Raw genomic sequence first — 72089 nt, forward strand, 5'->3', positions numbered from 1 at the left:
TACATCAAGGTTTACAAACTGAAAAACTGAAAAACTTTCAATAGAAATTTAAATTATCATGTCAATTTGCAATTACAAGTGTGTGTGCTCATATTTAGAAAGACTTTAAGTGGAAATATAATACATCGTATTCTCACATATGAATGACTTTAGAATCAGTGATATTCATTTAATTTTCATGAACAGAATTCAGGAAGATTACATTCAAACTTTTAATTTCAATGCCAGATTTGAGTCCAATAATCATATTGCAGGGTGAAGAATTAATAAATTGTTAAATAAAATTTTTAACCATCTATTATTCGCTCTGCGAGTCTATCCTACTCTGTATGGGCTCCAAAACCAAGTTCCACTCCCTGAGTTCCTACTCATGCCCTTTACCCAAGAACTTTTCCTGGTACAATATATATATATAAGAAAATATAAAGATCCAATGATACTGCCTTGAGGAATTCCCCTCTTAATTATTACAGGGTCAGATAAAGCTTCGCCTACCCTAATTCTCTGAGATCTATTTCGAGAAATATAGCAACCCATTCAGTCACTCTTTTGTCTAGTCCAATTGCACTTATTTTTGCCAGTAGTCTCCCATGATCCTCCCTATAAAATGCTTTAGACAGGTCAATCGCGATACAGTCCATTTGACCTCCTGAATCCAAGATATCTGGTTTATCTTGCTGGAATCCTACAAGTTGAGCTTCAGTGGAATAACCTTTCCTAAAACCGAACTGCCTTCTATCGAACCAGTTATTAATTTCGCAATCATGTCTAATATAATCATAAAGAATGCCTTCCCAAAGCTTCCCGTAGGTGTTAATGCAAGGGAAGTTCTTCATAGAGGTAATCTTATTAAAGAAATTGTAAATGACGAATACAGATTTCTTCATTTGGTACTGATGGTAATCAGAGATTGTAGTAAGGTTGTTCCGGAAAGGGCGAATACGTCATTGGTAAGACCCCAATGAGAGAGTACCTTCAAGAGGAGTACCTATTTCAAAAACTGGAGAAGATCCGAAGGAATGCAGCATATTTTCTGGTAATTTCTGACAAAATAGTTGTGTTACGAAATTGTTGTGAATTTTGGGTGGGAAAACATGTGAGTAAGGAGGCTAGCAGCCCGACTAGGCGGTATGTTCCGAGCTGTCTGCGGTGGTATGGCGTGGAATAACATTAGTAGACGAAACAGCTTGAGTGGAGATTGTAAAAGTACGAAAGCTCATAGGTAATATGAAGATAAATTTTGAATTCAAGTGGACAAATTGGTGTAAATATTCGTTTATATGAAGAGGAATTGGGAAATCTAATAATACACCGAGGGATGTGTTCGAAAAATGTCCAACTCCTATGAAATCATTTAAGGAAAGTCCACCTGTTTGACAGCCCTAAATCCAGTGCAGTGGTGATTGATTGATTGATTGATTTATTTATTTATTTATTTATTTATTTATTTATTGATTGATTGATTGATTGATTGATTGATTGATTGATTGATTGATTGATTGATTGATTGATTGATTGATTGATTGATTGATTGATTGATTGATTGATTGATTGATTGATTGATTGATTGATTGATTGATTGATTGATTGATTGATTGATTGATTGATTGATTGATTGATTGATTGATTGATTGATTGATTGATTGATTGATTGATTGATTGATTGATTGATTGATTGAACTGACTGCATTAAATATACACACTACGTATTTTGAGAAATTAATATTACATTTTAAACCAACTCAGCGGCACACATAAAATAATAATAATAATAATAATAATAATAATAATAATAATAATAATAATAATAATAATAATAATAATAATAATGATAATAATAATATCCTCATGCATTCTCTCCTCTTTATTTTCACAGTGGCTGCTGCCGCAATCCCCGCCTCCCCCCTCCCCCCTCCCCCTACCATACTTACTAACATCCATGTGCTACAATCGAATTCTTTGTCCTTGTCTTGACCTACGCAACAATGCTGTCGGCAAGAAAGGCTATATTTTAAATTCATTTTCTTTTAATAATCATTTTTTGGATGTGACCGAATTTACTTATGTGCTGCATTTATGTTTTGGAAAGTATGTTTGATTTTTATAAATATATTCTTTAAAATTGTATACTATACGTAACAATGAATTATCACTTAGTTCATTTGTACTTCACTCTAATTCTTACTCTTTCTCATTCAAATGTGGAAACAAAGTGAATTTATTTTCTGTAGTGAGTTCCATAACTAAAAAGTCGATCAGATGGGACCAGAAATTCTTAATTTTTAGTTAATAATAATTTTCACCTGAAGGCACGTGACAAATACTAGAGAACGTGTGACAACATGGATCAGCACCTATCTCTCCTTAACCAAAATATGTATGACATCAGGAAGTCATAACCAAATTCATACGGTGAATTCAAATGTACTTAAATAATCAGACAGTAGTAAATAAAATACTTGTAGGAGAGTAAAAATTGTTTGTGTAGGAACTATAGGTAAAATGTAGGGATATGCTGATTTGTTTGTAGGTACACTACCTAATAAGTGTATTGTCGAAATTGGTTTGATTCGCTCTTCTGGGATACCGTCCGCAAAGTGTGCTCCATGTAAGACATCTACGAAGAGGTACGTTTGTGCCTTCCCAAATGCTCTCACTGATGTCATACGTGATATTATGGATGCACAGTAGATTTTGAATTATAAGTCAAAATATAGTTGTATATAAGAAATGTCTAAGCTGCCTAGCTCCTACAAGTATTTGTAATAGATTGCATGTCTAGGATCTAACGCACTACTTCTGACCTCACCTTGCCACTACCGCACATTTTCCAATTTTGATTATGTATTAATATGCTCGTTCAAGGAATAAACAAATATTAGAAAGGTGAAGGCAATAGCAATCAGGGAAAGTTGAAGATTGTGAAATAAATAATTGTGTTCATGTAAATAACGCCTCATCTTCTCCAATGCAAACCGTGTCCAACTTCATGTACTATGGAAGACCTCATGCCAGCAACACCTGTGACCCGGAAAGTGGCTAACTATTGGTCAGCAACCATATAGATTTGTTTTCCTCCCACATACTGTGGTCTTCTTTGACCCGTCCATTGTAGTTCGTGAATTCCAAAGACGGTCTTCACATTAAGGAACCAACGCAGCATCTACTTTTCCAAGCACCGTGTTCGACAGGAAGTCACCTATATAGTCCAGATCTATCACATTGGGACCTCTTGTTTCTTTTATATTATGGTTGTGTTATCTTATTAATAAAACTATATGAGCTCCATTGTCATTTATTTCGCCAAATTTGGATATACTTATCCGTTTCAGGTCAATTCAAGTTCGAATCAGTACGTTTTAACTTTCGTGTCTCTGTTTGTTTGTATGTTTGTTTAGTTCCACCATCACAGGCAAACGGCTGAATAGATCTCGACCAAACTTCATATTCAGAGCCTTCTCATGCAGGAGCAGGAATCGATATGCGTATCATTTAAAAATCATTGAATAAAGGACAGGGAGTATATAGGAAGGTCAGAAGAGATTTCTTTCAATGTTTGCTTACGGTACGTTATTGATTATATCTCGATCAAACTTCGTATTTAGAGTCTACTCACCATGGAACAAGTTTCGATATGCATATCATTTAAACTCACTTAATAGACTGGGGTTTACAGGAAGACCAAACGAGTTTTTTTTCTATTTTCTCTTACACTATTAATTATCTCCCATCCGAACTTCATATTTAGAGTCTACTCATTTAAGCGCAAGTTTCGATATGCATATAATTTAAAAATCACTGATTAAACTCTTACAGTATTTATTATATATGCACCAAACTTCATATTTAGAGTCTACTCATACAAGCGCAGGTTGCAATATGCATATCATTTCACAACCACTGAACAGACTTGGGGTTATACGAAGAGCTGTAGAGTAATAATTTTTTTTTCATTTTCTCTTACACTGTTGATTAAATCTCGGCCAAACTTCATAGTTGAAGGCTGCACATCCAGAAACAAGTTCCAATGTGCATATTATTTAAAAATCGCAAAATAGACTGGGGGTTTAAAGGAAGATTAGAAGAGGTTTTTCTGAAATTTTCTCTTACAATATACTGCACCCTTGCTTACCGATAGTCAACATCTGCTTCTGGCTCTTGCTAATGTAAACTCCTCTAATCTCAGGGGTTCCGGGCTATTCAGTCACTTGCTGACAGAAATCGGCGGGTAGCATAAAGAAATCTAATTACTACTTGAAATCAAATTTTAGATGTGGCTAGAATGGATTTATTATAAAAGAAAATATAAGAAAGTCTGTTAATTTAAAAAAACAGCTGACATAACTTTGACACAAATAACAAAGCATGCGAAGACCTCAGGAATTATTTTATTAATTCAATAAGAAAAGAATGAAAAGAGTAAAACTGAAAATTACAATAGGATTTCAAGTAACACCGTTAGTCGATTCACTTGATCTGTGAAGATTCAGGTCCGTAATGGGACTCCGATTTTCTTTACCTAAGGTTACCCACCGGTCACAAAATACCACGCAGGATATCATCAGCTACCGAATAGACCCTTAATCGAACCGTAAAAACCTAAGGTTATATTTGAACCGATTAATCAAATAAGAAAAAACGTTTAATTCACATGTTAACTTGCTCCTACGCAAGGCATGGTGCTCCAAAATTGTCTGTTATAAAATTCCTAATATCTCTATAAAAATACAGTACATGCTCGCACCATGTGTCACTACAAGACACCCAGAAATAAAGTTATTGTATTAATTAATTAATTGAAGTTATATAAAATATTATCCCACTGAACTGCAATATTTATAAAGTGTACTTAAACTCTTGAGTATACATTTAAGTTAACATACAAATAACTTTCAGGTTATGTTAGTCTATAATAAACCAATTTAAATTGAATAAACCAATAAGCACGGATTTTTGAAATTAATCTGATCGCTTCACTGAATAATAATTAAATTAATTTAATCCGGCCATCTATGAACGGTACCAATAAACTAAACTGAAAACAGTAACGTCAATGGATGGTGTTGTATTAATCATCACCATGCTATCAATAGCAACTAACGTGAAGTATTAAACAAATGGTCTTGTAGAAAACATACTCATTACAATAATCATGACCACTACTCTGGTAAGGAACACGGATGAACATCTCACTTACACATAAAGCGATTTGTTATTTATTTCAGTAATCACAACCGTCATCTTGCCATTAAATAAATGTGATACTAAAAATCCTGCCCGGTGCTATCATAAAATAAAAATAATTTTTTTTCATAAACACTTCAATTTAGTGGTCAACGCCAATAAAATTTAGCTGACGCACTATCGTCGCAGACTGAACTAACCCCCTAATTGAATGTCGGAAATAAACTGCACACTCGTTATTGCAGATTAAACTATCCAATTGAATTTATGAACGTTGGAAATTAACTGGACACTGATCATTGCAGACCGAACTACCTATCTAATGGATTTCATGATCGTTGAAAGTATACTGACACTGATCAATGAACTAACAAGCTAATTGAATTCATGAATGTTGAAAATAAACGGGACCCTAATCATTGCAGACTGAAATAACCATCTAAGTGATTTTATGAATGTTAAAAATAAACGGGACACTGATCATTGAAGACTGAACGACCTATCTAATTGAATTAATGAATGTTAGAAATAAACTGGACACTGATCATTGCAGACTGAACTGACTATCTAATTGATTTGATAAATGTTGGAAATACTATCATCAACATATGCTGACTTTATAACTAGTGATCTCGCTCTTATCGGATGTCATTATACGTTGTTACATCAAAACATTGAATATAATGGAATAACATAATCATCTTGAATTGTTACGTTCCTTTGACCCTAAAAGTATTTACATTACTCACAACTATCCTTGTGGTCCATTAACCAACTAATAAAATTACGTATGAGTCTAGCGGCAATCATTACGTCTTTATGAGATCACTGCTGTTAAGCCAACAACCTGATGGTCACACAGACAACCAGAACTGAGGCCATGAAAAAATTAAACCAAAATCCCAACTGTGGGTGCGTGACAGACGAGTACCTATTTCCGCGTACCATTCGATAAATTAGTCACAACACACTCCAACAATCTACCGCCACAACACCTGTGTCACGACTTTGCCGTTAACAACTATTCCACCTCTCAAAAGCCATTAATCCAATATACAAATTATCACCTTAATCAAATATTATTACTTGTATGACCCTCTCAAATCTCCCACAGTCGTCTGATAACGGCTCGCAACATTCTAAAAATATCTCACCATTCCGCCTAGCGGATTGTCAATCATACCGTACCACTTGTCGTTTTTACCTGCGGTGAATCTGCGTAGAAAGAGAATCACTTTTAAACAAGCTAGATTATAATATACTCTTTTCAAATGAATTTATCTCATAGCATCTAAATCCTGATATCAACAGTTCTCGAACATTCGACACTGCACATGCCTCCCAGGACATTCTAACACACATTATTTTCTCGGGGCATTTCAGTCCCGGAATTATAACACATTATTCCCTCGGGGCTTTACATCTTCCCGACATCAACACATCCAGAGTTCGATTCTCCCTAAGGGCATTTCGATCCCCGAATCCAAATAAACTCATTTACTTTGACATTGTCTCGGCTGGTTCCTCCTCTCTCATCACGGCTATTGGATGTCTACATGATCTCAGATTAGTTTTCTAATACAATATTGTACCCTACCGGACTTCGGATGGGAAACCCAAGCATAAAAATACATCAGTGTAACCTGATAAACAACGGCGGATGAGAATAAATCGCAGATCAGCCTGAACTGCTAACAAGGGCTTCGCCCTCCTCCTACTTTCTGTGCTACCGAGCTCGATAGCTGCAGTCGCTTAAGTGGTGCCAGTATCGAGTATTCTGGAGATAGTGGGTTCGAGCCCCATTGCCGGCAGCCCAGAAGATGGCTACGGCCGCATCCTTCCCACTTCTAGCCCTTTCCTGTCCCATCGTTGCTATAAGACCTACCTGTGTCGGTGCCACGTGAAGCAACTTGCAAAAAAGAAACTTTCTGTGTAGCCTGGCAACTCGAGCACTTGGGGGATGGGGGGTGGTTACGTTCGAAGGAAAAAAAGAAAAATACTTAAGATGGAGTCTTTAATGTGAAAATAGGATTTATGTGTTCAACTATGTACTAAATACTGCTTAGCACTGCTAGAAATGACAAGAATCATGTGATGGGGTCACGAATATAAATTTATTCTGAGTTGTAACATAAGAAGAAAAATAACGCTAATACAATAAATTCTCCGAGCACGGAGAAAAAGGGAAAAGAAATAAGCAAATTAAATTACCCGCCTGAAGGGCGTTCACTGACCTCACTCAGCACTAGCTTCATTAGCAGTGAGGTATAATCGAAGTCTGTCGATTAACATCATATATCTTTCCATACATAATTTACTGCTTCGGTCGATCACACCGTGTAATTTGAGAAGATGTCTCCGACATTATACATTCTATACTTAGCACGTAACTAACCAGTCCCTACGCCGCATAGTTGATACATGTGAAAAATAATTACATAAAAATACACAACACCGGAAAAAACTCTCCGGATTATCCGTGGCCTGACACCAAGACAGACAGCAATGAAGATCGGTTCTGTTTGAACTAAAAGAAATACACACTATATACTGAACACAATCATGTGTACACTTTATGTATAAATGGGACCATTCCTGTAAGAAGAACAAAGATATCACTTTCTTCTGCCCCCGGCGAAAGTTTAAGGCGAACTTGCACAGACCAGTTCATTCTGACATGGGTTAGAACTGGGCTCCTTCTAACTGAGAGATACATATCTGAAAATCTCTAGATATCCGTGGCCTCATACTACGAGATATTGGGGGATATATAATTATTATTTATTAACCACCATCTAACTTATCATGAGATTACCATTTAACACGAGTTTCCTTAAACCGAACCATTGAAAGAAAACGAACCAGAGTGAAATTCAACGGTCTATAACCTTTCACTTCAATACAAGCAGTCTCCCTGGAAGGGGGACCGGAACAAAAAACGTGTTCCTGTGTCACGCCAGGAGAATAGTCACCGGTCGCCTTTCATTCATGAGCTAAGACGGATCGTAAACTTCTAATTAGAGCCGTTATTTCACTTCCTAGGATACACTTATCATCAGCCAATTCATTTGACTTTTCCCTTTATTTCATATTACCGCAGACTTCCCAAGAAATATTATACATTTACTCTCTCATCCTTCACGTCGATTACCTTGGGGCAATATAACATTCGAATTCCTCATTTCCCTTTATTTTATTTTACTGCAGACTTCCCAAGAAATATTATTCATTTATTCTCTCATCTCTCACGTTTCAAGTCGATTATCTTTGCGCAATATAACATTCGAAGTCCTCATTTCACATTTGATCGTAGACTATTTTGGGCGTTCGGCTTTCTCATTACTTCTCATACCACGTATCCTAATTCTTTGGACATAGGTCTATCATTATTCCTTTCTCAATCCTTCATATTTCTCTTCCCTCATCTTAAAATTTCTGACCACTCCTTCCAGAATACGGGACCATCGCACTTCACACTCGTTACGGACAAAACAAATAATCAAAAATCAAGGGAAATTTGCATATTTTCCGTAATAAAGTTTAAACTAAATAACACAGCTTGCATCTCCCTCAGTCAGGACTCTTCTCTCTTGATGTTCATACCTTGATAGTACGTATCACCTAAGCATGCATTGTCTGAATGACCCGTGAGTTCCGTGGCTCCTACAACAACCATATTGAATATTAATAGCAACTTTTGGGCATCACTCACTGTTCTTTCCAACCCACATTAGCGGAACTTAAAATACTCTTCTATCCTTTTTTCTCATACTCGCTAGTATATTATTCATTATTGACAAACTACTCTTCACGAAAGACTGATCAAAAGGAAGAAATGGTTTGTCCGGTGAGTTAGCTCCCTTAAGTTTACGTTAACATGACATACTAGTACATGCATTATTTACAACACTTATATATCAACGAAGAAACTCCCTAATTATATTGCTCCGGTTATGCTGTATCGTGCTAAGAAATAATGTGACATCAACCCATCTGTATGGTAGTCGTCTTTCCTTACACGGGGAACCCATGGTAGAGTCCTGCTCGTCCATCTTCTTGGCGTTGTAGACAAGAGTATCAGCCTTCGAACCTGGTCTACGACAGTCCATCATCCTGGTAGCTACAAATCATGAATTAATTCAATTCGTATCAGCTCCAGAACTCGTCACACGTTCCCTTTGTCTACAGTGGGACACACACAGATATACACAAGATTTTCCCGTATGCAGGCAGGTCACTCTAATCACGGGAGGCACGCATTACAGAGTGAGTTGGGTGACTCATAAGGCTAACTTTGAGCGCATTCTTGGCTTGGGAGACGCTCTACATTGAGACGTGTTAGCAATACATTACAGCTGGACATCTGGTGATCACAATTCACCACATGAATAAAGTATTCCATATTTTCAGTCTGGGATATACAGAATATTCAGCTCTGTTCATTGGTGTGCCTCACACTTTTTTCCTGCGCCTGGACCAAAATATCACATAATTTTAAGCACCAAAATTCGACGTTGGCATCCGTGAAACGAGCTGAAAAACAGGAGGTTTTCTGTTAGTATGGAACCCTGTAAAATGAGGCCGCACCTCTGGGCATATTAGACTATCGTTGCGTCGCGTCGTATCTCCAACTCTCTCTCACACTTGAGAGGGCTTTTTCTCGCGGGCTTGGCTTCAACCACACCTTTTCATTCGTATGTCTGGTTTTGGCCACACGCCGCGCGAGTCCTGGGGATGGACCTTTGGCCCAACATGCTACAAATAACGTGATTTCTGAAGTGATTTTAATAGGATGGAAAGACGCAGATGCTGTCAATGCGCCGTACAGGACACTGTACAGTTTCAATAGTATGTGGTCTGTCTTAATCTTATTTTTATATTTCATTTTACTGAAAATGAAAATCTACAACCTTTTTTCCAGTCAATGACCGGGTTAGGGATGGAATGAACGAAGCCCCCATCTTGCGGCAAGGATAGGAATTGTGCTGGCTGCCGAAGCCTGTCGCACTCCTCAGGGGCAATGATTAATGAATGACGGAAGAAATGATAGTGCTGAGTGCTAGGGGCTGATGACCTAGATTTTAGGCCCCTTTAAACAACAAGCATAATCGTAGCAGAGTGTTGCTGGAATGAAAGATGACTGGGAAAATCGGAGTACCCGGAGAAAAAACTGTCCCACCTCCGCTTTGTCCATCACAAATCTCACATGGAGTGACCGGGATTAGAACCACGGAACCCAGTGGTGGGAGGCCGACGCGCTGCCGTCTGAGCTACGGAGGCTTTCATTTTAATATCGTATCTTATTTCATGGACTCTTCACACAGGGATTACGTAACTATTGAAAAATCTTTTAGCAAATATTACCTTTAAGTGATAGGAAAATAACGCCGACTGCCCAATTAAGACCTAACACACCATGTTCATATATACCACACGCACATACCTTCTCGGAAATTCTTAATTAAGAACATTATTTAATTTTCTTTTCTTACTTAAGAAATACGGTATATGTGAATCTTCAAGTTTATCACAAACCTTTCATCTTGAATACCCTTACCATTAAATAATATTTTCATGAAACACTGTACATTTACCACACATAGAAATGATTAACAATTTACTTCTTATTCATAATTTAATATTCAAACCATCTGACACGTTTACCAGACAATAGACTACATTAATAACACCGTGCTGAGATATGCCGTTAATTACGTTTCATCACCAAACGCGATGAAATTTAATATTCACATGAATATGGGTATTTATTTTATTTCAAACCTGTTCTTACAATAGGCTAGTATTTCACTCTTACCAATGACCAATCTTGAGTGTTCAATTTATCAACCACACAATACTAATTGGCCAAGAGTGACACAGACCTGTACTCGCGTACCATCGAAGAAGGAATGATTCTTGCCTTCCTCGTCACTCTTACCATACCCGGGCTTTTGGAGCGCGAAAAGTGGTAGGATGTTTTGCACCAGATTACACAATTTCATTATCCCACTTGTGTTGGTATCCATAATGTTCAGAGAAATTCGAGGAATATGAAACCTATGATTTTATAATTTGAATTTGCCTCTAAGTGGTCTAAAAAACTGAAGCGTGGATTGAACAAATACTTTTCCCCTTCCATGAAAACGTACACGTGTAGCTTCGAATCTTCCTACGGTATAGCACTATATTTCCATTTTTGGCAAGAAGCGATTTGATTACATGACAATTCCTTTCAATTAACTTGGGCCGGGCTGAATGGCTCAGACGGTTAAGGCGCTGGCCTTCTGACCCCCAATTTGGCAGGTTCGATCCTGGCTCAGTCCGGTGGTATTTGAAGGTGCTCAAATACTTCAGCCTCGTGTCGGTAGATTTACTGGCACGTAAAAAAGAACTCCTGCGGGAGTAAATTCCGGCACCTCGGCGTCTCCGAAAACCGTAAAAGAGTAGTTAGTGGGACGTAAAATAAATAACATTATTATTATTATTATTATTATTATTATTATTATTATTATTATTATTATTATTATTATTATTATTATTATTTACTTGGCGTTTCACTGTACCAGTCCAAGTTTTAATTGACCTCTGGATAATTATCTTTTTTTATAAATTAGCCACGAGTATGCTCGAATCTATCCGAAACTCTCCCTTAGGATCTTATAAACCCGGATTTCTTATCTACTCAAAGAGTTTGCAATTCACCTTCAGCGCTCTTGTCTCGTGGGTACGAAACATGAAGAAGACACAGGGTGCTCACCAAGTAGTGATGCAAAAATGGATGCTCGTTTCACAACAACGTATCTCGCGGCTAATTTGGCTACTAAAGTTAGACATCCCTTTTGATGACTGTGAATGATGGGTTCAGCACGTTATATCTCGGCCGAACTTCATATGTAGATTCTACTCATCCAGGACCAGCTTTCGATATGTCCGCCTCCGTAGCGTAACGGTTAGTGTTATTAGCTGCCGTCCTCGGGGGCCCGGGTTCGATTCCCGGTACTGCCAGAAATTTAAGAATGGCAGGAGGGCTGGTATGTGGTTGAAATGGTACATGCAGCTCACCTCCAATGGGGGTGTGCCTGAAAAGAGCTGCACCACCTCGGGATGAGGACACGAGTTTACTTTTAGCTTTCGATATGCATATCATTTAAAAATCACTGAACAGGCTGGGAGTTAGTAGGCAGACCTGAAGATTTTTCAATTTCCTCTTACAGTATTGATTATGTAAAATCTGTAGACTATCTGTGAAACGTCTCTTCATTATAAATCATTTTTGTTATGTACATAATTTCGTTTACTCATCAAATGACGGAGAAAATTACAATTATGACAGTCTTCATGCTCTGCTCTCAGACCTACAGTTACTTGAAGAATCCATAACAGGGGAAAATCAGGGGATGCATCTTATTTCTCTCGGCTTTAAAATTACCCCACATAATGTGTGACATGAGATGGAACTTTCCCCTTTGGTATCAGTGTGCCTGTCTGTCTGTATGTCTGTCTGTCTCTCTCTCTCTGTCTGTCTGTCTGTCTGTCTGTCTGTCTGTCTGTCTGTCTGTCTGTCTGTCTGTCTGTCTGTCTGTCTGTCTGTCTGTCTGTCTGTCTGCTTATCTATCTGTTGGTATATTCCTAAAAGTGGAAAACTGCTGGACTTATTTCAACCAAACTTCGCGTTTGAATTCTACTCACTCAGGATTGTGTTATCAGGTAATTACATGGAGTTTATATTCATAGGAATATTATTCTCAAATATTTTAGTTAACATTAGGTCTATCAAAAGACTGCATATAACAAACGTTTAAGAATATGTTATTTCCGTTCCTTTATACCATGTACGTATTTATCGTACGACGGATAATAACGCAGATGATTACAAGAAATTGGATTTTTATTCCAAGTCACTGGGACAATTCGTGCATGTCACTTCTAGGTGGGCAACGGGAAAAACTAAAGAGCCCATTTTACTCTTTTCGATAGGACAGATATTAAAGGAGGCATCATCAATGTCAGAGCGGCACGCCAGTGGTTAAAGATACAATATGCAACCTTAGAACGGCGGGGAATTTTGCACAACTTCGGACCAGGAATTGTACCGTACAATAAATTCGGAAATCGTCATCAATCTCCTTCGACTTTGTTCAGCTTCATCATTTTTCACGTTACTGCCACGCGCCTTCGTAGGAAAATAACAGTTCAACATGTCGCATTAAACACGTGAACACAATCCTGAGTTAGTAGACTCCAAATACTGTACGTAGTTTGGTTGAAATATTTCCAGTAGTATTCCGCTTATAGAAATATACAAATATGTAATTACATGGCATAAAGGAACGGAAATAGCATATCCTTAAGCGTTTGTTGTATTCAGTCATTTGATAGACCTAATGTTAACGAAAATATTTGATAATAATCTTCCTATAAATACCAACTCCATGTGATTACCTGATAACAAAATCCTGAGTGAGTAGAATCCAAATACTTAGTTCGGTTGAAATAAATCCGGCAGTTTTCCACTTTTAGAAATACACAACTATGTATATCAGGCCTAGTGTTTCTGATTCGGTAAGTATATAATGTAAATAAGTAGTCTGTTGAAGTTGAATGAATCATAATTACGTCTAGAAATCTTCTATTTTACATTTTCTGGTACTTAACTCCTTACTTTTATTATTTTACGATATTAGATGTAAACAAGAAATGTTGACATTTCATGTTTCCTGCGTGTGCTAATATTCTTTCCAGTTATTAAATTTCATTGCCTTGGTTTCACATTTTGACGCATTCAAGAACTGAGACTTTCCTAACTGTCTGACTAACTTTTGAAACATATTAATCTGAATTTATTTTGAAAAATCTGAATATCTGCATTTAAAATGGAAATTATGAAAATTAACATTCATTAAATAAAATATACACTCGTCGGACCTTGTACTCACACTTACTTGTTACCAGCTTACTTACACATACGTTATTTGAAGGGCGCCAGCTGCCACTCAGTGCAGCAATAATACAATGAGACTCTTGACTATCTCTAGGGTGTGGGGTAATAAGCTTACTTTTGACAACATACCATATAAGTTCTGGGAAAAGGAGACTGGCGTTCGGTTTCCCCATTAATTTTGAGGTTAAGATATTTTACTTTCATTGAAATAAAACTATGAATTCGTTTGATAGAACAATATATATTCTTTAAATAATATATCAAAAAATAGTGAGTCTTGTTGCGATAAAACAGATGAGAATATGAAATTATGACATTGCAACTGAAAGAAACTAGGCATGAATTTGAATTCTTCTTGACCGGACATTTAACAATTTATACGAAATATTTCCCTCACTGATTCACTTGACTGTACCTTCAACACTTTGAGTGTAATTACGACGTATTCCTTTGATCTGGTGTTTACTGTAGATGTGTCACGCCTAACTTGGTGATACATCCTTGTGACTGCTACTTCTCCATATCATCTGACTTCTTTGTAAGTCAATATGGTATTACCTCTTGGCAGGTGTGTCCCTCTGTGACTCCATGGTAAGCCTTTGCGTCCGTGTCTTCAACTAAGTGACAGACCAAGTTTGGCCTCACTCTCTCAATGACCAAAGAATAATGGCTCACTGAGTCTTCTCCATCTCTCGTTCACACTCGTTGACTGACCAACTGAGGCCTCTTCATCTAGCAGACTACTTCACTGTTCAGCTTCCGTTTAACTAATGACTGACGCTACAATATGCATCCACCTTTTATAGACGTTGGTTGACACAGCTACGTAATCTCCGGAAATAACAATGACATACTCCCACAACGCGGCAAATATTACATACAGTTGTGAAACCGCCGCCGGCTCGTTGGGTTTCTCAAAGAAAGTGAGCTCATCGCTAACTAAATACGATGACGTAGCCATGACGTAGCAATGACTTGGCAGAATCGCCACCAATCTTGCACAATGTAACAACGTCACATCCAATCTCTGATATATACAACAATTCTCACTGTACAGGTATTGAGTGTTATTCTACACATACGTATATATGCATACATCTAAGTACAATCTTGCAAGCAACAGGCATTGCAAAGTCGAATTGAATAAAACTGATAATTACAATAATAGTAACAATATCACAGATAACATAATAGGGGCCGATGACCTTCGATGTTTGGCCCCTTAGAACAACAAGCAAGCAAGCGATAACATAATAATAATACTAACATAATAATAATAATAATAATAATAATAATAATAAAATACAGATAAAATCATACAATAATAAAAATACAGATATCATCTTGTAACGGGATTTGAACCGTTACAATTCGCCTCCCTCATAAATAAATCAAAGAACAAAGAATCGATTGATTTATGAACAACATAATATAAATATAACACTGACACATATAAACACTTTAAATGAGTATACAACAATAATTTTCTTTTTCAACATCCATACATTTTATAAAATATCAAACGTATGAGAATTTTTCTCGCACATTGTCATCGCATTTAACTGTCCAGTGTCCCATTCTCATACAATACACAAGAGCATAGCCCTTAATTTAACACACACAAATAATTTTCAATCAATATACTACATTCTTCTCCTTTTTTTAACATATCAAAATATTTTGTGAAAATTCACTTATATGAGAACTTTTCTCGCATATTGTTATCGTAGTTAACTGTTCAATGTCTTGTTCTCCGCCTTTTGCCACACAACACATGACAATGTAGCACTTATTCTTCCAATACACCAATACGACACTTGGTTCACACGCAAATCGCAAATGTTAATTTTATTTTGCCAGTTTCTTACAAAAATTAATCATATTATTATCTCAACAAATCTCACATGAAGTACTTCTTTACATTCATTATACTATAAATACCGACAATATCCCCTTCCTGATCTTTATAAGAATATGCACACTCCCCGATACGGTTCACAATAGTGAAATACCCCTGATAAGAAAATATAACTTCAACATATTTCCCGCCTCTGCATATGATGAAATGGAACTCTGAGTAGCACTCTGTCACTCAAACTGAATCAATTTTGCCCTCATTGACTTACATATATCAATAAATCACATCCTTCTTGGCAACAATAATTAAAGGTTCAATACCATAGCTACAAGATTGTTCAATTATTCCGTAATCCAGCATAATGTTTATTTGTTCTTAGACGTCACTAGCATTTTTAAGTTGAATGGGGTACTTACCACCCACAATGATAAATGGTCAAGTACTATAAATTTACGTTCATATACGTGTTCTTCCTCACTTACCACTAAATACATCTCGATGCTTACCTAACATCGAACACAATTACTCCTCCTGTAATTCACTCAAATTACCTCACGTCACTGCCTCATACCGACGATCCCTCAGATCCTGGTCGTTATAGACACGTAACACACCCAACAAAACATTTCCTCTCACTAGGAACAACTTCACTTACCTCTCATATATTTCAAAGAACACACGTTACCGAACACTTACCTCAGACCATCATAATTAACACGTACTTCTTTGCTAGTTATACTCCCAGAACAAACACACACTACCTAAATTAAAGTCTACTCTACTTCCATAATTTGCAACCAAGTTAGCTCCTAAAACAACTGAATACACAAGCTTTGGTACAAGGCATAGATGAAACTTACAATTATCTTCAATTATGATTGGTACCGCTATCATCTTCTTTACTCATTATGACTTACCCAACGGCTGTTATAATATCCAATAGTACCTCCATTAACTTCACAATTTCCATCATCGGAGTTACTACCTCACTACTTACAGTATATTCGCAGTATTATAAGTACTTACATCACTTTAACAGATCACTTCTTACGTCTAATTTACTATTACCATTAATTATTTCATTATATATGACTACGTCATTACGTAAATATCTCACTTAACATTACTTAGGTCACAATCACACTATACTCTTAAATATATTTTCACTACATAACTACTTATACTAAATACCAGTTCATCTTCTACCTTCAACCTGTTCACTTAATTTACCCGATTCCCTGTGAATCTGAAATACTCTGGCTCGATGACTATTCCTGAATACCATTCGCATTTGGCCTAATACTCTCCCTCTGATGATTTAAATCCTCACGCCTTCCGTCACTTTGGCCTATAAAGTTTCCTCGCCTTCCTTCTCCGGATTGCCCCTGGTAACTTTGCTGAACCCTATCACTATTGAAATGTCTACTAGTCGTCTGCTGATCATAATTATTCCCTCTCCAGCTATTCTGTCTATAATTCCTCACATAATTCACATCTGCACGCCTCCCATCTTCCGATTCTGTCTGGTAATTCTGTTGACCTCTATCACTATTGAAATATCTATCATTCCTCGGCTGATCATAATTATTCCCTCTCCAGCTATTCTGTCTATAATTCCTCACATAATTCACATCTGCACGCCTCCCATCTTCCGATTCTCTCTGGTAATTCTGCTGACCTCTATCACTATTGACATTTTTATCATTCCTCTGCTGATCATAATTATTCCCTCTCCAGCTATTCTGTCTATAATTCCTCACATAATTCACATCTGCACGCCTCCCATCTTCCGATTCTCTCTGGTAATTATTCTGACCTCTATTACTATTTAAATTTCTATTAGCCCTCGGCAGATCATAATTTTTACCTCTCCTCTGATAATTATCTGACCTGTTTCCCGCTCCCTCTACAGTTCTACTTTGTGGTCGATTACCACCTATGCTACTATTCAGAGCCTCGAAACTATCTAACAATACCTCCATTTCTTTGATAGTACTGACTTTCTGCATACACGCAGCTTCCCTAATCCTATCAGAATAATGTTTTAACATAATCCTTACGATATCAACTTCTGAACCAATACTATTAAGATTTTTCCATATAAGCACGTGTGTCAGAAAGTATTCTGTCATAGACACTCCCTCCTGTTGTCTATATTTACCACGCATAATCCGTTCTCTCTCACGATCTTGTACATTCTAATCCCAAAACTTATTAATGAACTTCTCTTTAAATTCTTCCATATTCGACATATTATTACGGTACACTTGAAACCAGGTTTTACTTTCACCGATGAAAGAATTAGACAAAATTTCCAGGACGTATTCCCATTCAAAAATATTATTCCTCAACTTACTTGCAAATCTTTTCTCAACTAGTTTTACAAACTCCATAGGTTTAAACTGTTTTCCAGAAAACTTGGGCAAATCTTGGTCCCTATTGAATAAACCACTCGTTACCACTATTTCTCTTGTAATCTGACTTTCTCTCATTTCTTGCCGTAGTACCCTCTGGCAGTTCAAAACTTTTTCTTCCGCTACTCTCTCAGCATTCTCTTTCATTATTCTCAATTCTTCCTGTAATTTTTCCTCTTTCTCTGTCACCTGCTGTGACAAAGTTTCCTGTTTTTCTTTAGTTCATTGACCCGCCCAAGCACTTTGTCAAACGTTTCTACCTTATTGACACATTCTCTCGTATCTTGCACCACTGCATTATGGATCTTGTCTAGTCTTTTATCTACGATCACATGACTTTCTTCCCGGGTATTAGAAATCTTATTACTTAACTCTACGATATTCTCTGTACATGTTCCTTTGACATGCTCAATTAGAGTATGAAGATCGCTCCGATTCCACTCAATTTCTCCTCTAAGGTCAACACACTCTTTATTAAACTTATTTTCCAACTTACGTTTTTGACTAGTTATCTCTACTGTCTTAGTATCTATTTTAGAATTTAGTGATTCACTTAACCTATCTATTTTATCATTGATCACATTAAAATTTTCGTTACAACTACCAATCCTTTCTTCCATTTTACTATTTATTTAGTTAATTCGTTTCTTACAGTTTTCGTTAATAGTAGCAATCTTTTCATCCATCTTACTACAGATACCAATAACTTTATCCATCTGTTTCATATACTCTTCGTTATTCTTTTCAAGGAGCTCGGTATATCTGCCAATCAACAAATTTATACAATCTTGGTTCATTCCCCCCGCGATTTCCTTTAGAGTTTCAGTGTGCTTCTCAATTTCTGCACTTTCCTGAATTACCTCAGAAGCTTCCATCGTATTCACCTGCTCCCTACTTTGAATTTCACCTTGGATGTCCGCAGAAGCAATAACCTCGTCGTCACATGACTTGTCATTGTCTTCCTTGTCCATCTTTGGTTCACTAGTAATAGTACGCGCTCTCAAATTAATTTCCCTCTTCAAATCCCTTGACATATCCCCAAAATACAAATATATATCACAAAATTACACTCCTGACATTTACCGGTAATAATTCTGTTGGCTTAAATGTGCATACTCTTCCAAAAATGAACCTATGATATGCTGTCATTCAGACCAAGTTCTGAATTTCTTCGTTCACCACGTTGCGTCGACACTTTGAGACTTTCCTAACTGTCTGACTAACTTTTGAAACATATTAATCTGAATTTATTTTGAAAAATCCGAATATCTGCATTTAAAATGGAAATTATGAAAATTAACATTCATTAAATAAAATACACACTCGTCGGACCTTGTACTCACACTTACTTGTTACCTGCTTACTTACACATACGTTATTTGAAGGGCGCCAGCTGCCACTCAGTGCAGCAATAATACAATGAGACTCTTGACTATCTCTACGGTGTGGGGTAATAAGCTTACTTTTGACAACATACCATATAAGTTCTGGGAAAAGGAGACTGGCGTTCGGTTTCCCCATTAATTTTGAGGTTAAGATATTTTACTTTCATTGAAATAAAACTATGAATTCGTTTGATAGAACAATATATATTCTTTAAATAATATATCAAAAAATAGTGAGTCTTGTTGCGATAAAACAGATGAGAATATGAAATTATGACATTGCAACTGAAAGAAACTAGGCATGAATTTGAATTCTTCTTGACCGGACATTTAACAATTTATACGAAATATTTCCCTCACTGATTCACTTGACTGTACCTTCAACACTTTGAGTGTAATTACGACGTATTCCTTTGATCTGGTGTTTACTGTAGATGTGTCACGCCTAACTTGGTGATACATCCTTGAGACTGCTTCTTCTCCATATCATCTGACTTCATTGTAAGTCAATATGGTATTACCTCTTGGCAGGTGTGTCCCTCTGTGACTCCATGGTAAGCCTTTGCGTCCGTGTCTTCAACTAAGTGACAGACCAAGTTTGGCCTCACTCTCTCAATGACCAAAGCATAATGGCTCACTGAGTCTTCTCCATCTCTCGTTCACACTCGTTGACTGACCGACTGAGGCCTCTTCATCTAGTAGACTACTTCCCTGTTCAGCTTCCGTTTAACTAATGACTGACGCTACAATATGCATCCACCTTTTATAGACGTTGGTTGACACAGCTACGTAATCTCCGGAAATAACAATGACATACTCCCACAACGCGGCAAATATTACATACAGTTGTGAAACCGCCGCCGGCTCGTTGGGTTTCTCAAAGAAAGTGAGCTCAGTGCTAACTAAATACGATGACGTAGCCATGACGTAGCAATGACTTGGCAGAATCGCCACCAATCTTGCACAATGTACCAACGTCACATCCAATCTCTGATATATACAACAATTCTCACTGTACAGGTATTGAGTGTTATTCTACACATACGTATATATGCATACATCTAAGTACAATCTTGCAAGCAACAGGCATTGCAAAATCGAATTGAATAAAACTGATAATTACAATAATAGTAACAATATCACAGATAACATAATAATAATACTAACATAATAATAATAATAATAATAATAATAATAATAATAATAATAATAATAATAATAATAATAATAATAATAAAATACAGATAAAATCATACAAAAATAAAAATACGGATATCATCTTGTAACGGGATTTGAACCGTTACAGAACATACTCCCCAATCCTGTGAATATAATTTCACATATGTATTTCCGTCTGACCTACTCCGTCAGGTACAGAGTAGTCAAAATATTCCTCGGCTTCCATGAAAATTTGATGCTGTAGGGCCTCAGCCCTCGGCAATAAACTCGTGGACGAACAGAGACTAACTCTTCTCCATTCCCTTGAATTTAGCTGCTGCGCACTTGTTATAGGGTGAGTCATGAGATCTAGCAGTGGTCGAGAGGCTGTATGTCTCACTTCAACAAATGGCCGTACCGTGGGAGCTAACAAATTGGTAGGTTAGTTGTGGAGAAACCGCAATAAAGACAGACAAGCCAGAAGAGGAGATTCTCTTCTTTCAGTGCTTATGTATTTACTTAACTACCTACTTACCTACATACTCAACTATTTCTTTCTTTCTTTCTTTCTTTCTTTCTTTCTTTCTTTCTTTCATTATTTATTTATTTATTTATTTATTTATTTATTTATTTATTTATTTATTTATTTATTTATTTATTTATTTATTTACTTGATGGAGGCGCACAGATTGAGCAAGCCCAGGCGCCCCGGTGATATATTTCTTATAGCAATTCTCAATTTGCAATGTTCAAACGAAATCTGATAAAAGGAGGCAGTGTATAAGTACATTTGTAAAAATGAAATGCTCTTCAAAAAATAAAAATATTTATTCATATAGAGGCTGCTACGTCTACGCGGTACGACCGTAATCGGTTCAGTTAGCACGAGCCAATTAGGTAGAATTATCCATCAGGAATTCCAGTAAATTAGGAGCCATGTTTGCACTTTTGGAGAATCACGTGTGATTACTTCCGTAGATTTCTCATTCAGTACCATCACGACTTCCTGACTTTTTAGCTCCAATTTGGTTACGGTATTTCCTCCAGTGCATCTTTACATTTACTAAAAGTAGGAATACGTAATTGGGGATACCTTTGTCTTGCAGTAGTGAAGTGAGGGACTGACCAGCCCAGGTAGCGTAAATGCCTCTTACCTGGAGCCCTAGGTTTCAATTCCCGATCCGTCCAAGGATTTTAATTATAGAATGAGTGTTGCAACGGTGTACACCCACCATGGTGAGACCAACTGAGCAGCTGGCTGATATGACAGGCCCCGGACCAGGTCACAAAAGTCAAGCACTGGAGCTAAGGCTGTTGTGACTCTGACCACTGTGTACAGTAGTCGTTTGGCTGGCCAAGGGCCTTAATGTGCCAATCTCTGACGTGCTTGTTTATACATTCTCCCTAGTGTTAAGACAGAGTCAAAATGGGAAAAAAATCCCAAACTTTGAAACAACTATCAGTGTAGAAAATAAGAAAAACTGCGGACTGTTAATAAATAAATGCAGAATGTACATAGAAGCTTGGCAGAATAAAATTTTGTCGTCAAGAGTCGGTGTTTGAAGTTTAGAAGGTGTATGAAAACGTAACGAATAAAGCGTATAGAGATGTTTAAGTAGTCAGTGTTTATTCACATCAGTATGTAATTATTTAGCAATTTTTTTAAAAAAGTGTGTTTACCATAAATGCAAAGTGCAACAAGAAATAGAGAATGAAATTTGTCATTTAATAAATGAAGAAAGTATGTTCAGATATTGTCACTTTGAAAAGAGACTAGAGGTGTTTAATTTCACCCTGACCGATATCGATGGCTGCAGTCGCTTAAGTGCGGCCGGTATCCAGTATTCTGGAGATAGTGGGTTCGAACCCCACTGTCGGCAGCCCTGAATATGGGTTTCCGTGGTTTCCCATTTTCACACCAAGCAAATGCTGGGGCTGTACCTTAATTAAGGCCACGTCCGTTTCCTTTCCAGCCCTTCCTGTCCCATCGTCGCCGTAAGACCTATCTGTGTCGGTGCGACGTAAAAACCAATAGCAAAAAAATTTCACCCTGAAAAAGCATTCGCTGACGTACTATTAAATCTACCGCACGAATCCATCACTCTAACTTCCAACCGGCAACCACGCCAGGAGACTAATGGAGCTTGCTAATAAGCTTGTCGATAAATAGAAGCCCTGCCCGCTCGGTCGAATAATTCGGAACTTCAAGAAAGAGATATTCTGTTCTAAATAGTGAGTGCTTGACACGTAAGGAACCTTTTATTCCCCCTTCATCAGTAGCTACACCTCAGTGTACTCTTACAGTAATTGTGACCTACGAGACAAGAAATAGAGGCGTTCTTCACCACGATTTTATCACTAGAATCTACGGTATAACTTCAGCAGTAGGCAATGTGGAGCATCACAAATCTGACTGGTATTTCTAACACACTCAGTGGATGGATGGACGTGAAGTAACTTTAGTTACTTATTAGGGCCACAGACAAACGTTGACTCTTCATAATGCTACACAATAAAAAACTTATTATCTTGAAAATTGGAGATCATTTTCCCTCCTGATATAAAGCGCTGTATATAGCCATGCGTTCTCCGAAATAAGCATTCCTCATGAATCAGACCTTTAGTGGATTGCTATCTTTATTCCTGTATTATATCCTAGTGGTTCTTTTGACGTATACATATGTCCACGCATTGCAACAGACGTCACGTCAGCCTCGCTTTGGCTCGTGGGTCAGTCCGAAACGCATGGGACAACTTGTGGAAATCTTAGCGCTGGTTAAGCGATATAATGGCTGTTCTGACTTCGTTTGTGTAGACTGGGCTCAATGCACTGACTCAATGTCTATTTGAGTGACAGTACTACTTCTCTAAGTGCCTGCCGAATAATGCAGTACTAATTTACCTTTCATACAGATGTGATTGATTGCCCAGTATTCTGTCAGTGGTACATGCTTTCTTCAGTCTCGGTTCGCTCTTGATAAGTAGGTCCATTCATTATGGATGACCCATTCTGTATTTCAAGTCCTACCGTTTTAAGTGATACATTATGCATATACCAGTATACGGTAAACTACTGCTTATTATCATTACACTCTATTCTTCCAAGATATATTTTTGATATATCTAGCTTTGTATCCTTGCATCACAATTGTTCCGTTTCAGTTCATTCGTTTTCAATACCTCGACTTGTCAAACTCATACTAAATGCTCTATTGTCTGGAAATTTTCCGATCTTATCCACTTGTGAACCGACATTTATCACTTTTTCCTGCGTATCCTCTCGATCTTATTGAATTTTGAAGACTGGATATCCTCATTATTAATTGTTAAGAATGGATCATTACTGTGTCGTTTTGATTTAATAATCAAAATCACCAATGCTACATCGTTATTGACAGAAACAACATTTTCTCTTCGTTCATGGAAATAATAATTCAAAGAAATCATCAATTCTGATTTAACTATGATTTAGATAAAAGGAGTAATACAACTCTTCCTTCTAAGAGCAATTCATCCTAACGTTTGTTAACTCCATCTACCTAAAAGAAACTGAAATTTTATTCCTTGACCTTGAAAATTTCCTCAAGTACAAGTTCTAGTGGATATAATCTTCTAAACCTTCCAAGCTTAGGTTCGTTATTAATTACGCCATTTATTATTTCTAGAATAATTCAAGTGCATTTGTTAAGAGTAAGCACGCATTTATACTAAAGAAGGTATTTGTCGCAGTGATATAATTGGAAAAGTAATTTTATACTGAACTGTAAACAATTTGTATTATGGTTCTATTCTCAAGTCACAATAAAAATGTAAAGGGGAGAGTATGTTTAAATTATTGCGAAGTGAAATACGTATGTCGTTTACCCACGAGTACCTGCCATGCGTCTCTGTTCTGGATTCTATGCCATATATCTGTTTAAATTGTTAAAACAACCATACACGTTAAATATTGATCTTACCTATCGTCCGCAAGCAGAAGGGCCACCGCAGACACAAGGAATGGAGCATGTGGTAAACTTTATGGGTTTCGTGAACTTCACATTTCAAACCTGTACTGTATTTCTTATTAGGAAGGTAGTATACAGTAAATGAAAAGGAATGCCGCAGAAAGGATGTTATATACAATGGAGTAAAAGTCACAAACCTATTTCAGTCAAATATTCACACAAATATATTTTTATATTCCGGATTAGAGAAACAGAATTAGACGAGTAAAGTTAACTAATATTGTCACCCATCATTATTGCCAAAGTTAATTGGTGATGATTTTCAATTATTTCCGTTCCCTGTGATGGAATGGTATATTATAATACCACGTGAAAAACATCTTCACTGCCAGATACTCCAACAGTGTCTTCCTTATTTTCTTCCTTATTCTCTAAACCTGGAAGATACAGCATAATGTAAAAAATTCAGTCACTCAACTAATGTTGATCAAACGTCCCTTAATCTTGGATTATGTTTACAACTACTTGAATATTTCACATATTCTGTGACTATAAAACGAAAAAATTTGAAACACTCTTGCAAGGAATTTAAAGTTTAATAATAAACCTAAAACCTGTGTTGCCTGAAGTAAGTGCGTATATGGGGTATCGTTTTTCTTAGTGATAAAAAAAACTGATTGATTCGTATTTTTATGCGTGGGATTCAATCACCGTGGTTCAGTGGTTAGCGTTACCAACGATAGGCCCATTTGGCCGATGTGGACCTTGAATCGAGTTTACTTAGTCACATAGGAGAGACTGAGAACCTCATGGTACACAGTAAAATGTCGCAGCTGTGGAAAAAGTTGCGCTTTTATATCCATTAGTGATAATGAAGTGAAAGGGTGTATGGCTTTTAGTGCCGGGAGTGTCCGGGGACATGTTCGGCTTATCAGGTGGAAGTCTTCTTATTTGACGCCCATAGGTGACCTGAGCATCGTGATGAGGATGGAGTAATAATGAAGACGATACATACACCCAGCCCCCGTGCTAGCGAAATTAAGCAATAATGATTACAATTCCCGACCCTGTCAGGAATCGAATCCTGGACCCTGTGACCAATGACCAGCACTAACCATTTACCCATGAAGCCGGACATCTCCATCAGTAAAATTCCAGTAGAATTAAAACTAGCTGCAATAAATGAAAAATTAACAAAATTCAAATATTGTGTAGATCAGAGATCAGAGTGACATCCTGATTATTTTATTTGAATTCATTTCCCAAAATACCCATACACAATTTTAAAAATTCTTAAGAATAAGCAGGCAAGTAAACGAGGTTGTAATTTTGTTCGTAATTGTGGATTTCGTGGTTATAGCAACAGAATTTCCAGCTTTACATATAATTCAATTTACAGGGACATTTCTTTTCATTTTCAGAATACCGCATACATGGGATTGTAATTGAACTTGCGTCGCCTTGGTGAGAAACCATTGGCAATATCGATCAGCCATTACAGCTCCAATAACTCTTAGCTTAGTATGAATAGGAGATTCACCGGGCGAGTTGGCCGTGCGCGTAGAGGCGCGCGGCTGTGAGCTTGCATCCGGGAGATAGTAGGTTCGAATCCCACTAACGGCAGCCCTGAAAATGGTTTTCCGTGGTTTCCCATTTTCACACCAGGCTGTACCTTAATTAAGGCCACGGCCGCTTCCTTCCAACTCCTAGGCCTTCCCTATCCCATCGTCGCCATAAGACCTATCTGTGTCGGTGCGACGTAAAGCCCCTAGCAAAAAAAAAAATGGAGATTCTATTGGTAAGGAGCGGAGAACACCTTCTTTGGAAATTAACCATGAAATGCATGCTTTCATTTTTATTTTGGCATTTAAAATTATTTTTGAACACCGTGGAACGCTTGTAGCAAGCGAAATGTTATTTAAAAATGTCCATGACAGTAGCTTCAAAAAGAAAGATATTTTATTTGGCAGGTTGTATAAACTACAAGCTACGTCCTAAATAAGCCTCTAAAGATAATTAATCCTAACCTGAAGACCATTTCACGTTAATGAGAATTAAAATTCATCTCATCTGTTCCATTTTGTAATGGTTCATAACGACTTTCTATAAACATTTCATCCAAATAGGACATTTCAGAATAGAAAAAATGGCTACTCATAAAACGAAATTCTTTCAGAACACCTATTGTAGGAGCAAAAAGCAAAGTCATCTCCGTACGGGCTGGGTGGAAGGTAAGGGATTCTACAATCCGTAACCTCGGCACTTGGAGGGGTAAACTCGTTAACTATACGCCCGGCCATCTATGCCCTCAGGAGTTAACCTGGAACTCATTGCTGATGTAGGCTGAATGAACCTCAGGGCCATGTGCACCTCCGGAAGTGGAAAAGCCGTTTCTTGAATTTTTCGACTTCCTGGCGGGGAATCGAACCCATATACTTCCGGGGGAACCGACCACGCTTCTGACACCTAAAACAACACTCGTAAGGTTTATATTTTCTTGAAATTGCTTAGTAACCTCATATCAACTCATTCATTCATAATTTTATTTTATGACCCCATATCCATATATCAATAACATGTAGGCCTATCATATACATTATAACATCAAGCCTTGCATTAATTCACAGCAATCAAACATATAATTGATTTGTAAAGTTTGTACACCGTAAATTGTTAACAAATAAGATAGTTATGTTCAGTAGACTTTAATGGTATACAGCAAGTGTTAAATAACGGTAATCCCGTTGGTTAGAAACCTGCTATTGTTGAAAGTAACGGGTGCAAGGTAGCTGTAATGTGCAAATATTCTGTCTTCAGAAGAAAAGGACTCTATCGGGAAGCGAGTACCGTCGGGAATTCATGGAACTGTGAACATATGTCGTGTCCCCTCAAAATTGATGTTGTTTCGGTTGTCCGTTGAAGATGCAAGAGGGATGCTTTATAAAGTGTTGGCGTGAGTGCACTCGTTCCCAATCACACCCTCACAGTATTCTTGTTAAAGGCAGCCTGAAAATCTTCGTTATAGTTACATGGCTAGTGCTCGGTGATTTAAAATAATTGAAATCTACATCTTATAAAATCAAATCGGTAGGTCACTCAGAATTTTTATTATAAGAATGATCAGTTCTGTGCTTGTTTCAAGTACGTACAATTAAAGTTTTAATGTATTACAGCTTCTCCTACACTGTATTAAATGGCATAAATTCGCCCAACTTTAAGTTGTGAATTTCCAAGCAAAAATGTATGGCCCATTTAGGAATGGGGATTTAAGACTGGCAATAAAATGTCTAACAGCACCGTCTTCTCCAGTGCCAGACTCCTTTTCCCTCTTACATGTTTCCAGCTACATAACTGACAAGTTAATTACCTCTTCATGAAAGGTGAGTAGACGGTAACATTCAACTCTCCCTCTTATCATATTCCCTTGCACTGCCTAACTCCGTAGCTTCACGGTTAGCGCTATTAGCTACCGTCCTCGGAGTCCCGAGTTCGATTCCCGGTACTGTCACAGACTTAAGAATGGTAGCATGGCTGGTATTTGGTTAACATGGTACATGTTGCTCAGCGCCATTTGAGAGTGTGCCTACTAAGAGCTGCACCACCTTGGGACGAGGTCACGAGGATACTTCACGCTAGCCCATTCTCCATATTTAATCCAATCATAGCAAATTATGACCCACTCTACTTTGAATGCAATTTTATTATTATTGCTATTTGCTTTACGTCGCACCGACACAGATATGTCTTACGGCGACGATGGGATAGGAAAGGCCTAGGAATCGGAAGGAAGCGGCCGTGGCCTTAATTAAGGTAAGCCCCGGCATTTGCCTGGTGTGAAAATGGGAAACCACGGAAAACCATCTTCAGGGCTGCCGACAGTGGGGCTCGAACCCACTATCTTCCGATTACTGGATACTGGCCGCACTTAAACGACTGCAGCTATCGAGCTCGGTACTTTGAATGAAACATCGTTCACTGGTTCATATTTGTTTTGCCAGATTTATTTCAATCCATTCATAGAAAGAAGCAGTAACGGCTGGTTGAGTCAGGTGAATGTGGAAACCTTCGGAAAGAAACTCACTATTGTAATCTCTGTATACGGGCCAGATTCTCTGCACCCAAGTGTACGCGTTTCGTAGTTACGTGTGTCGCATGTGTCGTTCATCATTTTCAAGTGGAGGAACGACAACCAGCCCGTAAGTCAAGCTACTGTTCTGTTAGAACTCTTAATATTAGCTGACAAGATTTCAAAACGAGATGTATATTAGCCGGCTACTTCAAGATACAAGCCTACTCAATTCAATCACTCTCTAAAATTTGTAAATAACACTATCAAGCCACTAGTGGAACATTTTAGTTAAATTAAGGGCCGTGTAGCTATAAACTTGAGTTCGCGAGATGGTTGCTTCGAATCCTACAATCGCCAAACCTGAAAATGGCTTTGCATGGTTTCCCATCATCTTGACTACCATCGGAATTGCGACAGCACAAACACTTAGTCATCGAGGGAAAGGAAGTAATCGTTCTTGATTGAAACCCCTCGACATGCTGTTGCCCTTGGCTTTCCGAAACATCGGACACTATCTGAGATTTTTTACTTAAACTCTGACATATTGAATGTGATTTTTAATTTAGGTTGAACTAATAATAATTGCATACGGTTCTTCTATCCTTGTGTAGCCCTTGGAAGGTCACAGCCACATCCTTCACTGTTCTAGCCCTTTCCTGTGTAATTGCCGCCTTAAACCTATCTGAGTTTGTGCAAAGTTAAACAAATAACGAAAAGGGAGTTGATATCATTCCGTGAATAGTGATTTTAATATTTGTTATATTTATATACATAGTAGAGTAGAATTTTATTTGAGTTGACTCGCTCTGTAACCAGTTTATCTATCCTCAAGATAACGTTTTCAGGTGGGGATGAAGTGAGGCCTACCAACGGAACTGGATGTGTTAATGTGTTAATTTAAATTGTGACGTATTTGATTTGATTTTTAATGCATGTTGCTGTAGCCCTTGTGATGATTATGCGTGCGTCTGCCGTGTTTGCGAAACTGCATGTTTGTGTGATGGAGGGTAGTGTTGTGCGTGGTGCGTGAGTTGCAGGAGTGTTGAAGACAGCACAAACACCCAGTCCTTAAGGCAAGAGTATCAGCCGTTCTCGAATACAATCCCATGACCTGGCGCCGAATTGTGGCCAGGACCTCAATGCCAGATGGCCAGGCAATCACGGAATCGGACTATATCGAACTGGAAGTAAGTCTTCAGTCGGCCGAAATGTATTTTCTACTTGCTGTTGCGTGCCCGTTGTTGAGTGATTTGTTCTTGTAACTGCCACAGAAATGCTATCCAGCGGAGATGAGCAGCAGCAGAAGAGACAACATTCAGTCAGTCAGTCAGTCAGTCAGTCAGTCAGTCAGTCAGTCAATGTATAATTATTGCTGATACGTTTTAGGAGCTCCTTTGGCTCGGCGATATGAGAGCATTCGATACGGAGGCTTTCACTCCACTTTATGATTCTTTTTTCCCTTGCTCTTCGAGTGATCGTTCCTTCAGTTTTCTCTTCTAATTTCGAAGGTCATCGTCATTATCGTCCTGATGCGCATTTTCAGGTTATAGTAATAATCCCGGTAACCATACCTACTGAGCAATATTTCCACCTCAGCGATGCTCGTCCTTTACTACGAATGTGTAAATTCGATAATATCTCTGTTGTCATAGCCGGTACCGTAAAAATTTACAAGATATGGAAGATTGTGTATGTTTAGTCCTCAGCCCGAAGGCTGGTTAGATCCTCAACAGTTCCGCCATCAGCTGTCATAGATGGCCTAGGCATCACTGAAGAGGCGTACTAGGGAAATGAGGAGTGAGGTAGTTTCCCGTTGCTTTCCTCACCGAGCCACAAGTTGCTATTACACATCAGACTGCCAAGCCCACTGAAATGCATGCACCAACTGACCCTATGAGCAATATTTTCACACCATTCATAGCAGGGACTGGCTGCAGAAGGAATGGCATTACTAGCATTACTCATACCTCAGTCACTTTCATTTTGTCAAAGCTAAGGATAAAGCTGAGACAGGTCAATGAAAGTAACAAAATTGCTCTAGCCCATACCAGAAGACATAGTGCACTGTAAACACTAGGTCCTGCCAGCAAAGGCACGTGGAAGATTAAAAATGTAATCTTGTATAATTATTGTTTCATACTATTTAGATTTAACGAATATTTCCCATGATATTAGAAAAATTTTGAAAAATCACAAAAAGCTTGGTTGTTATTATTCGTAGAGTTAAACGCATGGCACATAATAGATTGGACGTTTTATACTTCATGGTTGTTATTATGTGCTTTTTTTCATACAGCTAATCATAATATCAATAATAATGGCGTATGGCCTCCGGAGAGGCTTGTTGCACGTCTTTGGAAGTGATGCTTATAGGCGAACTGCCTGTCTGTGAGGATGAGGCCCTACCTATGATGAATTCTAATTTTAAAGACAGCATACACATCCAGTCCCTTAGCCAGATGAATTAACCATTTAAGGTTAAAATCCCTGACCTTACCGGCAATAGAACCCGGGTCTTGTTAGACCAAAGGCAAACACGCAAACCATTTAGTCATGCAACCTCACGATACAGCTAATATTAACAGAGAAGTTTGACATTTCCTGTGTTGGCCTCCTTAATGATGCTACGCCACTGAATACTAATCAAATAGTTCACAACCCGGTTATTTCTGAACTTAAATATCACCAAGTCCGTCCCTGTGGTGTAGTGGTTAGCGTGATTAGCTGCCACCCCCGGAGGCCCGGGTTCGATTCCCAGCTCTGCCACGAAATTTGAAAAGTGGTATGAGGGCTGGAACGGGGTCCACTCAGCCTCTGGAGGTCAACTGAATAGAGGTGGGTTCGATTCCCACCTCAGTCATCGTGGAAGTGGTTTTCCGTGGTTTCCCACTACTCCTCCAGGCGAATGCCGGGATGGTACCTAACATACGGCCACGGCCGCTTCCTTCCCTCTTCCTTGCCTATCCCTTCCAACCTTCCCATCCTTCCACAAGGCCCCTGTTCAGCATAGCAGGTGAGGCCGCCTGGGCGAGGTACTGGTCATTCTCCCCAGTTGTATCCCCCGATCAAGAGTCTGAAGCTCCAGGACACTGCCCTTGAGGCGGTAGAGGTGGGATCCCTCGCTGTGTCCGAGGGAAAAGCCGACCCTGGAGGGTAAACAGATGACGATGATGATGATGATGATGATGATGAAATATCACCAAGCTGCTTTCCGTAAAATCGTGACAAACACACACACAATTCCAACTGAAACTACTTTCGCTTTCTTATACTTAATCCGATATAAGTACGAAGTGTGAGCCGACAATTTGAAAAGTACAGACAAAATTTCAATTCAGTTATATAGATTCCGAGAGTTGGAATTCGAGGTGAAATTATTGTATATATTATTTTGCCACTTGTTCCAACATCCGTTGCTTTTAACATAAATAAATTAAGTCAGCATCAGCAAATCGGTTAACTTGAGCATCCCATGCAACAAGATTAAAACGTATCCAGTATTTACAGTTTATTTTTTCATGAATGTCACATTCACTGTTATGTGAAAAATACGTAACTACTGATACGCATTCATTCTCTTTAATTCCTGTTTAAATGCACCTGAAAGCGGATGTATCTCATTTAATTTCCACGGAAAAGAAACGTGACAGCTATTCAGATGCGTGTCAACATTTTGTTTGTTTTTAGAAATGGAATTGTATAACGGTAACATTTTCATTACAATTTTAATGACTGACAGTTCTGTGGACAGATCGTTATATAGAAAGGAGCAAATTGAGCTATGTGCGTCCAGTGCTTTGGGTTTGGTGTCAGCAGCTACTGAAAGCACCATATTGCAGTAATGTGCCCATAGTGTGGTAAGTTAAGTATCTCACCGCTGTAAACATGATTCCTAAACATTAGGTAACCGGGCGAGTTGGCCTTGCGGTCAGGGGAACGTGGCTGTGAGCTTGCATCCGGGAGATAGTGGGTTCGAACCCCACTGTCGGCAGCCCTGAAGATAGTTTTCCGTGGCTTCCCGTTTTCACACCAGGCAAATGCTGCGACTGGACCTTAATTAAGGCCACGGCTGCTTCCTTCCAACTCCTAGGCGTTTCCTATCCCATCGTCACCATAAGACCTATCTGTGTCGGTGCGACGTAAAGCAATCAACAAAAACATTACATAAGGGAGTGGAGAAAGGAAGACGAACTAAAGCTTATAAGACGAAGACGACGTACAATATAATCAATTTTGTTAGAGCTAACTGGTAGATTCAAGTCTGAGAAGTGATGGAACAGTTAAGGATTACTATATACGAATATTTATCTCTTTTTTAAATTTATATGGGGATGATTTTGTGTGTATCGCATACAGAGGTACATCGAGGGTGGTGAGCTGGATAAGAAGAAACGGACATTTTCTTCCTTCATTGCATTTCCTTATCGGTAAAAACGTCTACACCGGGCGAGTTGGCCGTGCGGTTAGGAGAGCGCAGCTGAGAGCTCTCATCCGGGAGATAGGGGGTTCGAACCCCACTGTCGGCATCCCTGAAGATAGTTTTCCGTGGTTTCCCATTTTCACACCAGGCAAATTCTGGGGCTGTACCTTAATTAAGGCCACGGCCGCTTCCTTCCCATTCCTAGACCTTTCCTATCCCATCATCGCCATAAGACCTACAGTATCTGTGTCGGTGCGATGTAAAGCAAATAGCAAAGAAAACGTCTACATTAAATGATTCTTGATAACGGATGTTTATTGTCGTTTTGTGATGTTTATGAAGATGAAATGCGATATTCTACTCTACACATAGGAAACGTAAGGTGTAATTGGAAAGTGGAAGAAATAAAATTTTAGGGTGATAATAGAGCTGGATAATTCAGCGATTTTTATCAAAACTTCCTTAATGATCTTGCGCCACCTGCATCAAGTACTTAGCTTTGTAGATACTCGATGTTCTCAATGCACTACGTCGGATTGAAGTGTGTTTCGAGTTAAAATGCATTGTTGGAGGAGGTCAAGCCACTCGATTATGATGACGGAAAGGACACGACAGAAGATGTGGTGATGTCCAGCACTTTGAGGTATAGATGCGACTTAACACTGGACTTCTTAAATTCGACAAGAACACAGGAAAATTACAATTGCCTTTGCCTAACACGATGAGGATGGACATAATATAACAGAATAAAATATATTTTCAGAATCGTTAAGGACCTTTCATGCCAATAAATTATTTATAAACGAACAAAAATGAAATTGGACGATGATTACGGTAAGGAATTATTCCCCACATCTGGCTTATTCCTGTTCTAAAAGGTCAGTATTCTCTGTTTTTCTACATTCCTTTCTCCACGTCAACCAGAAAGGTTTGAAAATTGCCCACAGTTGGCCATTCCGAAAATGATCACCACTGCCTCGAGTTTCACTTTTGGCTTTAACTGTCTGAGAGTCGTTGTGATTAGGTTCGCTCTTAATGCCTATGAATTCGTTGCATACTGCAAACTGTAGCATTTATCGAGTGAATTGGCCTTACGGTTAGGGTAGCGTAGCTGTTAGCTTGCATTCGGGGAATGATGGGTTTGAATCCCACCGTCGGTATCCATGAAGATGGTCTTCTCAGTTTTCCATTTTCACACCTGGCGCCGTAATTAAGTCCACGGTCGCTAACATACCACTCCTAGCCCTTTCCCATCTATAAGATATATGACAATACTATTTCAGATATTGTTGGACATGTCGGGAAAGGATCTGAGTGAACGAGGCACCAGAGGTGTGAGCACGTGACGTCACGAACCGTCTACTTGCAGCAGGACTACAAACACGTGTGCCTTTGGCCTGGTTTCCTCTTCTGTCACTACAACGTCCTGCAAGTCTCCTGCCCAGACAGAAGGCGCTACCGAAATAACAAGCTGGAGTGGAGTTTTGTGTGACACACAGTATTAAGTCATAGATCACAGAACCTAGAGATATGCAAGAAATCCAGACTACTGAGACGTCATTTCTATTTCAGAAATATTACTCGCATTTACTATGATTCTACTCACGAAAAACAAGCGATGAAATCACTCAGATATCACTTATGTGAAAGAAGATTGGGTAAAAACAATACCTGTTATGTCTCAGGAGCAGGAAATTTATTTCACGAGCCAGTATCCGTGTGAGTCTATACGACGATATTTTCATGTTGAGAATGAAGCCATTCTTTTCTCAGTGTCAACTCCGTTAATATAACTTGACATTGATTTTAGTCTCTCAAATACGAAAATAGCACTTGGTACACTAAAGATTACATGTACGATCGTCCCTTTTTCCAATTGTTCACTTAACAGGTATTTTGTTGTGTTCTAAGTGTTATACGCGTGTTAGACGTACTGAAAAGCTTTTAAGCTATGTCTATACCACGAAACTATCAGAAATAAAGTCATATAGATACGAATCTTATCTTTGGGGAATGAGTTAATGAATATAAAGATATACTTTATGTCATCGGAACATTCATAATAATTGTAATTTCCATCAGAGGTTGCGAAATATAAGAGAGAGAGCTAGCTTTTTGACAAAAATAACTGTTGTGTCGAAGTTCCCAGAATCTGGACTTATTCCGAAGAGTTGAATACATTTTAGTCACCCTTGTGTTTGTGCGTAGGAGAGATTGGTCGCTTGTTTGCTATGCAAATTACAATATTGGAGCAGAGGTAGCAGCTGTGCTGGAGTCGTTGGACTTCGCATTGTACCAATTGCTTGTCCATATGTCAACGATAATGAATAGTGGTGAGAGGCATGCATGAGGTCGTACTGCTATCTCACATATTCTTTACTAGACGGTGACTTGCTCAAGATATCAGTGTATCCTTCCATAGCAGTTTCCTTTTCCTTGATATTGTGTCCTCTTTTCTCGGAAAGAATCATATTTCGCAATAAGCAACATAATTCATCATTAAATACGATCAAGTAAGTGCTGATCACCGTGTCCCGCAGACTGAAAACTAGAAAACTAGAGCTAATAGCATCGTATTTCTGCAAATTATGTTGAAAAATTACCTCATGCTTGGAATGAAATACTTTCCCTTTGATGGATAGCCCTGCTGTTGCTGAACTGTCAAGAATAATCTCAATCGAAGTAGTGATAGCTCGTTTACATCCACCCAGTAGATTTGTAGTACACGTATCATGATATATTCTGAGAGGTGGCTTAATGATAATGCAATAATATTCTTGGTGTTACTTCTCACTAACTATATTTATTACCGCTTTTGGTGACAGTGAGGTGCGGGGATTTGGCGCCGTTGTTTTTGCAGGTATCGCTAAGTCTTCCGGCACGAGGATGACCTACATGAGCAGGTTCAAATACCACCATACTGAGCCGGGATCGATCCCACAAACTTCTGCTCAGAGGATCAATGCTCTGCCATCAGAGACACTGAGATCGTCGACTGGTGGTTTATTCACAGTTCCACGTTAGCCTTGGCACGAGCAACGCGTATCTCGCTGGCTTGTTGATGATGCTTGTTGTTTTAAGAGGCCTAACATCGATGGTCATCGGCCCACACGTATCTCGAGCAAGTGTGTACAAGTGTGGAGCCGTACAGTGAAGTGGGGAAAGCCCGTGTTTTGCGTATCATACACTTAGGTAACTGAAGACATTACGGAACGATGATAGTTGAAAGAAAAAATACAATCGGCATCACATTCACAGAACGAGATATTCCAAGACCAGCCCCCTACGAAATCAACGAGTGGATTTTTGAAAATTTGAAACTTGATGAAGTCGACATCGAAACATTACAGCTCAAAGGAATTTCCCGACAAGTCTTCATTAAGTGCAGGAGGCAAGAGACAGTTGATCATCTTCTCAAGCACTGTGCAGGTGAGCAATATTTTGTTCATAGCAATGGCTATCGTAGTAAATTACTGTTGATTCGACCGGCCTAGAGATTAAACTTGTGAGCGATTTAAATCTCCCCACCGAAACATCTCATGGACACATTTCAGACGTTTTGCGTCAGTACGAGACTGTACTTTCAGTAAGTGATGAAACGTGAAGTTTCAATTTTCGATATTAGGTGCACAATGGTACGCATCATATCATGCTTAAAAAACATATCCCTTCCTACGGGGACATAGCAGGAAATAAGGCTTTAGTAAGTTATGATAACCAACCACCAACCTGTGCCAGCTTCAGTAAGATAGGCCATTACCGTAGTGAGTGCCCAACGCGATGTTTACCAGTACAAACACCTGCTACACCCGACAAGCCAACTTGGGCGACCTTGACTTCATCCTTGGGGAAGTTACGCACGCAACGTATACCTCTCACAACAACACACCTCACCCCAGATTTTCCAGAGGTGGACACACGATCAGCTGATACAGACTCACATGTAAACACACCGTCCACACAACAGGCAGAAATTACCACAGAAGAGGAAGAGACACAAGTAGCCAAGCCAGCACACGACCACCTTGAAGAGACAAAATAACCTGTTTGCGATAGAAATTCCGCAGTGGAACAGTCGCTCAGCTCCTCAACCTACCTGAATAATACCCAGTTAAATGATGTACTGGTACTATCAGGGCCACCCTCACAGCAACAGATACAACTTCGTGAACCTGTTAGCGAACAGTTCCCGACACCTACCAGTGACATGATTGGCTTAAAAAAATGACACCACCACACAGTCTGTGCAGACGCATTCCGCACAGTACACAAAGAAAGCAGTCGGTGACGAAGATAGTTTAATGGAAATAGAAACCACTAATTCAAAATCCCACCAAGCAGTTACTCACAGGGATCCAAGATTAAAAAGACCGGTTGAGTGGAATGATAGGAAGAAAGTAATACAATTAAGTAAATGTCTTCCGCAAACCTAATCTGAAGAATAATTACGTGCTGTTGGATAACGCCAAACGAGTATGGAAGCTGCTAATGTATTTTTCTTGGTAACCTTATCTGTGACATCTGTTGTTAGCTGCTACTCTGAATGGGAACTGCCTCCGAAGTGAGAGCAAGCAGGTCTTGCTCAAAGAATTTATTAAAGATTATGATTTAGACGTAGTTTTCTTGCAAGAGGTTAACGTCACGAACTTAGCTTTCCTCGGATCTCAATACAGTAATATAATCAATGCCGGAGAAATTTTAAGAGGAGCTGCCATAGTCTATAGAGCAGAGATAACTATCAAACTCAGTGAATGTCACCCGAGTGGAAGAATTTCATCCATACTTACCGAAGATAATACGCTGATGATTAATATATATCTACACTCAGGAACACACAGACGCCAAGAACGGGAAGATTTCATTCAGAAGGAACTGCCTTATTTTCTGCGTCACAATTATTATAACATTATTCTTGGAGGTGATTTCAAGTGTGTATTAAATGCAAAAGATCAGACAGGTGAATTCCATCCCTCCCTGGAATTAGGGGGAGTATATCGCGAACTTAGGCTTTGTGATGTGTGGGAAGTTATTCATGGTAACAGAGTCGAATATACCTTCTTCCGAGGTACGGCTGCTTCACGTATCGACCGATTTTATGTAAATAAAGAATCAGAGAATAATATCCGAGCATTAACTGTTAATGTTGCACCATTCATCGATCATCATGCAGTAGTGATGAAGACTGCGGGGCATAGACCGGCGGCACAGATGGGAAGGGGTTACTGGAAAATAAACAGCTCCTTACTGTCTGACGACGATATACAAAATGAATTTTCACTCCTGTGGAATGATCTGGAAACTAGAGTGCGAAAAGTTGGACAACTTTCGATCAAATCTTGGCTATACAAGTTTAAGCCAGCTATTCAGAGTAGAAAAGGCCATCAGCAGACGCCGTACGTTGCATTCTTATTGCGTGATTCTTCACGATCTTGTCTCCCGTTAGCAAGCCGGAAATGACGCATCCAATCATTTGACCGTAAAAACGCCGAATCAACTCAATTCAGGAAACTATTCTACGAGGAGCAATCATTCGCTCCCGGGCAACATCAGTCATACACGAAGAGAAAAAACAGTTGTACCACCTTGCCTCCGAAAAGAATAACGCGAAAAAGAAATACATTCACTCGTTAATTACAGACAACAATATGATTCTTACCACTGGAAGAGACTGCATTACTGAAGTCGGAAAATTCTTCCAGAGAACATGTAGTGAATGTGAGATACCTATACCCGACCAAAGCAAAATACTATCCTACTTAGATCAACGTTTGCCTGAGGAAGGAAAACAGCAGCTGACCCGTGCGATCACCGAGGAGGAAGTTCTAAAGGCCCTGCGCACTGCAAGTGACAGATCAGCTCCTGGCCCAGACGGTCTCAGCTACACCTTCTACGAAAAGTACTGGCCTGTCATTAAAGATACTCTCATAGGATTAATGAACATTATATTAAACAACTCCGAAGAATCAACTGGATTCAGCGAAGGCATAATCATTCTTATTCCAAAAGTGTCAATGTCCCGAACTTTATCAGACTATCAACGTATAACCTTACTAAATGCAGACTACAAATTATTTATGAAATTTCTCGTCAACAGATTACGGCCGTTTCTGGAAACCATCATTCAGCTAGGGCAGACGTTTGGCATTCCGAACAAGAAAATCACTTTTAATCTCCAAGCAATTAGAGATGCTATATTATTGTGTGAACACTGCCCCCACAATGACGCAGCAATACTTAATCTTGACTTAGAAAGGCCTTTTGATCGAGTTCACCATGGTAATTTGTTTACGATTCTCGATAAGTTTGGTATTCCACAATCAAAATGTAGTATCATTAGAACTCTATACACTCATGCTCATTCCCGAATACTCCTCAATGGTCATTTCTCCAAACCTATTCCAAACAAAATTCAGTGCGACAAGGATGTCCTCTATCTATGATCCTCTTCACCTTAAGTGTAGAACCCTTCATTCGAGCTGTCAATCACCTCCTAAAGGATGTACCAAATCCGCACAAGATGTTTACCGTCCGAGCGTATGCTGACGACGTAACACTTTTGTTACGGAACCGAGCCTAAGCGGATCAGCTGATTGGAATAATATCTGTGTACGAAAGAGCCGCCAACGCGAAAGTGAATTATCAGAAATCTGTCTTGTTACCTCTCGGTACCTGGCCAAACCACATCACAATTGCTGGAATCCCTGTCAAAGAAGAAATAACAATTCTATGCATTACAGGTTTGTCGAAAACAACCTGAACCGGCTATATGAAGATTGGTTATACTGATAAATACATTGAAAAATCGATACCTCGCGCCGTTGTCACTTTATCAGCTGCTGAATTTAACCAAACCTATCGCTTCGCGCCAATGACCGTAGCCGTGTTGAGACACCGGATCCCGTGAGATCTCCGAAGATAAGCAACATTGGGCGTGGTCAATATTTGGATGGGTTGCCACGCGCTGTTGGTGGGGGTAAGGGACTGGAGGAGTAGAAAGGAGCTAGCCACCCTACCGTACGTAAACTCCGGCTCAAGCACACCTCTGCGGAGGTTCGGACCTGCCTTCGGGCAGAATACGCCCTTACCTTTATCGCTTCGTGGGCGAATTCAAATGGGCTTTGCGAGCCGGTGTTGCTAAATCTGCACGTGACTTACGACCATCTTAAGAGCACCAGTGGAAGAACAAAACTTTCACAAGGGATCAGATTTGAGAACGAGCCTCCAAGCTGACAGCATCGCACCATAGCAAGTACGTTATGGTGACACCGGCTGAAACCCACCGTGTGTTTGTGTTTGACGCCGATTTCTCGGCGTGGCTCTGAAGCCAGTATTAAGCAACGTGCAGATTTAGCAACACCGCCTCGCAAGGATCATTTTAATTTGCCCACGAAGCGATCTGATTGGCTAACTTCAGCAGCAGATAAAATGACATCGGTGCGCGAAATCGAATTATTTCTTTCGAATTATTTATTATTATGACCAACCCTCTAACGCTCAAATATCCAGTTCACGTTGTTCCCGACCACCCTATACATCTCACCAGGGGTCGATCAGAGCTTGCACTCATCCTAGTTTCAAGTGATATCTTTCTCTTTTTTGCTAGTGGCTTTACGTCGCACCGATACAGATAGGTCTTATGGCGACGATAGAATAGGAAAGGCCTAGGAGTTGGAAGGAAGCAGCCGTGGCCTTAATTAACCAGCATTTGCCTGGTGTGAAAATGGGAAACCACGAAAAACCATCTTCAGGGCTGCCGACAGTAGGATTCGAACGCACTATCTACCGGATGCAAGCTCACAGCCGCGCGCCTCTAACCACACGGCCAACTCGCCCGGTGAAGTGATTTCTAGGATGTAGTGTGACGTAGGCCTACTTGTTAATATTGCTGACCCTACTGAATACATTTTCCATTTTGTCACAGATAACGAACTGGAACCATTCACTCATTACTGCAGTGTGTATGCTGCATGTTATCAACAAATTCATTGGTAGATACCCCTACTCCATCCCTCTCTCTGAGTGATTGACTGATTTACGGACCTGGGTAGTCTATAATATCATGGCGTGCGTCAATAGTACAAGTAGGGGCTGAATCAGACAGTATTGAAGAGAAGTATCACTCTCTACAAAGGTGAGCTGTAGAGCTAACACTGAATTTCACTTCGTTTTAAAGAAACATTGTTTAAAATTGTTATGAAATGTGAACATATCAAAGAAATCTTACAAATATATCGATCAACACAGTATCACTTGGGGGACTTCACTCAAGTCTGTATTATGAAGGAGCCAAAAGTTGCAGGTAGCATGAACATTTTTTACAACAAAAGATAAGCGTTAGTTGTAGCAAATAAAACGAACTTCAAAGTTCGAAGAATTCCTTTATCCACATGTTCCTAACGTTTGTACCCTCGTGATTTCATGCATTGTAATCCTTTCATTCGTACGTTTCACTCCCGAGTAATTACAAATACCTACACAGTAGTGCAGACATCACAAAGCCAGGTAAGACTTCGCACCCGTGAAATTTATGAAAATGTTGTCAACGAAAATCCAAGCTCTTACGTTAATCAACATAAACAGCAACAACAACAACAACGGATAAGACTACTACTACTTCTACTACTAAAACGACATTTTTCCTTTCCTTTCGATTTTGAAGACTGTTTACAAGGCGACAGACCGGGCGAGTTGGCCGTGTTGTTAGGAGCGCGCAGCTGTGAGCTCACATACGGGAGATAGTGGGTTCGAACCCCACTGTTGGCAACCCTGAAGATGGTTTTCCATGGTTTCCCATTTTCACACCAGGCAAATGCTGGGGCAGTACCTTAATTAAGGCCACGGCCGCTTCTTTCCCATTCCTAGGCCTTTCCTGTCCCATGGTCGCCATAAGACCTGTCTGTGTCGGTGCGACGTAAAGAAGTAGCAAAAAAAAAAAAGTCGTCAGGAAGCTTTGTGTGCCGTTTCAAACTTATTTCTAAATATCATGTCACGGTTTCCCTATCAGCTCCACGTGTGTTTAATTTGCATTGTTTCTCTCCTTTACAGTAGCTGTATTCTTCAAACAAGACGAACGCACAGATATTACACTGATTTCATCGAAACGTCTAATAATATGTAAGTTGTAAAACTTCACATTCTCTGTCTATCCTCACAAACGTTTGTAGACGTGTGGAATACCTAGACAATTATCGGGCTGCAGCCAGTTGGAGAGAACTACAGTAGGTCTACTCCCTTGCCGTCTCCTCTGTGTTAATGGCAATATATTGCAAATTCCATTTTACATTTCGGAAAATTCCTACAGATGCTAAGGATTGCCCGACCGCAACTAAATATTGTTGCAATGGGTCGGATGAGACAACAGTTAAAAACGTGACTGCACAGAAATACATTTTTCGTCCTAAAGCGATATTTTGGCGTTGCTTTCATCTTTATTTCAGAGGATTATTTTTACATTGGTATGTTCCCTGCAGCGAAAGGGGTATGAACAGTTCAGGCAGTATAACACTCCATCCATACCTGCTATCCATCCACTTTGTTCGCGCCACACATATTAGTAGCTTCATGCAGTACATAGCGAAGTTTGTTGAAGTCCTGCAAAATTCACTGGAATGTGTTACTGACAGCATTGGTAGAGCAATATTTATAAACACCAATTCATTTTCAATTCTATAACGACTTACCTACGAATATACATACCAGAACAAACTCGGCAATAAAACAGGTTTGATTGAGCGAGTTGGTCCGCTACCTTCCCACTCTTAGCCCTTTCCTATCTCATCGTCTCCATCATACATACCTGTGTCGGTGCGACGTAAAGCAAAATAGTAAAAGAAAAAACACAAACATATGCCAAATGTAATGGATATTTAAGTAACTGCTGTTTATACAGAACTGACATTTTTTTCTTACAATTTGTTTTACGCAGCACCAACACAGGAAGGTCTTATGGCGACGATGGAATAGGAAAGGGCTACGAGTGGAAAGGATGCGGCCATGGCCCTAATTAATGTACAGCCCCAGATTTTGCCTGGTGATAACATGGGAAACCGCGGAAAACCATCTTCAAGGCTGCCGATAATGGGGTTCGAACCCACTATCTCCCGGATGCAAGCTCAGAGCTGCGCGCGGCCAACTCGCTCGGTGCTCTGACTTTTGAACATTGTTGAGTAGTTGATCTCATAACAAACATCCTGCATAGTTATCCAATAAACTAACAGAATATTACAGAGAAGAACAAAACTAATACAGATATTCATTCATATATCTGTGAATTAACTAAATGCGTCCGCAATCCTATATTTGTAACTTGCTCTGTGGTCTCATTTAGTTTCATACTCTTACCTTTAAATCGTTAAAAATGCGTATAACCAACATTACCTTTGTCTCCCACTACCCCTCTTAAACTTACGACCGAGTCCATTACTCTCTTAGGAGACCTACCCTCCACCATTCCCATCAAATTGCCCCACCATCAAAGCTGGTTTATGCGTACACTTCACACCATTGATTTATTTCCTTATTTAGACTTTATCTCCTCATTCCGAGTACCTTCCTGTCATTGTTCCCACCTGTTTGTACCTCCACTCGTTCTCGCCATATTCACGTTTGTTATTTCTAACTTCTAACTTACAAATAGGATATCCTGAGTCCATCAAGCTTTCACTACCGTACGTCAAATCGGTCTGAAATCAGCTCGATGTAAAGATAATTTCGTCCAAGATCTATATTATTTCTTGCAGAATACCGCTGATCGCTACTACCAGCTCATTACATTAGCTTTGTTGCACCTCGATTCAATTGCATTTACTAGAATACCATCCTGGAAGACATCCTAAATGCTTGATATTATCTACCTGCTCCAGTTTCCTATTTCCGATGTAGCATTCAACCCTCTTAGGTTTCTTCCCTCCTGACATCACTTTAGTTGTGGAAATGCTCATTTTTTATGTATGAAAAATGGTCTCAACTAATTGATGCATACCTTACTTATACATAGGTCCAGTAATAGCTGTCGCCCAGTCAGAAAATATTAATGTTCCTTGTAAATCCTATTATTCTATGAAAGAACTTCTTCCATTCTTACCACCTATGTATCACATTTTAGGTTTAATTACATCTGTCCCTGCTCATTTATGACAATGTAGTTTATTTACTACCAACTTCACTTCCTCAAGAGTAATTTAACTGCACCTTTTCGAGTTCCATGATATTAAATTGCAAGCTTTCAGCACAGTCCGCCATTACTATCAAGCCGTAGGCATAGGCTACAGTGTTCCCCACATTTCCACGAAAATGACCAACTCCCTGGCATTTCTTACTTTTCAGTAAATTATCCATGCATACTATGAACAATAAATGTTAAATATTACAACCTTATCTAACCCCTTTATGTACTTTGAACCATGATCTCATTTCTCCATCAATTCTTCCTGCAGTCCAATCTTCAACATAAATGCCTTTCATTGCTATGATTGCTTTGATTACCTCTAATCCTGTATAACATATATTCCCTAGGTACTCTGCCGTTTGTCTTCTTTATATCTAAAAAACAAACTTAACTCTATTCTTCTCATCAGATTTTTCAAATTGGTGCAAACTGAAAAACTGGTCCTGACAGGGATTTTATCCATCCTACTCTCAAAAACTGACCTCGCCTTCCTTCCCAAAACGCCGATGAACACCTTGCCTGGTGTACTGATCAACAAAATACCTCAAATACCTCGATAGTTGTTGCAATCTCTCCTGTTCTGTAACATTCAGTGGGATCTACTATGAGTTCACCTGATTTACCCAAAACATTATCCATTTCATCTCTCCCTCCTTTACTGAGATTCTTTGTTAGTGTCCAGAAAGTTTTCTCTCCCGATTAACCAAGCTTTTCCGGCTTATTATCGAAATCTTCTTGGAATCTACAACGATTTGTTTCGCTCTCTTTCCTTCATCTACGTGCAACTCCTAAATCTATTAGTCCTTGTTTGGAGCCAGTTTTATATGCCTTTTTTATGTTTACAGGCAGCGCTGACTTCATCATAACCCCCAAGATGATCAGTTTCCCCCTTATGCACACAGTTTTATTAGGCATGCATTTCCTGTTTCTACCACCGCACACCTGCATGTCACACACTCTCTTTCTGCGTCTGTCTATTGTTTGGACCTTCCTCTAATCATGTCCATGAACCTCTATCAAATTTCCTCGTCGAGAAGATTCCCTACCCTTACTCGACTGCAGATATTTCATTTTCTCTATACTAAGCCTAGTTAAACTAGTTCACTACAGATCATATAGTGGTCAGCATCACAAAACAATCTCCTGAATACTCGCAGATTCCTAACGGATTTCCTGTACCCAAAGTCAGTTATGATATAGTCTATTATGGATATAGTGTCTCCACTATTCTATATGTTGTGGGGAGTAACTTTATTCTTGAAGAATGAATTCGTAACTGCTAATCCCATACTAGCACACAAGTACAGTAAATGGTTCCTATTCTCATTGGCTTCAATCTCTCTCCTAAATTTACCCATCACCTTGTCATGTCATTCAGTTCTATTTCCGTTTCTCGCTTTCAAATCGCCCATTAGACCTACCCTATCCTTGCTGTTGACCCTGACTACGGGGTCACTCAGTGCCTCGTAAAATATGTCTACTGCATCCACATCTGTGCCCTGACATGGTGAGTAGACTGAGACAATTCTCGTTCAAATTCCTTCAGAAGCCAAATCTATCCACGTAATCCACATGTTTACCTTCTTTACTTGTTGTGTGTTGTGGAGTTCCTAATGAAAAGTCCTACCCCTACCTCTGCTCCTCCCTTTCTCTCATCTGTAAGGAACACAAATCTCTTCCTGCATTTCTCCCCGTAATCAAATATAATTTGCTCTTAACAAATACGTACTCATCCTCTGTGCTGGCTCAGCTAGTTCTACCATCATTCTTCCTAAGCACCATTACTACTGATAGCGCTTCATTGAATTCCATTTCTTTCACCAAGTTGTCGAGTGGAAGTTTTATTCTGTCACTCCTATAGATCTGAGACTTGCTTAGAAAATTCTGAGCGTTCTAATTATAAATTCTCTGAAGCAGGATACATTACAGTGCTTGCACATAGTCCCAGAGGGAATCTCCCCTGTAACGAGTTGGGGATCACCGGTGTATTGTATTGACCCATATCATAATATGCTCAATTTATTTATTAGTACACTGTGTCATAATTTTATTTAACGCGCCATAGAGTTGCGGGGAATGAAGGCAGGAACTCTGGATGGCCATGCTATAGGCCATGAGAACCCCGTATTGATCTGGAAGGAACGGTTTCCTCGAATTTGAATTGAGCCGCAAGCCATTATTTTATGCATGGTGACACCTACTCTAGCATCAAGCCCAACCGCTGTACCTGTAGGGGAGGAAATTTAAACAAGGGGAACCACAGAACAGTAATTGTCTCCGGTTGACAAACATCGCATTCCCAGGGCTGAAATCATCTGAATTTAAGTCAATATATCCGCCACTAAGCTAAATTCCACAGATCTGACTCGACACATAATTAAGAACAGAATTATCATATGCCAGGAGACGATAATAGTATTTACTTGTGTTCAAGTGAGAGGAGTGCGCATTTACAGGCGAGGCCGTTGACATTTGCCTGGGCCGTTACAAAGGAGGAGTCTCTGTTAGTCGGGACTTCACTTCAAGAGCGGCATTTTTCAAGGCTATATAAGCTTGCTGGGAGAGAGAAGCGTCCTCATTCTCATTCACTTAGTCGTACTCATCCTCATTCGCAGTGGGAGTTGTCAATTTCTCTGTCGAATTCAGTTTCTCGTTGTGCACGTATGTACGCTTTGTGTGTTACAGAAACTTATAAACTCTCAGCGCTTTGTGAACCTCAGAAACGACTGATAGTTCTTACTTGAATTTGTATTCACTATTATGAAATGCCAAGTGCTGAATGGCAACTCACAAACTTACTAGACGCCTTTTTTGTGAGCTTTGTAAGACTATTATTCGATCGCTGTGAGTTACCTCACAAAAGCTAATAACGCTACCCAGTAGCACAAACATTGAAAACGCGTTCGTGAATCGCGATGGTAACGTGTGCTTACCGTGCAGATATTACGCTGAGAAAGACTGATTTCATCCGGGCAAGTTCCCATAAACTGGTGACGTACTAATCAGGACAAATATTTGTGCGTAGGCTATAGTCAATGGTAGTTTGTCACTAAGGTAGAAATCTTGTGTACGTTCACGCCAACCGGTGAAGCAGGTGTTCTGAAGTATATCACTATTCCAGACGATTCCAGGATTAAACAGACGACAGCCATGGCATTACCAGGACTCGAGGCGAGGACCTTCAAGCCCGTGATGACTGGTGTTACTATGGGCTAAACATCCATGGCATAGCAGTCATGTGTTTCGTCGCTGATGGAGAGATGTCTGCTAAGTCCTTAAGTCTATATGCATGCAAGAGTTATATTTCGAGCACTAGTAAAAGGTTTCTCAATTCAATTAATTATGGATTAAATGTAAGCCAGTGCGGCACTTGTTTTTCTCAGTTTTAGTAAGATTAAATACGTTCTTGGTTGCAATGCATGTTCGAGCCCCGAGCTAGGTGTTTATATTTTAATTAGATGGGAACAAGGAGTAAAATGGGTTAGTTGTAGCTGTGAGTTTCTCTTGTTTTATACAGTGTTGTATTCAAGTATTGATTTTGATGGAGATGTTGGACAGAATCTTCACAGTATTTTAAATGGGCTGCACGCCATCTGCGTCGTGAGAATTTACAGAATAGATTCAAAACAGTATTAGATGAGGATGTTTTTCTACGCATGAAGAGTGAATTTTTAAGCTGCGAGGAGTGTACGGTAGAGTTACATTCACCGTTGAATACAGAGCAGGGTCTTCAACTTATGGGGCAGGCAAGTTCAGGAATGTAAAGGGGACTCGAACCAAGGATATTTTATGTGAGACGCTAGAGCATCGGTGAGATGATGAGGGGATTGAAAATATGAATGAAAGGCGATGGAGCCAGAGTGTTTACTGGGAGTACGGATTTATATGTGATGATAAGCCAGCCTGTGATTATGCACGAGAATATATAGGCTGTGCGTTAAATTTTGTCAGAGAGAATTTTCTGCCAGTGTGCAGATAAGGAGTCGGCCTGGTCCCGAATATTAGTGAAGCTGCCAGGTAGATTCCTCCAAGTTAGCTGTGCCTGTGAGCCCTCTACGAGTGTCAGTATTTGTACGAGAGATTCCGCTAGTTCCACGAATTATTTTCAACCTGCCCCAGTTATTTAAATGTTTGTTGCTCTACAGATGATCGCCCAGGCCGTGTGGAGAAAGATGGTAATTCTGTGCTGTTTAGACATAATATTTGGAGCCTGTATATGTCGGAATCGAATCCTGACGCAGCTATCAACTTCAGTGCATATTTGAGTGTTTTATTTTTCACGTTTGATTTTGTATGTGTATATTGTGTTGTTCATTATTGTACTACGTATTTATTGTTTTTATTCTGATGATGTCCTTTGTTGTGTAAGGGGATACATTAGCCCGATGGCTAATTTGAGGGAAGCCAGGTTTTGCCCTGATTCTTTGCTCATGGGTACGGACCCATATGATTAGAGTCGGTGTTATTTTCTATGGGTAAATTAAGCGCAGTCCTGAACAAGTGTTTTATATGTTTGTGTACGAGTATTCGGAATGTATATATGTCGGTTAGATCAATTACTAGTGTATCGAGTATCATTTTCGTATCTAATAGACGGTTCTTGATTGAGCCTACGGGCAAAAACTTAGAGATTTAAAGAAGCAGTCAAAAAATTAGAAATAGAATTTGCACGGGCTCAGATCTGGACGAGGTAGTGCAGAAGAATCGAAAGATGCCTCATTTTCCTAGTTAATTTTACTAATGCCTTTTTCTTTTCTTTTTTCTGTCATTTTAATAGGTAGTAAACAAGTAATTAAAGGGATTCAAGCATTTATAAAATACAGATAAAGTTAAAAAAAATCTTTAGATGTTCCAGGAGAACCAGCCTCAAAGAAATTACAACTGGGAAATAAGCCAACTCTAATGCTCACATATTCTTGAAACAAAGGGGAATACACGTAATGAGTGCATTCAAGTTCCATTTTACTCAGTCAGATAACTAATTTGCTTCATTCACGTCTCAGAAAGGAAATTCAAGTGTTGAACACTAAGTTATCTTAAGTAGGAAGCAACATATTGCTAAAAATAAACCCTGATTGGGTATATCAACCCAAATATACAAATTCTAGTCCCATACTGTGTATATGGCGAAGACAATGTCCTGAAAAATGACAAATAATTAATTTAGAACGAGCCGCAAATAACAAAATACAACGGATGCAAAATCACGAATAAAGGTCCCTAAAACGACTGGTAATAAACAACACATTACTGGATCATGATTGCCCAATCTAAACAAGGTTAAACCCGAATTACACTGCGACCAGGAGAAAAGAAAATATTAAAATCCGAAATAATCAACAAAGATTAAACTTTGAAAAGACCTAGTAGTCGTGAATGAAAAGTGAGGAGGATAACCCACTCCTTATCACGTTTCGAGAAATACAATTAACATCTGAAACTTACCAGCATGGTGATTTTATACAATGCCAGCTAACTCTTGCTGTGTTCGTCGCTTATCAACTCAGCTCTTCTCTAAATAATTTAATGAACTTAGGAGCTATATTATCTCTAAATAGAAATTTAAAAATGTAAATATCTCCCACACCTAGGGAGCCTAAGCCTTTTACATTTCAAGAAGTAATATTTTTAACCCACCAACCATGGTGTAGTCCACTAGTCACACGTCAAGTTCTCTAGTCCATTCACACACGCAAGAGACACTGTCAGAGGGAGTGTACGGTGCTTGTATAGCTAGCTGGCGGGCATGTGACGACATACAGTAAACTACTACTTAGATGTTTGGTAGGGGTACCAACCCTGAAAAAGAAATGCTTCCTCTGTAATTTATAGTTCCCATCGATAGGGCTTGATGGTGCTCAGGATAGGTACTAGTGGCATTGTCTGAGCACGAGTGATGGCCATAGGCCATGACACACGTATTGTTATTATTATTATTACTATTATTATTATTATTATTATTATTATTATTATTATTCGTATTATTAGTATTATTTAACTGTGTTCTGTGGGAGAAAAAGTGGCAAATTTTGTTGGAATTGGTGTTCCTGCACATCTGGTTTGGCTGATAAAGAAGTTGTATGAAGCCAACTCAGCTGCAGTTAAAATAAATGGAAAACTGTGTGGGAATTTCAAGATCCAGAAAGGGGTCCGGCAGGGCTGTATGCTATCAACCGTGCTCCTCAATATCTATGGCGAGTACATAAACAGTGCTGCATTTGAGGAATGGGATGGCAGATTTATTTTTGGTGATAGGGAAATATCCAACCACCGTTATGCGGACGATACCGCATTCATTCCTAGTGATGAGAAGGAAATAGCAGAGCCCATTTCTCATGTCAAAAATCTCAGAGCTCAAATGGGACTACAGATTAACATGATCAAAATAATGATTGTTGACAGAGACGATAAAATAGCCAGCACAGACTATTTAAAGGAATTGGAGAACGTCTCAGAAACTCTATTCTTTGCTTCAGTCATTTCCAGTTCAGGTAGCTATGCTTCTGAGATTCAGAGAGGAACAGTCATGATCAAAAATGTAATGACGAATTTGTGCCGTTTATGGAAGGATTGCTCTATCCCGTTACCACTGAAAATGAGAGTAGTATCCAGTCTGGCATGTTCAGTTTTCCTCTATGGAGCCGAGACGTGGGCTCTTCATGCTACAGACCTGAAGAAAGTTGTTTCTTTCTAAATGTGGTGCTAGCGAATAATGTTACGCATATCATAGACAGCATTTCGCACCCATGAATTCATTCTCTAATTCATTTTCTAGCTATTGGCTGTAGGAAAGTCCTAGGAATGGGAAGAAAGCGGCCGTGTCCTTAATTAAGGTACAGCCCCAGCATTTGCCTGGTGTAAAAATGGGAAACCACGGAAAAGCATCTTCAGGGCTGCCTACAGTTGGGTTCGAACCCACTATCTACCGATTACTGGATACTGGGCGCACTTAACCGACTGCAGCTGTCGAGCTCGGTATGAATTCATTAAAAGGCAGCTGAACTTCAGAATCAAATTACCATGAATATGAAAGCAAAGAGTTTTACAATTCTTTGGACACACTATGCGGCGTGGGAAAGATAGCATACAAACCCTGGCCATTCTTGGAAATTTCCGGCAAGAGATAATAATAATAATAATAATAATAATAATAATAATAATAATAATAGTAATAATAATGATGTTTTTACGTCCCACAAACTGCTTTTGAAGGTTTTCCGAGACGCCGAGGAGTCAGATTTTGTCCCGCAGGAGTTGTTTTCCATGTCAGTAAATCTAGCGACACGAAGCTGACGTATTGAGCACCTTCAAATACTACCGGCCTGAGCCAGGATCGAACCTTCAGTGTTGGGGTCAGATGGCCTGGGCCTCAACCGTCTGAGCCACTCAGCCCTGCTCGAGCAAGAGAGATCGTGGACGAGTTCCCACTTGACGGTGGAACATTACCAAGTGTGTAACTGTGTTGAACATCTTTGTGCAGCACGTCCGGCCGAGGATCGCAAGAGATGGAGACAACTGAAAAATAGCCTCCTCGGAGATGAAGATCCTCAGGATTGAGTGAACGCTAAGAGGCAGAAATGATTATGGTGATTATTATTATTATTATTATTATTGTTATTATTATTATTATTATTATTATTATTATTATTATTATTATTATTATTATTATTATTATTATTATTATTATTATTATTATTATTATTATTATTCAAGGTGGTGAGCAGTTAATGTTGTAAACTCTCTTGGTTTGCGGTGCACATTTCGTGGTTGGAATTTTGATTTAGAACACTCGTCTGAAAATCTAGCGATCATTACTTAACACATATATCAGAAATTCTTCCTCTGTCCCATCGCGCAGCTTACTATAAATGCTAGCTTTGGACTGGCTAACTTCTCTCCTACAAATGGCAATCATAGTTGATACAAAGTTCTTTGATCCTGAAGAAACAGCAATTGAAATGTTTTCATCTACTACGATACTTTTCTCAATAACACGAAAACGAAACGTTTCTGGAGATATGTAATCCTGTAAAATATCTTTAGATACATTACTGCACAAGTTCTATGTATCAAGGTAAGCACCAACATTTGTAATATTTTCCATCTGTAGTGGATATGAACGTTCCTTCTGAACATGAAGGTAACGTAACGTGGGTTCCATTACTCCAACAAGTGGAAGTACTATATTACAGTGGAATTCTACTACGCTTACAATTCTGCATACTCAAGCTAAAATGTATACAAACACCATGACACCAAGCAAACTGATTTTTAAAGTTCACCCCTGTTGTGGGTAGTCTCTGAACTAGTATTAAGTGATATGTTACATTGAACGAGTTAACTAACAATAGTAACTCTTGACTGGAGCTAGAATTACAAGCATCGGTCAAATGAACGACCAACAGTTCCCCTTTAAAGAACAAATAGCTCGTATCTGTCCTTCCTCGCACGGTTCATTTATTGCAGGGGACAGAGACGGGCTATTACCGAGCCGGTTGAACAACCCTAGAAACAGAGAGACAGGCTTAGAACAAACATGAACATGCTCCACCAAGAGAAAGGCAACATGGTACAATTTTCGACATTATATTTACACTTATGTCAGCTAAATAATTTTGTAACATAGGAAGGTATTAATATGATCCGCTGGATTATTAGCAAACTAAATCTACGCAATCGTTCCCTTAAATTGTAACGGACCTTGTGAAAATAGCTAATTAGGACAATCTTCTTTACTGTTCATATTTCTTTCCGTTTAAAAATATGTCTGAAGTTAGTAGAGTTCCATAATGACGTAAGGTACTTGTATTCATTATCGCTTATGTTTTTGTACGTAATGTTGCATATTTGAGACAGAATTTATTACCGAAAACTTCGCAGCATATTTACCATTTAATGTCGTAATTAAAAAAACTGTCGAATGAACATGTTAATAGTGCGTACGTTTTAAGAGTTCCATAGAACACCGCACACAAATGATAAATTATAATTACTTTCTAAATTATGACAAGTAAAATATTACACACATTTATGTTTTACCTTGAGAAATATTGTCGTCATAGTTGTCGTCAATCTGACAGCCAAAGACACTAGCGATTTTTCTCTTTCTGTAGAAAGGGCAGGAACATATCCAACAACTGTATAAAAGGGAAGAAGTAAATGAAATGCCGTCCGAAGTTGAATAAATTGAAGAAAAGAAGGAATGCAAGAAGAGATATAGATCAGTTTGAATCATTTTGGTAGGTTAGAGTATCTGAAAATGGAAATAGACTTATATTAGTTGTAGTTGGTATTAGTGAAATATGTTGAAAGGAAGACCAGAATCAGAAAACACCGCAAAATGCCACCCAAGAGCTAGTTTTCTTAGGCTCTACATAATGCAAGTCTCTGCTGTTCATTGTACGGCGTCAAAGGTACAGACGGCATGGGAAGTCGTGACCTCAGCCCACGTTCAAGCAACCAGTTTCCGATATTTCGCAGCGATACTCTGCCTATAACTGCTGCTTGGAATTCAACTGTTGTTATTCACCTATTCCACAGACCCATTCGCATAATCCGACGATTTTACCTTGCTGTGGTTTGTCTGGAAGGACCTGTGACTGGTCTCCTTGCGACAATATTAATCTGAAACCACCTCCTCACCAGTCGTTCTGCCGTCATTGCACTACAGCAAACTATCTGGACTATCAGTCTATGATGCTCACATGTCCCTCATGAGAATTATACGATCATTCTTAAAATCTGAAAGGTGGCTGTAATTTGGTTATACATGTCATCTCGTCGTGCTGCAGTCTTCAGTCTGCATGATGCATCGCCGTGATCTCAATGCAATCATCATCAGCAACATCAGTTATTGATAAATTTTCAGCATACGTGAAAGGTTTAAGTGTCACTGCAGATATAGTTAGATAACGGTTATATTCTAATCTGATCACCACCTTTGTAAACTAATTATTATACAAGAAAAATTAACTGGAATAAATTAATAAAATAATTGATATAAAATTAACCAATAAAAATAATTAATCGAAATTTCATTTGCATGGGGGCCAGAGGTAACAAAAATGGATCTCTCGCATTTTGATACAGCATTATTATTCTCTCTCCCAGGGCGCATACATAAAGCTGCGCACTGGTATATCTGATTCAGGCCATACCTAACCTTCTGGAAACGACTAAAAAGGTAGAAACTGCACCTAGGTTCGTCAATAACTCCACTGATTATAAAATAACTAACAACATTCTGAATAATATCCGTGCATGAGCACCTCATCAACACAACAAAATATGCATAAAATACACTCACAAAATACTGGTAGAAGCCACCATATTAACACAATTATCCACCAGCAGCACTACCAACAACAACAACAACAACAACAACAAGAACAAAAACGGCGGGAAACCAAAAGCGAGGACCAAGCTACCATTTGTAGTCAGCCTGGTGAACATTAATTACAAAGCATATATATGTAGATAAATACCCATCAGTGTCCCTGGGTATCAACACAACTTGCATATTCTCATTACTGCCACTTCTTATATCACATTGATACTGTACCTTTATAACTCTGTGATCACTGTTTCTAACACTTGGTTTAAAGATACTTTAACTTGATCAACACACGCTCGTTGTTCCAGAACATAAATTATGGAAAGTCTGAGTTACAGTACACCATAGTTTTCACCAACATATAAGACACCAAGCCGCCCCAAGTGATATATTCCAAGGTGCCTACGCACTCCACAGTTCGTTGGTCCACCACGTTCCACAACAGTTTTAAGGCAAGTTCATTCCGTCGTTTTCTCACATGACTAAATAGACCTCAACTTCCTCCTACTCTCACATGGTACGTCTTGACTGATTCTGGAAGATCCTCTTTCCATACCAAGACCACGCCCCGAACCTCTTAAGTGTCCCAAGACAATAACAACCAGATCGCGTCATCGGAATCTGGGCTTTTCCACACGACTCACGCAAACTTTCAGCATGAACCAAAAATTACTCATCTCAGATATGGAGAACATCCAGCTAAAAATATTACGAATAAGTATGTATGTTGTATGTTGGGTATTCAGCCCGAAGGCTGGTTTGATCCTCTGCAGCTCAGCCAACAGCTGTCATAAATAGCCTAGGCGTCACTGAAGAGGCGTACTAGGGAAATGAGGAGGGAGGTAGTTTCGCGTTGCTTTCCTCACCGAGCCAGCCGCTGCTATTACATATCAGTCTGCCAAGCCCACTGAAATGCATACACCAACTGACCTTATGAGCGATATTTTCACACCATTCATAACAGTGACTGGCTGCATAAGCAATGGTATTACTAGCATCACTCATACCTCAGTCACTTTCATATTGTCAAAGCCAAGGATGAGACTGAGACAGGTCAATGAAAGTAACACATTTGATATAGCCCATACCAGAAGGCACAGTGCACTGTAAACACTACATCTCGCCAGCAAAGACATACGAATAAGTATACAAATCAAATAATAATAATAATAATAATAATAATAATAATAATAATAATAATAATAATAATAATAATAATAATAATAATAATACGGATAATGACAATAACATCTCGTATTTCTGAATATAGTGCGAGGGTGTGATATATGCACTATCACATAACGCTCCCTTGGTGAATAGATGATATTACATATTATGATTCATCACAAAACAGACGTTAAAAAAATAATTCTAGAATGACATAACTGAACACTTAAATGAGTGTGATAAACATATATCAGGTGGCTCACAGACGCCGTACTTTCTACTTATAAATGTCCCGCATGCATAAGTGATGTGTGGGGTGTCTAACAACTGATTTTAACAGGGGAACTACTGCCAGCGGCCGGTTACGTCAGAATATGAAGAGATAAGAAACAGAGTCACACTCGCAGCATGTTACTCAGCGTTCCGGTCGAATGCACCCCTTGCATTAGCAAACATCGTTTTCGACCGCATTCCTCTAGGCTGGTGTATGCTACAGCTGCACTGTATTTGCTGTCTCATATCGGCAGTAGCTAGTGTGATCAGCAGCGGTGAATACACAGACATTATTTTAATCTGGACTATCTGGTCGGAATGCAACAGAAGCTCCAAACAGACGTATGCCTTCTAGATACGTACTTCACCGAACAGTATTAGTTTTTATTTCATACATGCAACTCTTCCATCGAGTGGAGTGTCTACACGTGTATAAATAAATTATTAGATTTCCTTTTTTACACCTTTGGCGTGTCTACAAGTAGTAGCGGCGATTGGGGTGTGCGGCGAGGAGGGACAGTCGTCCCCCCCCCCTCCACTTTGTGGAGTACTCATTACATTTTCATTCCACTTTAGCCAGCTGGAACTAGGAATTATTTTAAAAAGCTGTTTGTACAAACCTTGTTATCTTATCTGCTAATTACTTCGTTTATTTTCTTTAATTATTAACATAATTATTGACGGAAATACGCACAAAATACTGTTCGTCGCCGCCTAACCAATTTGTATAGCATTACGGCAAGTAATGGAGACTTTGCCTGTGCTGTGAGGAAGGGTGGTAGGGGTATATATTGTTTGCCGAGGTCGTGGCCACTGAGTTATAATTCACCCACTTGTCGCGCGCATTCATCAGTCTGGCAGTCTCTTTAATGTCTGTTGGTTTCTTAGTGAGTATTCAAATACTAAATTATTTTAATTGCATAATCATGCCGTACTTCTATGTAATTATACCGGGCGAGGTGGCGGTGGGGTTACGGGCGTGCAGCTCAGAGTTTGCACTCGGGAGATAGTAGTTTCGAATCCCACTGTCAGCAGCCCTGAAGATGGTTGTCCGTGGTTCCCCATTTTCACACCAAGCAAGTGCTGTGGCTGTACCTTATTTAAGGCCATGGTCGCTTCCTTTCCACGCGTAGCCCTTTTCTGTCTCATCGTCGCCATAAATCCTATCTATGTCAGTGCGACGTAAAGCCAATTGTAAAAAAAAAATATTCAGTTGTAATCGTATTTCAACAGGAGCTAATACCAACGTTCCTAAGTTATTTCTTTGTGTTATGTTATTTAATAAGTAAATGTCCCGTAGTATGTTTGTGAGACCTGGTGAAAATTTTATTATACAACATTGAATCAAAATCTCAAAAACTATTATTACGAATAGGCCTAATCCAAGGGGCTGATTAATTACATTTACTTATAAAAAGCATAATACAAACGAATTAATTTAGTCCGGTGAATGTAAAGTTGGTATTCTCTCGCGTTGAAATTACAATTACAATTAAATATATCTGATTTTACAATTGACTTTGTGTCGCACCGACACAGATGGAACTTATGGGAAGGAAGCAACCGTGGCCTTAATTAAGGTACTGCCTCAGCGTTTGCCTGGTGTGAAAATGGGATACCACGGAAAACCATCTTCAGTGGTGTCGACAATGGGATTCGAAACTACTATCTCCCAAGTGCAAGCTCACAACTGCGCGCCCGTAACCCCACGGCCAGATCGCCCTGTACAATTACATAGATGTACGGCATGATTATGCAATTAATAATCATTTAGTATTTGAATACACACTAAGAAACTAACAGACAATAAAGAGACTGCCAGACTGACGAATGCGCGCGGCAAGCGGGTGAATTATAACTCCGTGGCCACGACATCGGCAAAAATTTGTACCCCTACTAACATTCCTCACAGCACATTCAACGTCTCCACTACTTGCCGTAGCGCTGTACAATAAAGGAAAGATTTAGCATATAACAAGGCTTGTACAAATAGATTTTTTGAAATAATTCCTAGTTCCAGCTGGCTAAAATGGAATAAATATCATATTTACTCCCCAAAGTGCGGGTGGGAGCGACTGTCCCTCCTCACCCCACCCCCTCATCGCCGCTACTGTTTGTAGACGCGCCAAAGATGCAGTAAATTAAATATAATAACTTATTAATTTAGACACGTGTAGACATTCAACTCGATAAAAGAGATGATTGCATGGAACAAAAATGAATACTGTTCGGCGAAATATGTGTGTAGAAGGCGTACGTCTGTTTGGAGCTTCTGTTGCATTCCGACCAGGTTGTCCAGCTTAAAATAATGTCTATGTATTCACCGCTGCTGATCACACTAGCCATTGCCGATATGCAGACAGCAAATATAGTGCGGCTGTACCATACACCAGCCTAGAACTATGCGGTCGAAAACGATGTTTACGAATGCAAGGGATGCATTCGACCGGCAGCGCTGAGTAACATGCTGCGAGTGTGACTCTGTTTCTTATCTCTTCATATTCTGACGTAACCTGCCCGCTGGCAGTAGTTCCCCCGTTAAAACCAGTTGCTAGACACCCCCACACACCACTTATGCATGCGGGACATTTATAAGTAGAAAGTACGGCGTCCGTGAGCCACCTGGTATATACTGCGTCTACTTCATTGTATTCGCACACGAGAAATACAATTTGTTCAAACAATGATAATAACAATAATAATAATAACAATAATAATAATAACATCGTTATGTACAAACAACTCTGATTATTTCATTCATCGTTGAACACAATCCCTTCCTACTACTGAACACTAGCTCAAAATTGATAATATTTACATCCAAGGTGCAGATCCTATTTCATGTACCTGCGAAGACTAGGATATTATACGTCCCAAGGACCTTACCGCCAGAGGTTAGAAGCTGATAAGCACACTTGCCTATTTTTTGTCTACGGTATACGGACCCTGATATAAATGAAAGAATTTATCCATAGACTTAATATCAGCATCGAAAGGTGGAGAATACATTTTCTTAAACCTGATATATCTAGAATCCCACCTATCTCAGACACTAACATTCATCCCATCCAGTCACCCAAGAATCATACAAGATTTCAATCGAAACATTCATAACAAAGTTCACGTTCATAAATCACTACTCTTGAAATGCGCAAGAATGTCACAATGTTTTCTTTTCCACAAATCCATAATCAATGAAGGCAGACACATCATATTATTTTTCTCACGTCTCACATCGATATCATTCAAAACGTCATTCAAATCATTCACACAATTAACAGCATTAAGGAGAACATTACACGTTCACTTGAATATAGTTTCCTTCATCTCTTGCACATTTCCATTCTCACTTACCTTAAAACTCACAACACACCCACATAAGCAGTGACACGACAATTTCTCATAAAATCTTCAAACCCTGAATCACCGTACAATTTACCACCCTTCCCCTTGAGCACAAAATACGACCTACAATCCACTTTAAACAACCCTTCACGAAGAACGATCATAGTTAACTCGCGCTTATCAAACGTACCTACTTCAATTACGTCAAGCTCATTCACAACATTCTAAGCACACTTTCTATCATTCACACTCATCCTATTACTGAAACCATTACCATAATTCACTTCGAGATCCCCATTATCAATACATAAGGCTCCAACAATTAATCCATCTTCACCACCTTTCATATAGGCTCCTACTTGTACTACCGTCATGCCAACAAAACTGCTATTCTCAATCCTCTTACCAGAAGTCTCATTAATCTCAATGTCACCCTTTTCGCACAAAATAGACCTAATCTAAAAATTCTCACGTACACTTAAATCAACAAAAACATCCCCATTCTGATGTATACTCCCCAAATATACTTCACTTACTGTACAACCTTCATCACCTTCACGAAAACATCACTTTCTGTTACAGAAACTTCCACAAGATTACCGACTGACACAATGCTATTACCATCACCACTGACACGAAGTAAATCATCCGACAAATATTCCTTAATTTCATTACGCTCCCTATTCTTAAAATTTTCTGATCGTCGGTTTCTCTCTCCACATTATAATTGCTTAAATTGCCCCCCTTAACACTTTAGCCTCTCACCGATCTTACTGGACAATTCATCACTAATATTATCGATTTTACTGGGAAACTCATAACCATATTATCGATTTTACTGGACAACTGATTAAATAGCGATTTAGGTATACTAAGAGTTAAATCCTCCCCTTGATCCACTACATGCTGAGTTGGAGACGGGTTACTCGATTCCTCGCCTATTGTTACCGACTTATATTCACTAATATTAGCCATTTAGCTACTCTCACTTAAATGGGATAGACTCGATGTGGTGGAATTCTTTTGACCACTTTTATCCTGATTCATATTACCAAAAACTTTCAGACCATCTCTATTCCTCAATTTTATAATACTCGACTCGCTAAAACATTTCTTCATATGCAAACATGCATATCACGCACATATAAAACACATCAATGACACAGTTTTAACAATTCCGTCCACACCTGACAAGTGCACCTAAGCTTATGAACCTAACAAATGTACCAATCATTCAGCCTCACGTTGGGCAGTCATTTGAAATATTATTATAGTACATGAATAAATTAACTGAAACAACATAATAAAATAACTGATATAAAACAAATTTTTAAAAATAATTAATCGAAATGTCCGTAGTGTGGGCGCCAGAGTTCAACAAAATGGATCCCTCGCATTTTGATAGAGCATAATTATTCTCTCTCCCAGGCGTGTATATAATCTGCGTACTTGTACATCTGCTTAAGGCCTTATCTAACCTTCTGAAAAAGACTAAATAGTTAGGAACTGCGCCTAGGCTCATCAATAACTCTACTGAATCTAAAATTAATAACTATATTCCGAATAATATCCGTACATGAGCACCTCAATTACACACCAAAATATACATAAAATACACCCACAAAATATTGCTTGAAGACTCCATATTTACACTGACTGACAGAGCAAATGCAACACCAAGAAGGAGTGGTTCGAAAGGGATGAAAGTTGGGGAAAAAACAGAGACGGCACGGACGAATAATTGATGTTTATTTCAAACCGATATGCAGGTTACACAATGCGCACGGCATCGACTCAGTAGGATGTAGGACCACCGTGAGCGGCGATGCACGCTGAAACACGTCGAGGTACAGAGTCAATAAGAGTGCGGATGGTGTCCTGAGGGATGGTTCTCCATTCTCTGTCAACCATTTGCCACAGTTGGTCGTCCGTACGAGGCTGGGGCAGAGTTTGCAAACGGCGTCCAATGAGATTCCACACGTGTTCGATTGGTGAGAGATCCGGGGAGTACGCTGGCCACGAAAGCATCTGTACACCTCGTAGAGCCTGTTGGGAGATGCGAGCAGTGTGTGGGTGGGCATTATCCTGCTGAAACAGAGCATTGGGCAGCCCCTGAAGGTACGGGAGTGCCACCGGCCGCAGCACATGCTGCACGTAGCGGTGGGCATTTAACGTGTCTTGAATACGCACTAGAGGTGACGTGGAATCATACGCAATAGCGCCCCAAACCATGATGCCGCGTTGTCTAGCGGTAGGGCGCTCCACAGTTACTGCCGGATTTGACCTTTCTCCACGCCGACGCCACACTCGTCTGCGGTGACTATCACTGACAGAACAGAAGCGTGACTCATCGGAGAACACGACGTTCCGCCATTCCCTCATCCAAGTCGCTCTAGCCCGGCACCATGCCAGGCGTGCACGTCTATGCTGTGGAGTCAATGGTAGTCTTCTGAGCGGACGCCGGGAATGCAGGCCTCCTTCAACCAATCGACGGGAAATTGTTCTGGTCGATATTGGAACAGCCAGGGTGTCTTGCACATGCTGAAGAATGGCGGTTGACGTGACGTGCGGGGCTGCCACCGCTTGGCGGCGGATGCGCCGATCCTCGCGTGCTGACGTCACTCGGGCTGCGCCTGGACACCTCGCACGTGCCACATGTCCCTGCGCCAACCATCTTCGCCACAGGCGCTGCACCGTGGACACATCCCTATGGGTATCGGCTGCGATTTGACGAAGCGACCGACCTGTCCTTCTCAGCCCGATCACCATACCCCTCGTAAAGTCGTCTGTCTGCTGGAAATGCCTCCGTTGACGGCGGCCTGGCATTCTTAGCTATACACGTGTCCTGTGGCACACGACAACACGTTCTACAATGACTGTCGGCTGAGAAATCACGGTACGAAGTGGGCCATTCGCCAACGCCGTGTCCCATTTATCGTTCGCTACGTGCGCAGCACAGCGGCGCATTTCACATCATGAGCATACCTCAGTGACGTCAGTCTACCCTGCAATTGGCATAAAGTTCTGACCACTCCTTCTTGGTGTTGCATTTGCTCTGTCAGTCAGTGTACATAATACCAAAGCAACAACAAAAACAGTCGGAAACGGAAAGCGAGGACTAAAGTACCCTTTTGGTCAACCCGATTACCATTAATTACAAAGCATATATATGTAGATAAATACCCTTCACTCTCTCTGTGTATCAAAACAACTTGCATAATACCATTATTGCCATTTGTTATATCACACTGATACTGTACCTTTATAACACTTTGTTCACTGATTTTAACACATGGTTTAAAGGTACTTTCACATGAGCAACACACGCTTGTTGTTCCAGAACATAAATTATATAAAGTCTGAGATACAATACCCCATAGCTTTCACCAACATATTGTACCTTACTAGGTCGGTAAAGAAATAAATAACAATAGAAAATGTAGGACATCAGGTAAGAAACCACAATTTATCAATATTTCCTGTCCTCTCCTGACCTGGCTAGTTTAGCGCCATCGCCAACGGAATGTCCGTAATCTTGATCTCCAAATTATCACTAAATAAAATCTTAAAGACGTAAGTAGAACAGGAAATGCTTCGTGTGAGTGAATGAGGATTTAAATATTACTGAAAACAAAATTTTAATGTGCAAAAACATAAAAGTTGGATTAAAAATAAAATTCCCTTAGTTAACCTGATACAAAGTATATTACAATAATCGTTGATAGCAATCAAGTGGCAACAATTCAAAAATCAATTATCTTGGAATCAGTGTGGGCGTTACAAAAACACTACAATGTACATTTAAATAAGTTTGAACAGACTGGACTATCTGCGTCGTACTTAAACATCCTGGTACACGAGATAAGCACACACATCGCATATAAAGGAAACTAAGATTCATGTTATTTCCATAAATCGGGGATACAAAATCCACCCGAATGCTTATATTGGAATTTCTAGTACCCTCAAAATACACTGAAGCTAATATGAGCCCTAGCTCGTAATCAAAGACGAAGATGGAACTCGCAACCGCTAAAATATATACGTACTTCCCCTCTAGCAATGTACAATCAAATGACAGAGACACACAAATAACAGTAATAAACACATCACAAATATTCCACAGGATCTGAAATAAACATACAAAAAGAAATACACTGGTCTTGCGTGCTTGGTGATGTAACCGCATCTCTGGGACGCCTTACTGGGCGACGTTCATGGCCTTCCCTTACTTGGGGAAGTGTCAAGGTCGTCTTACCCTCGCTTTTTCAAACAAAACACACGTCTGTCTGCAGATACACATAGCTACACGACCAAGCCTCCCTTCTGGTTTTCGTCACATGGAAAATGGATCCCCCTATCCAACTAACAGTCCAAGGCAGCTATCAGCTGATCGAAATTTCATCCCTTCAGTCGGGACAGACTGCGGGCGCTTTTCGAGCACTCAATAACACACAATAAAAAGCATATCTCTCTGTTCTGGAACCATTTATTCCGACTCGTAATTCACAATATCCGGAATACACTCCGTAAATCTTCTGTCTTCGTGCAATGGACCCCGTTTCATGCCACGTGCACAGCCATGTGAGAGCTTGCCGGAGTTACTTTGAAACCCCTTATGCAACGTTAGGATTCACTGTCCTCGGCTTCTTCTGCATATCTGTTAAAACTCGTGCACATTTACATACCATGCAATTCCTATTCTTTAGGTGACCTGGCACTTCCAGAAAGTGTCTGCCCATTCGATACTTATAAGATATCTCCTTCCTTTAAATTTTAATAATCCTAGCTCTACAAACTTCCATACGTCACACCCCAATAAAAATAACACTACATTACATGAACAGAGAACAAACCTAATTTAATCCTAACACCCTCATTACCATACGACAAATGACACAAAGCTAATAACACTGAGTACTGTACACTTGCATTAGTCCTAAGCATAATTATATAATCGCCATTAAGGCATAATGAAATTTGATTTACAAAGGAAAATATACCAAGCTAAACTGCCCCTCTCTCATGCTAAAGAAATCTGTTCAAAATTATCTGTTACACTGCGACCTCACGGCTCGTCCATGCTGGAATATGGTATATGGGTTTAGCCCAACATTTCACTAGTGTCGTTCTGGGCTGCTGGTCCTCTGTTGTGCTCCATGGTGTGATCCATAGTGATGCCGTCTGCTTGAATTCTGGATTGTAGGAAGGTCTCGTGCTCAAACAGCTCTTGTCGTAGATTCCCGTACCGCCCATAACTGCAATTTAATGCACACAAATAAGATGCCTGTTTGCGCACTCCGGTCAATCCTAGTTCAGAATATCATGGGTTAGGCCTGCAGACACTACCTAACATGTAGAAAGTATTTAATAAACTTTTCAGCACGCTACTGCACACGAATCTCTGGATCATAGTCTATTATTATTACTTACTAGTTTCGTGTACTGGATACTTCTCCATACTACGAACAATCAGACTGGCCGACACTACGTATTCTAATATAGATTGTATGTGATTTTTACAAGCTCACGACGCAGCCTCCCTCACCTCCATCTTCCGAAGAAGGAATGAACGCCATCTCCACTCAGCGCTTTCCTTTTATAAGTTCTGACAGAGACGTCACATACGGGAAAACCACAAGATACAAATGTTTCTCCGTTGTGCAGATGGGAGCTTGGCTCCCACGTTCATCCCGCTCAAATCAAATTAAGAGACGCAATTAATATTAGCACATCAGATCAGTACACAGCACTTAGTCAATTATAATTTTAAAAATTTGTTATTTTAATTTCTCCGAATTCCGTTCACATGAGTAGTTATCGTCCTATTTTCATACCTTGCCAGGCCTGCTTTATGCCGCGTTTCTTCTTACAAGGGTGGTATATGTGAATCCCCAGTCAGTATTCGAGTCGCTCTATCCTTAACTCTGGCTTCCTTGCTCTCTCACTCATCTTGCCACGCCCGTTCTGGCTTGCTTTGTCCCCTTCCAGCTCCAAGCTACCTATCGCGCCTTTCGAATTTCGACACCCGGTACAGCGTTCCTGATGCATTAAATATTATCTCTTTCACCACGAAACGATATGGTTCAATATAAGACACTAAGCCGTCACAAGTGATATAATCCAAAGTGCCTAAGCATTCCACAGTTTGTAGGTCAACCACGTTCCACAAACATTATAAGACCACGTTACGCAAGAGCTCAAAGCAAGTCCACTGTGTCATTTTTCTCAAATGCCTAAATTGACCTCATCTTCCCCTTACTCCCACATGGTATGTCTATATTGATTCTGGCCATCCAATCACGAGTGAAAGATCCTCTTGCCATACCAAGACTACACCGCTAACCTCTTCCGGGTCCCAAGACAATAACAGCCAGGCCGCGTCATCGGACTCTGGGCTGTTCCACAAGACTCACGCAAATTTTCCGAGTTGTAAATAGCACTGTTTGCCGACCGCTCGTACAAAACAAATTACTCTTATTACATATTGAGACCTTCCAGGTTAAAATATTACGAATAAATATGCAAAGGGCATAATTATAATAAAGGTAATAATTATGATACTTTCCATTTCCACTGTGTATTATTACTACATGGCTGAAAGCAACATGAAACTACAGCGGAAACTAACTCCGTGAACATACAACTCCCTTTGTATGAATGAATTGATAAATGGGTAAAATATTCCCGAGGTAAAGGAGTCCCGCATTCGGATCTAGGATTCTGGACTGCGCTGAAGTCCATGGCCTAATGACTGGAAACAGGCTGTGGATTTTCTCATAATTTAAGAAAAGATCGACACACCTCATAACCTATGTCAGTGGAGAACGGTCCTCTAAAATTGACTATTGGACGATGCATAGGCATGACCTCAAGATAGTAACAAATGCCAAGGTTATTCCGTCTGATATCATAGCCCCACAATATCACCTGCTGGTTCTTGGTGGGAAAACAATGGGGCAGCTTTGTTTATCAAGCGTCCATGTGACTGATCCAGAGAGGATTAAATGGTGGAAACTAACACAGCAGAGAGAGCAACTGATATCAATTCTAAGTACGTTTGACATAAATACAGACCAGCCAGCTGAGAACGTGTGGAATGGAATAAAATCACTGATCGTGTACACCGGACAGCAGCTGAAACACTTGGCAAGAACAAACCAGGGAAACGGTTCAGTGATAATGAGGCTTGGTGTTGGAACAAGGACGTTCAACTATCCATAAAAGCAAAGAGAGGAGCTTTAAAGTCATGGCGACAAACAAGACTTAGCAAGGATCTCCGGCAGTATAAAACGCTCAGATCAGCTGCTAAACATGCAGTCGCTACTGCAGGATCACTATTAGCAAGACATTTATAATCAGTTGGATACATCAGATGGAACAAACCAGATTGATCGCCTCACCAAATCCCGTCATAGAGCACCCCAAAACGTTGGTTATATCATGCAAATCAAAGACAACAATCTTCAAACCCTACGTGACCAGACCACCATCCTTCATATTTGGAGGGTTTATTCCAAGTGTTTGAGTAATGAGGAATTTCCCCATTGGCCAATAGTATGCGCATGCCCAGTTTATGGAAGTATCCCAGCCATTACCATTCAAGAATTCTTAGGGGCTATGCAAAACATGAGAAATAACAAAGCACTAGGACCTGACGATATACCATCCGAGGTCTAGAAGATCATTGGACAGCGTGGGGCTGAGATCCTCATGAAGCTGTTTAACAGAATTCTCCACGATGGTAACATACCCGCAATTTCGTTGACCAGCCCTAGAGTCCCCATCTGGAAAGGCACAGGTGATTTTGGTCAATGCGTCAGCTACCGATCAATACTTTTATTACGTTAGACGATGAAGATCATTGAACGTATTCTTGGTCGTCGCCTACGAATCATCGTAAAAATTTCTGCAAAATAATGCGGCTTTGTCAAATGGGTCAGTACAACTGACGCTATTCATACAACCCGTCCCCTGGTGGAGAAAAACAGAGAGAAAATCAAACCTCTACACCTAGTCCTTTTGGACTTAGAAAAGGCTTTTAACCGGATACCACGTAGCTTATTTGGAAATCCCTCCGATCCCAAAATATTCCAGAAGCCTATATCCGATGGACCCAATTTTCTACGGCAAAGTCACCAGTGTGGTTCGCTGTCCGGTAAAGATCTGACCCTCATTTCCTATCAATGTTCCTATCACCTGCTTCATCCAGACCCCGTACTCGAGGACCATCTTATATGCCGATGATGTGTTCCTTGCGGATCAATCGCTAAGGAATCTGGAAAATCTCCCGTGAATTTGTAAAGACCGTTTAGGGAAATATGGCTTGCACCTTAACATCACTAAAACCGAGTATGTGAAATGTGGCTTTCAGATTGCTGGTAATATTCGCATCGAATGGCAAGATCTAGTTAAAGCCAACCAGTTTAAATACCTTGGATCACTCATCGCTTAAAATGGAAAGATAGTACCAGACACACCAGCACGAGTGAATTATACATGGCTGAAGTTGCGTCAGGTCACTATGTGACGAGAAAATTCTCACCCGCCTGAAAGGAAAAGTCTACAAGTCCATGGTCCGACCAGTCGCATTCCACGGTTCGGAATGTTGGCCTACAACTAAGAAGCATGAGCAGATTCTACATGTTATGGAGATGAAAATGTCGCATTTTTCACTGGGTCTTACGAGAATGGGCCATGTCAGAAATGAAGATATCCGAAGACGATTGGGAGTGGCACCTATCCCAGAGAAGATGCTAGAAGCACGGCTTAGATTGTATAGTCATGTGTTCCGAAGCCTGATATACTCAGTGATACATACAGCCATCCAATTTAATCCTGGAGTTTCTCGATCCCGAGGTCGTCCCAGGAGACAGTGGTTCGATTGCATCAAGGAAGGGATGCATCTTGTAGGCATCACTGAAACTGACGACCTTGACGGCAGGAATTGGAGGATGTCATGTTTAAAACCGGACGCTGAACCAATGCGGGACTGAACACTACTAAAGAAGAAGAAGAAGATGTAGGTCAGATAATCTTAAACGAGAAACGAATAGACTTAAGTTAGGTGTAGTTGGTATAAGTGAAGTACGTTGGTAGGTAGAGCAGCATTTTCGGTCAGGCGGTTACAGAATTATCAACACAACATTAAACAGGGGACATTCAGAAGTTGGCTTAATAGTGAGAAAGGAAATGAGACAGCGAGTAAGCTACTACGACCAGCACAGTGAAAGGATTATTGTTGTAAAGCCAATGCCCGCCACAATAGTGCAGGTATATACGTCTACTAGTTCTGCGGATGATGAAGAAATTGAAATAATATATGAAGAGATAGAAGAGTTCATTCAGTATGTAAAAGGGGACAAGAATCCAATTGTGCTGGGAGACTGGAATGGAGTGGTAGGCCATGGAAGAGAAGGTAAAGCAATAGGAGAAGTCGGACTGGGACAAAGGAATTAAAGAGGAAGTCCATCTGTTGAATTCTTCACACATCATGATTTAGTCCTCACTAGCACTTGTTTTAAAAACTACAAACGACGGCTGTATACGTAGACGAGATCCGGAGACAGTGGAAAGTATCAAATCGACTTAATTATGATTAGGGTAAAATTCAGAAACCAGGTGTTTGATTGCAAGACTTTCCCAGGAGCAGACGTGCAATCTGGTGGTCATGAAATGCCATCCGAAGTTGAAGAAATTGAAGAAAGGAATGCAAGAAGATGGCATCTATATACGTTGAAAGAAAAGAGTGTGAGTGATTTTTCAAGGAACATGTTGCAAAAGGACTAAAGGAAAAGGCTTCTTCAGATGAAATGCAGAAACACATAAAGCAATCCGCACTTCACATCTGATCTTAGAGGATCGAATTAAGAAGAACATGGCATGCGTAGATCTAGAAAAAGTATTGATTGGACCAATCTATTTGAGATTCTGAAGGTGATCCTGATCAGATATCAAGAAATAAGGATTATCTGCAATCTGTACAAATAGCAGTCTGCAGTTATGAGAAGCGAGGGCTATGAGAAAGAAACAGGTATCCAGAAAGGAATGAGGTAAGGCAGCAGTTTGTTTCCTTTCTTTTTTCAATGTATATATAGAACAGGTGACTAAGGAAATCAAAGAGGTATTTGAAAGGGGAACCACAATCCAAGAAGAGGAAACCACAACTCAGAGATTTGCCGATGGTAATGTTATTTCGTATGAGTCTGCAGAAGATCTGGATAAATTGTTGAATGCTATGGACAGAATCTTGGAGAAGGAGTACAAGATGAAAATACATCATTTCAAAAGAAAGGTAAGGAGTGCGGTCGAACGAAATCAAGTGATACAGGAAATGTTAATTTAGGAAATGAAGTCTTAAAGGAAGTGCGTGAATAGTATTACATGGGTAGTATAATAACCAGTAGCGGCAACTAGGGGGGGGGGGGCTAGGTGGGGGCAATAACCCCCTCCACTTTCCGGAGAAAAAGTATTTTTATTCCATTTTAGCCAACTGACTGTTTTTAAGTTTCGGTGGACTGAGGAACCTAACAGTTATCTTTAAAAAAAATCGCCTCAAACTGGGAATTGTGAAAAAAAAAGGGAATTTGTACAGTCCCTATTATTTTTTCAGCTAATTCCTTCCTGTAATTTCTTTAATTATTGAGAAGAATACTCAGCGGTAATACCCACAAAATGTCGTTCGTTGCAGCTAACCGATTCGTACAGCGCCACAGCAAGTAGTGGAGACTCGCGCGTCAGCGTGTATACGCAATCTGATTAAGGGTAGCAGGGGTGTATTTTTGCCAAGGTAATGGACACTGAGGTATGATTCATCCGCTTGCCGCGCGCATTCCTTAGTTTACCATTTTCACTCTGTAAATGTGTCTGTAGTTCTATCTAGTGACTTTCTTAGTGTGCAGTCAAATACTAAATGATATTTTAACTGTATAATCGCGCCAAACCTCTATATTGTAGTACATTGTTTAATTATTGTCCCATTGGTGAGTGTTATTGTATAGTACTATTATTACCGCAGTAAATGTAGTAGACTCAACCTTTACGTCTCTATTAAAATGTGCTTAGGGAGCATTAAAAACGTACCATTTTGTAGGTGGTTTTTCTTTTCATTTTTGATGTCCTACCCAGCCCCACTACTATAGCTCTCAGACCCGGGTACTTTTTGATTTTTGTGGCCCCCCACTTCTAACTCCCAGTCGCCGCTGCTGATAATTATGACCGAAGCAAGGTGGACATAAAAAGCAGACCAGCACAAGCAAGGAAGGCCTTACTTTAGGAAAGAAATTTTCTGACTTCGAACATTTATATAGGGATTAGAAAGATGTTCTTGAAGAATTTCGCTCGGATCGTGGAAGTGAAACGTGGACGATTACCAGTTCAGAAATAAAGAGAATGGAAACTTTTGTAATGTGATATTGCAGAAGAATTTTGAAGGTGAGACGGGTGGATCGAACCACGAATGAAGAGGTACTGAATCGAATTGGTGAGAGGAGATCGATTCGGCTAAAATTGATCAGAAGAAGAAATAGAATGCTATGACAGAACATAAGATACCCGTGACTTGTTCATTTGGGTTTTTTGGGAAGTGTAGCGGTAAGAACGGTAAGGGTAGACCGAAGTATAAATATGAGATGTAGATTAGAGCAGATGTTTGATCTATTAGTTACATAGAAATTAAAAGGTTAGCACAGTATAGGTGTCATGGAGAGCCACACCAAACCCGTCTATGAACTGATGACCCACACAATATTATTATTATTATTATTATTATTATTATTATTATTATTATTATTATTATTATTATTATTATTATTTCTACGTAGAATGCTAGTTGCTTTACGTCACACCGACACAGATAGGTCATATGGCGACGATGGGACAGGGAAGGTCTAGGAGTACGAACGAGGCAGTCGTGGCCTTAATTAGGGTACAGCCCCAGCATTTGCCTGGTGTGAAAATGGGAAACAACGGAAAACCATTTTCAGGGCTGCTACGTAGAATGATCTCACGCATTGATATACAAACCCCCGATAATGGTAATAACAAATATACTTGAGAGAGAAAAAGGGGATCTTATAGATATTTCTAGCATTGTAGGGGGTATATATCTACATATATATTATATATATGATTTATATATTAGTAAATACTTATATAATATATAATTGAGATATTGAGATAAATATATAATGATTTATATTCATTACATAGTTATTATTAACAATACATTAAAGTATTTATGTATATATATGCATTTATAGTAAACACACCTATTTAATTATGTATATCAAGAATTAAATATATTAAACAATAACCTGTGTTTATTATTATTATTATTAAATATTTATTACGTGGCTCGCTGGTTGTATTTATAAGTTTGGTGGGTGTTTGAAGGTGAATTTATCAATATGCTACACATGAGTGTAATA

The sequence above is a fragment of the Anabrus simplex genome, chromosome 2, assembly GCF_040414725.1.
Source record: "Anabrus simplex isolate iqAnaSimp1 chromosome 2, ASM4041472v1, whole genome shotgun sequence".
Lineage (NCBI taxonomy): Eukaryota > Metazoa > Arthropoda > Insecta > Orthoptera > Tettigoniidae > Anabrus > Anabrus simplex.